The sequence below is a fragment of the Argentina anserina genome, chromosome 5, assembly GCF_933775445.1.
Source record: "Argentina anserina chromosome 5, drPotAnse1.1, whole genome shotgun sequence".
Classification (NCBI taxonomy): Eukaryota; Viridiplantae; Streptophyta; class Magnoliopsida; order Rosales; family Rosaceae; genus Argentina; species Argentina anserina.
In genome coordinates this window covers 12600746-12672447 of record NC_065876.1, presented here as the reverse complement: position 1 = coordinate 12672447, position 71702 = coordinate 12600746, and the positions used below count along the sequence as shown (strand labels likewise).

The window sequence follows — 71702 nt, the reverse complement described above, 5'->3', positions numbered from 1 at the left end:
TATCACCACATGGGACGGCAAGAGGGTTTCATTGACTCCTATATATAGAGGCTCGGCCTCCCCATTCATTCATCATCAACCTTGCACACAAGTACAAGCCTAGCTCTGCCGAATCAATCCCTCACCCTTCCAAGAAATCTTAAAACCGATTCCACCATTCTCCACCAATCTCTAGCCTTTAAGCACGCTTGTGAAGAGGTTCCATCCCCTTAGAAGTCACGGCTACACCTTGTTTAATCGCTTGATTGATAAAGTGTAACCATGATTCTCTCTTTGTTTAAATTCGGTTTTGGTTTTCTTGTTCTTGGTTATATATGCGATTTGTGTAGAGTAATCTTGTTTCGATTTTGTCTATGAAATAGCTACTTGATTCAATTTATATAAAGATGCGATTTCATGTTTTGGTTTTATTAATTTTCTGTTTTGGTTTTTGCCGTGTACCATCTATGGATAATTTTCGATTCCTAAGTGTTATGATTATGCGTGTAGCATGATATTTAGGTTGTCGGATTAAAGACTTATGCTAAGAACATGTTTACTCTTTTATATGTGAGTTACGAATTGCATGGTTGTTGGTTAAGTAGGTGACATGCTGAATGAATTCAATGTGCATGGCTTTGGAATTACATGATAAAGATGAACATGTTAGATTTCGATTAAGGGCTGCTTGGTATTAATCGAATGTGTTAACTGTCTATGTGATTAGGTTACTGCTTAGAACCCTAATTGCATGATCCATCCTTAAGAGTTCATAAGGAGGTCTCGGCATGATTCTAAAAGGAGACATAGAACTTGTTTTCGATTTCTTTATGTGAATTGTTTTGGTGATGTATCGTGTGTTGGTTGGTTGATCACATGTACATATTAGTTTAGGTTTTATTTTTTGTTTTTATCTTTCAATCCGATCGTATAAATCAACTCTTTTATATCTTTATGAATTCGTGTTAAGTGTTGAGATCCTAAGCCCTGGCTAGATCCACGGTTTGTGAACGATACCCTCTTTTTTTATACTACTTACGATGCTTACAGGGTTAAATATTTATGTCGAGTAATCGAGCAACTATCAACTACTTGTTCACGAACATGCTTTTTGAAATGGGGAAAGACAACATTAATTTTGATCATCTGTGATCTTTCCTGTAAAGCTAATTGCAATACTTAATTGGAACACTGATATAGTGGAATTCAGTATCTAGCTTAGGTGGTGTTTGCGCGCAATACATATAACTAAGGCCCAATTTGGAATTGCTTTCGAAATCAAAATTACTTTTGGGTATGAGATGTGCTGTTTGGTAAGACTAATAAAAAACTGAATTTAGTGGAAGCAGATTCTCTGAATAGCAGGTTTAGAGCTTTTGCGGGAACCATCTTACAAATCATAGAGACTTTAAAGAATTTTATGTAAATCCTGTTTTAACCTCATTCTTTCTAGAAAATGACATTGACCCACTTGTTTGACCCATCATCTTTGTCAAAAACTGTGTTTTAAGTGTTCGGCCATAGCAGCTGTTGCAAACTTCATATCTTCTGTGATTTTCTGGGTGTTCACCTTGTTCTTAATGGATTCAATTTGGTCTTAAGCTAGGTTTTGTAGAATTGAGCAAAAGGGTTTGAAATTTAAAACTTTCCTTCATCTGAATTTGATTTGCTACTAAATGAGAAATCATAATATGATTGGTAAGTTCATCTTGTAAGGATTTTAACTCTAGAATTCTACAATATCAAAAGAGAAAGGAGAGAGAATGACTACCCAACTGGTTGATTGGATTAGGTGTTGACTTGGGTTATACATTGATTAGAAGTAAGTCTCATTTGATTAATTGTTTTGCTGGAAAATCCCAGCTGAAATATGTAGATGTAAAAAAGAGAAAAAACAGACATGTAGAAGAACACAAGTGAAGGAGAGTGATGTATAAGATTTGAATATAAATTTAGTGACCATTAATGTATTATATTCACTTAATACATATTTCAGATTTTATAAACAATTAATTAAATAGTGCGTCTATTGCCACCTCATCAACTCCTTTGTTCAATCCATGAAGATTTCAATTACTAAAAGACTATATTACCCAAGTGCCAAATGACTATTAAGTACACTAATTTTCTAAATTACATAATAACTAATTATATATATCCAAAATATATTTGATTGTCATTAAATATTGATATTTTCCACCGAAATTTGAAAATATTTCTCTTTTTATCAAAAAACTTTCTATTTTTTTCAATAATTATATATAATTTATTATTCAAATAATAAATCATTACTATCAACTTATGAAATCTTTATAATATAAACAAAATTAACACCAAAATCAATATTAAGTAATGAAGTTGACAATCTACGACATTTTTTCTACAAATTAAAGTCGTTAAATTATGAATTTTTTGATATTTATATTAGATAAATACTTAAATTTATTTAAAAATAAATAAAAAGAAATATTTGAAGAAGAAATATATGAATTAGATTACTAGACTCATAATTAGTAACTTTATTATTCCTTTTATATTGATGTAAATTAATTAAAATAATTTCTTTAAAATTTTATTTTTAAATTCGATATGTCATATAAGGTAACAAGGACACAGTTGAAAAAAAAGTGGGTGAAATAAGTGAATTTAATATTAAATTTAAAATGTGGGGTGAAATGAGTAGAGATGGTGAACAAAATAGATCGTCGGGTGGCAATAACCGCACACTTAATTAAAACACTCAAAATTAATTTTTGTTCTTTGAGCACTTTTGAAAAACAGTTTAACAAATAACTCAATTGATTTCTCTAACAGTAGATCCAAAAGCAATTCCAGTCACAACATATCCAAAAACAATTTTGCTCACAGCACATCAATGTCAAACTAAGCCTAACTAGCTTTGTTTCTATATATAAAATTTGATGCAGCTTAAATTTTCAGAAAACTCATATTGATTTGATTTCTGCTTTGCCAAAATGAAACATACATTCCCCCAGATCTGTTTAACTATTTTAAACATTGATCTTGATCTATAATTAATAAACTCTCAGGTCATCCTGTTATTCTGTATGCATCTTATACGTTTCTCATGCACCCTACACAAAGTCACATACATATATACACACACATTTATATTCAATTTAGAGCAAAGTACGAATAGAGGTGGTCGATCTATGATACTTGACCTATGATACCCTCAAAATGAGTAAATATGTATCGTGCTCAAAGATATAAATGAAAGTTTCACAAGATCGGGTGAAATAATTAATTGATCAATTTATCAAGATACCAAGCAAATATGCCAGATGAAAGAGGTTGCTTGTCGTTGAATATCCTAATTAAGGTCTGTACATTCAATTGAAGGATATTCTGATTGGTTTTCAACATATGAGCTCCTTGATCTGGATCATGTGTAGCCTCTCAGTAATTTAATTAGTACGCTGATGATTTGTGTATTATATGGTTCCCTTCCCAGTTAGGTTACTGAGATAATTAGATATAAATTCAATATTGCCAAATCTCTTTTAAAATAAACTCTTACATAATTTTCTTTCATTTTGCACACACTCCATGTAAGAAAACTTATCATATTGAGAGTGTGTCTATAATTGATAGTTTTTATTTTTTTTTTTATTTACTGATTTATCCTTCAGACAGTAGATTGCTATATTTGGTATCATACTCAATTTTTAGAATCAATCTGGATTTCAAATACTAAGCTAAAATTTAGTCGGATTTAACTTTAACATAAATATTACATTATTAATTTCTTACCTTGTTTTATGTATATATACTCTTTATATAAGTGTCATGTGAAAAGAAAGAGGTTGGAGAAGAAATGGGAAAATATTTTATTTTACGGATTGTGTTGTGAAAATGGTTGGAGAACGAAATCAAATGAAGAAAAAAGTTTTGTTTTACTAATTGGATTGTATTTTCACTCTTACCACATTTGATGTTATATGTCTACTCGAAATGTGTGTAATTGTAAGTTACACAATCTTGTTCTTTAATATTTTTTTCTCTTCTTCTAGGTATATTAGTCATGTTTAATCTTGATTGAGATAACTTATTAATTATCTCAACCATTTATATTATGAATGTACCTAAGTAGGGCTTAAGTAACATAACTTTCTACCTACAAAAAGGGTTGATCACAACAAGATATATGTACATATATATTTATGCAATCATAGGTATAATGTAATAGAAAACTTAATGCCGATGTATAATAAAAATTAGAGTATAATATAGAGGTGTTATACGGAAATATTCATTAGATAAACTTCCTATATACTATGTATTGGAAACTCAAGTCAACTAGAAATAGTACTTTGTTATTTGAGACTTAGTTATAATTTTACCTTATATATAGAGAATAAATTCCGTAACACCTAACTTTACAACAAATTATAGGAAATAATCCATAATTCTTGCAATAATAATTAAATTGATTAAAACATAAAATTTGTCAGCATTACAAAAAACCCATAATCATGGTATTTAAAATATAACATCAATTAAGTTTATTTATTATATGATGTTATAAATATTAAATTGTGGCAATTTATAAATTTCATGAAAAATATGGCATAAAATATATTATAATTAGGCATAAATGCCGATTTACACCCCAAACTTGTCTGAAATTATCAATTTGCACCCCGAACTTGCATTTGAGTCAATTTACCTTCTAAACTTGGTAAAAATTGCCGATTTACACCCGAACTTATATTTGAGTCAATTTACCTCCTAAATTTGGTAAAAATTGCTGATTTGCACCCCATTCGTTAAATTTATCTGTTTCTATCTAATTTTGCGTCACATGTCATGCATTTAAGGGGTAATATTGTCATTATATATTTATATTTTTCTTAAAAATAAATAAAAATATTTTTTAAAATGAGGATTATTTTGTTAATCAAATTATTTATTTACATCTTTTTTTCTACCTACTTAACCCTACTTTGAATTATATATTCAATATACCCACCCATTCAAATATAGTGTGGTGTGTATAAATATATTTTTATATGTACACATTGTTGGAGGATGAACAAAACGAGAATAATACCGACGTAATAGAACAGAACGTAACCGTTTATTAATTGATAATGAGGCCAATATATAGGCATTACATAACCACAATCCCGTAGGATTCGGAGTTCTAATCTATTACAGAGATGTGAATCTATCTCTAACAGAAAACCTAATAAGGCTAAGACACACACAATAGTAGAATAGTAATTCTCTCGGAACACACATTTATTTTTAATTTTCAATGTATTTATTTATTTATATTTTTTCTAATATCTTTTAACATACCATATCACATAAAATAATAAATATATAAATCAATAACATGTTTCGAAAAAACAAACATCGTAGCAAGTGTTCCTCTTAAGTAATTTTATTAATTTATTTCATTATTCAATATGAATAAATATATAATGACAATACTACCCCTTAAATGCATGGCATGTGACGCAAAATTGGATAAAAATAGTTAAATTTAACGGATGAGGTGCAAATCGGCAATTTTTACCAAGTTTAGGAGGTAAATTGATTCAAAAGCAAGTTCGGGGTGCAAATTGACAATTTCAGCCAAATTTAGGGTATAAATCGGCATTTATGCCTTATAATTAACACATTTTAAATATATTTAGTGGGTTTTATTTAAAACTTATCTTGAAAGTTGGGTGTAACTCTAAATCCCCCGGTTATTTAGTAGCATGCAGAATTTTCTTCTAAAGTACATCGCCGAAAAATGTTGCAGAGATCGGATCAAATATTCAGGGTTTGATCGAGCTAGGTTTTACCGTAGGATTTAAAACTACCATTAGATACAAATTTAAAGGTAAATAAAATCTTTTTAAAATGAAGTTATTTTGTTTTCAACTCTTGAATTTCCATTTAATGGTAGTTAAACATGAATTTCATAATCAGCTATTGAACGTGTGAATGAGACCGTACCACAATATATATCACTATATATCACGTAGCTTTTGTTTCATCATATCTAAAAGGATCTCAGTATATCAAGAACTAATCAATCACCCTTACAAATTTAAGCCGAGCCCCTACCCAGTTATATATGCATGCAACCCTTAACGGACCCTACACGTACACCAAGATTATATCAATCCCTACACAGACAGAGCCAGCTAATAGAGCACTGCACATACTTCATCATTCAATATCTCCTTGGCTTCACATTGCTCCCTCTATCTATCGGTCCCCTCATCCCACTGTTTCTTTTCCTATGTGCAGGAATGGCATTCATAGATTGATGCTCACGATCAAGATCTCTCTCTTAACCATGAATTCAGTGTCCCTTCTGTTCACCATTAATAATCACTTGAAAAGAACAAACTCGATCCGAAGCCCTAGAAACACTTCCGGATGTAAAAAGCAAGAAACGAAAGCAGTTCTGATATGGATCGACCAAGATTTGGTCGAGCATAGAAAGATGTTAAGAGACAGAGATAGCCCCATTTCTAGAAATTAGAGCATATAAATTCAACCTAGAATTGCTATATTCGTTAATTCTTACATTCAGCTGGATATAGCTTCATCCTTATTTATATGTGGCTGTTAGGTCTAACACGTGAAGCATTATACGTATACTCATCTGCATCATCTTGATTACAGATAAACTTGACTACAATTGTTTGAATTAGAAGATCTATTCGATCTGTCAAGGTCTCAGATATAGTAATTAATATGATTTATACTACTTAATTTCTTGCTGATGAATCTACCATGAGATCCAGGGGTAAATTCTTTATCAACGCTGGAGTTATAACTCCTTGTTCTTTCCGGACGAAATTAAGAAGGTAGAGAATTAATTCTTGATTTGAGGATCGAGCAAGATTCGGGCAGTTGAGAGAGAGAGAGAGAGAGAGAGAGGGACGGAGGGAGGGAGCGAACGAGGTGGCCTGGTATAAGAGTTGGTGCAGTTGTTAAAAGCAAAGGGTTTTTGGGAAGTAGGTTTGAGGTTTAGTCGTGGTCAGTGCATGGGGATGGGCTCGAATTCCCAGCACTCACTCACTCACTCAGTTGCAGCTAACCAATCGATCCCCTATAATGATTGCGTCCCCTTTCCTCTCTCTTATCCTAATCTGCAGCTAGCAATCCATTTCTGCATGCATAAGAATCCAGCGAGAGAGAGAGAGAGAGAGAGAGAGCTGTCTCTGTTTCTTTTGCCCTTTCTTTTAGACAAAAATTGACTGTTACTAATAGTGACACTTCTTCTTCACGTTTGCAGGACAAGAAATCCTCACAGAGATTTTGTGCAACAAAAGAAAGGATCGAAAGAGAAATCACCATGTGCTTCGAGTTAGCTCTCTTTTCATGCATATAATAAGCACTAGCTTAGTAGCTATAGCCCGGCTAACTAGCTATATATAAGCTGCTGCATGAGTTAAGTATTACTGGCCGGGTTGTATCCAATTTGGTGCAGAAACTACTAGCTTGATATTTTGTTTTCCTACCTTCAAAACTAGCCATATATCTAGCTAGGCAATGAAGGACCCGACATATATAGGATCAGAACCTTGGACCACTCTATCTAATTATAAGTACTGCTACTACTACTAAAGGTAGATTCATCATCAGCTTTAACTCTGACAACAATTTTTGGAGTAATTTTTTCCCTTCTCATAATTTCCAAAAACTTACATAAATAAATTACTAATGTCTCGGTCAATTGAAAATAAATAAATAAATAAAGAAAGAAAGTAAGTTATCAATATCTCGTATTAAGGAAAAGAAATACTCTCTTGAATAAAGGGATAGTAGAGGAGATAGTGTCCCTTCCGAACTTCTAATGTGACTTAATTTATCATTGTCTTTCCTTACATTTATTGCTTGCTGGATAATGTAAAATTTGTTAAAGGAAAAACATTATTTCCTTATTAGTGTGCATTCGTCAAAGTAACTGACGGAGACAATTGATATGAATTATGTAACAAATCAATTTTCATTCATTGTCATTAAACTAATTGATATCTTTTCATGTAATATTTCCCCTATATAAAGGGGGTTCGTAATAATACGAGTAGACCAATTTAGTTTTCACTTTTACACGTTATCACCACGTTAACTTTGCTCTGAGTATTCTGGCCAAAACACAAAAAAAAAATTGAAAACCCTAGTTTTTTTTCCCGTCGCCGCTCCCTCCCTGTCGCCGCTCCCTAGCAGCATCTGCGCCTTCAATCGGTGTGACCAACCGCTCGCCTCCGATCGGCGAGACCAGCAGCCCAGATTGGTACGGCTCGCACCCCGCTCCCGCTGCGCGCCAGCCTCTCCTCTCGGCCGCGACATCGCCCCCTGCTCCCGGCCCCGACATCGCCTCCGACGCCACCCAGATCGCTGACCCCCGATCTCCGACGCGACAGGACACATGCCGCAAGCAAGATTGGCGACGCGACCTTCGATCCGCGATATCCGATCCGCGCCCCGACCTGCGAACTCCAACCGGCGACCCGTTTCGAAAAAAAACTGAAATATTTACTATTTTGGTGAATCATGGTTAGTTTTTTTTTTTTTTACAATTTTTGTTTGTTTGTTTTTTGGTAATTTATCGTAATCATTTCCTTTTTACTATTTTAGAAATTTAATTAGTAAATGTGAAAGTTGGTTACTGTTTTTTTATTACCATATGTGTTATTTATTTTAAAGTACGTAAATATGCATGTCTACAAGATGATTTGTTTGTCGGGTTTACTACACGCGGATCTGCTATGTTGTAATGTTTTCAATTATGCATGATAAATTTAAGACATTATTATTTTATTTTACTTTTTTTACGATTATGACATATTTGATCAATGTGTTATACTTTATAACGTGCTTAAGAATTAAATATATGCATGTTTCATAGGTTCTTAACATCAATCTTATTATTATTAGAACGACTTATATATTATTTTCATGATAATGAAAATCATGCGCTTTACAAAGTTTTATAAAGTAACTATGTGATAAAACATTTTCACAAAAAGCATCGAAAGAAAATATGTGACTACCATGAAATTTGGTCTCGAAATCCAATGCACACTCTTGGAAATTAATAAACATTTACTCTTGTTTTTGTAGATGGCTGACCAAACTCGACCCGAATTCGCCATTTTGGACTCAGAAGGAATTGAGTACCATAGTTGGGTTTCTGATGTTGAAACCACGTTTGTGGGAAAGGACTACACACAACCACCATTTATCCTCCCACCGACAAAAAAGATGAACCGTCGGCAAAAACCAAAGCCAATGCCCTAATGTTCTTGAGGCGGCATATTGATCAAAGCTTGGTATGAGAGTACCTTCAGTTGAAAACACCCAAAGAACTGTGGGATGCCCTAAAGTGACGTTTTGGGAATATTCATGACACTTTGCTCCCAAAATTAACTGTCCAGTGGAATGAAATCCGCTTACTTGACTACAAAAGGGTTAATGACTTCAACAGTGATATGTTGCGCCTGAAAGCACGTCTCAATTGTTGTGGCAAGGAACTCACGGAAAATGATATGATCCAGAAAACTCTATCCATTTTCCGTACTTCGGCCCTTATACTAGCGAACAAGTATAGGTTGGAGTATGACAATAAAAGAATCACTACCTTCCATAAATTGATCACCATGTTGCAAGTATCTGAGCGTCATGATCAAATTCTTCTGAACAATAATGTCAGACCTATTGGGACAAAGAAAATTCCCGAGGCTAACTATGGCAAGGTGAAGGACGGAAAGAACCATAAAGTAAAGGGGATTGTACGTGTTGACCCTTACACATGTGGAGGCAATACCCCACGTGGAAAAGGATATGGAGGCCGTAGTATGGGCCGTGGATGTCTTCTCAATGTATGGCACATAGATGCTGGTGCAGGTCCTAGTGGCCATGGTGGCACTGGACCTAGTGGTCACAAAGTGCAAAAGGCACCGAAAAACCCCCAAGCAAAAAGGGAAAGAGTTGGGAATGAACCTTGCTATAGGTGTAGAGACACTGCTCATTGGTATAAGAACTGCCAGAAAAGTAATAGAGTAGCAGCTAATTACAAGAGGTATAGAGAGTCTAGAGAACAAGAGGCTCACTATATGGAGGAAGAAGGTCCTGAACCTAATGTCAACCTCATAATCTCGGACTTTAATGGCAAGATGGACCATGCCAAGTCAAGCGATACTCCAGATTTTGATTAATCTTTTTCTTTTATTTCCAAGTTGAGTGTGAAAGCGTAATGCCTTATTTTAATTAGACTATTGGTTTGGTATTAAAGTTTATTTTTCAATAATGGTTTGTTGAAATTAGATTTCTATGTATGAGACTTATTTTGATTACCATTAGATTATTAATAAATTTTCAGATTTTATTCTGAAGTATTGAGGTTGTTCAAGTTTTTAAATTATTATACATGGTTCGGAAATAACACTATTAATGATGTAAAGCAATACATCCATAAAAAAAATTGGAATGAAAAGTATATCATTCGACCTACACTAGAAGACTCTACTGCATATGAGATATATATTTAATGATCATATCAAAATTTAATTGTAGGAATGAATCGAGGAGAAATAGAGTGCTTAGCAAATTGTGCGACTACCCACACTATATTAAGGAATCGGCAATTATTTGTTGAATTAATTCCTTATAATTCATGTTTGTCTACTATGACTGGATCAGACCAAATAGTAAAAGGGCGAGGAACTCCCCAATTTTTCTTGTCAAATGGCACATTGTTAAAAATCACCAATGCTCTATATGCACCTAGAGCCCCTCGAACCTTGTTAAGCTTCAAAGATATTCGCACCAACAGTTATCATCTGAACACTTATTGTGAGAATGGAAGTGAATATTTGTGTCTTACTTCTCTTGAATGTGGACGGATACGCGTTTTAGAGAAGATAACGAGTCAAGACAATGGACTATATCTTACTACCATTCGGATAATTGGATCCTATGCTGTCACCAATGATGAAATTTGGGATACTGACTTATACAGGCTTTGGCATGACCGATTAGGACATCCTGGTTGGGACATGATGGTTCGTATTTTAAAGAATTCACACGAACATCCCTTCTTTCGAGGAAAAAATAAAAGGGGACAACAACCCAATACGATGCACAGTGCTCGTTACACTGCTCCAATGTAGTCATTACCTTCTAAAGTAATAGAAATGTTCCCTCCCTCTGCCTCAATGACTATTTCCAAGGCACATCATTCATTTTGCAAAGCCTGCTCTTTGGCAAAAATAGGATCGAGACCTTCCTATGCTAAAGATACTAAACAAAACATTTCATTCTTACAAAGGATACAAGGTGATATTTGTGGACCTATCCATCCAGAATCGGATCATTTAAGTATTTTATGGTTCTGGTAGATGCTTCAACTCACTGGTCACATGTTGCATTATTGTCAACACGAAATGCTGCATTTGCAAAACTTCTAGCACAGATTATTCGTTTAAGGGCTCACTACCCTGATCACCCTATTAAGTCTATAAGGCTTGATAACGCTGGAGAGTTTACATCAAAAGCATTTGATGATTATTGCATGTCTATTGGGATCGATGTAGAGCATCTTGTTCCCCATGTGCATACAAAAAATGGTCTCGTTGAAGCCACTATCAAAAGATTACAGATGGTGGCTAGGGCACTTGTTATGCGCACCAACTTACCTATTAGTGCATGGGGTTATGCAATATTGCATGCAGCTTTGCTTATTCGTTTTAGACCTACTTCTAGCCAACCATTTTCTGCGTACCAGTTGGTTACTGGATATGAGCCTGACATTTCACACTTACGCATATTTGGTTGTGTTGTATATGTGCCTATTGCGCCCCCACAGTGCACAAAAATGGGTCCTCAGAGACGACTAGGTATTTATGTTGGATATGAATCCCCAACAATTATTTGTTATTTGGAACATTTGACAGGCGATCGTTTTACCGCTAGATTTGCGGATTGTCACTTTGATGAGACAGTCTTCCCGTCGTTAGGGGGAGATAAGAAAAAAGATTTTCAAAGGGAACGACATGAATTGTCATGGTTTGTCCCCACTCAATCTCATTTTGATCCCCGCACTCCACAATGTGAAAGTGAAGTGAAAAGAATAATCGATCTTCAGAACGTAGCAAATTCGATGCCTAATGCGTTTTCTGATATCGCTAAAGTGACAAGATCACGTATACAAGCTGCAAATGTGCCTGCAAGGTTAGAAGTCCCCAAAAAGGGGATGGTGCCATAGTAGGAGGCACTGCAACCACACTTAGTGGAGGTGTGGTTGAGCCCGTGGCTTCTCAAAGGAAGAAAGGGAGGCCACTTGGTTTGACTGATACTCGCCGAAGGAAGAAAATGGCGACTAAGGCACAACCAGATCCATTAACCATCGATGTGGAGAATCCCTCTCATGAGATTATCTCTGATTATAGTTATGTCCATGAATCATTATTGGAGGACGCTCCGATGTGTGGTATGATTCCAGAGAACAAAGAAATCTCAATGAATTATGAGAGTGCACATGAGTTGATGGAAAGATCTTCCATACACATTGATGATGCATTTGCATATAACGTTGCTCATGAAATAATAGAGCATGATGATATCGAACCACGCTCTGTTGTAGAATGTCAACAAAGAGCAGATTGGCCTAAATGGAAAGACGCAATCCAGGTAGAATTAGATTCACCGGCAAAAAGACAGGTATTTGGTCCGGTAGTTGTAATAACCCTATTTTTCAAACAATATTTGGTTTGATATGAATTCTATAAAGTTGTGAAATTCAAGTAAAATAAATTTGATTGTTTGCGACTTTACGAAATGGAAACGGAAACGTTCTTAGAACGTTTAATTAGAAAAAACGTTACGTTTCCGAACTAATATATCGACTTTTATTCCGTCGCTCGGTTACGAAAACTTCCTTCACGAGTATTGTAGAGCTCGTTGATACGAGTGTGCGAACATGTGACACATTCGAATCGGACATCGGACGCGAAAGTTATTAACGTCAGAAGTTCGTTTCCGATTTTGGAAACTAGTATAAAAAGAGATTTTTATCAGCTAGGGTTTCCAAAAGTGGAAACCCCTCATTTTCTCTCTCTCTCTCTCTCTCTCTCTCTCTCTCTCTCTCTCTCTTCGTTTCGCCTCCCTCTCCCTCTCACCCGATTCGCTCTCTCCCTCTCAAAACCAGCTCTGTCGATCTCACCCTCCGCCCGTCCGTGTTGCACACCGCCGGCCTAGGGAGCTTCGTACGGACGTCCGCTGCAACCCTCCAGCTCGCCACCCCGCGCCTCGCTGCCGGGAAGTTGCAAGGACGTCGACAAGTTTCTAAAATTCTCTCCGCCGCACCTAAGCCATCTCCGATGGTATTCAAGCTCGATTAAGGTGAGGGTTAGCTTAGTTATGTTGTTATGATGCTTGGTTGTTGATTTGTGGTTATTTGGTGTTGAATTGGAGGAGATCGGAGGAAGAGGGATTTGGGGGAGATGCCGCCGCCTTGGGCGGCGTGTGTGGTTGCGTGGAGGGGGTAGGAGGTGGTGTGAGGCCGTTGGAAGGTAGAGGAGGAGGAGAGGAAGAGTTTGGGCACGGCGGTGGCGTGATACGCGCCGTGGTTGGTCTCGGCGCGTGCACCCCACGCGCCGCCACGTGCGATCGTAAATTTATTTTTACGACGGTGAATGTAAAAAGGTGATTTACGTATGGTAAATGTAAATTTTATTTTACGTACGGTAAATGTAAATTACATTCAGTAAAATATAAAAGTAATTTTAGAAGGGTAATTCAGTAATTTTTATTTACTGAGACAGTATGTACATTTCAATAGTATTTATACGTACAGAAATACGTAAACAGTATGTACTCACACAGGAATACGTAATGATGTGTATTTATACATTAATACATGAATAGTAAATACGTGAATATTACTCGATTAACAGTAATTCGTAAAACCAGAAATTGCTTAACAGTAACATATTATTACTGTTACGGCATTTAAAGGTTTACGAAACGTTTCTAAATTCTTTTCTTATCTTTTCAAGGTGATCGATAAATCAATGAAATGAATTATCTTCGGAAATTGTGGAATTACGCTCGAGTTGATAAGGTGAGTAAAATCTCACAGATTTACGAATCTACCCTTACGGAGATTCAAGATTTTGCAAGAGCTTTTAATATTGAATTACGACATGTATACGATATAGTGGATTACATATATACTGTATAAATGGTAATAAGTGCATATATATATAGTTCGCTATATTATATACTGTTATGAATTCAATATGAATTGGTCATTTCGATGACAAGAATAATATATTGAGGAAGTGATTTAATTTGTACAATATGAGGTGTGATTATTGTACGTGGTTTTAACATGGTGTTTGTTAAACGTTTTATCTTCGGACGTATTTATGAAATATGACATGTATATGATATAACGGATTATATATATATATTGTATAAATGGTAAATAGGTACATATATATAGTTTGCTATATAATATACTGTTATGATTTTATCGTGATGATGTCACTTTGATGACGAGATTTATATATCGAGCATGTGATTTTGATTTGTACAATATGAGGTGTGATTATTGTACGTTATTTTAACATGGAGATTGTTAAAATGTTGATTTGTCTTCGGACTTGATTTTTGTACAATATGAGGTGTGATTATTGTACGTGTTTGACAAGTCGGAACCTAGCCTTTGGCCGGGCGAAAGTTACGATACAATTAGAGCTCTAGTCTGTCTGCCGGAGTACTGCATGTGAGGTAACAGGTGGTTATCGGTTCATGAGTACTCATATTGTTTTGATGTTGGGTAGCAGATGGTTACCCAATATCGGCGGTGTACTACGTGAGGGGTAACAGATGTGTATCAGCGTTCATTAGTACCTGTATTATAAATGTATTCGGGTAACCAGAAGGGTTGCCCGATTTCTCATGGGTACTTTCATTTCATATATTTTTGGGACAACCAGATGGGCCGTCCATTGACTCATGATGGGCCGTTCATTGCATTTATAATTGTTGATTTGTGGATTTTTCGTATATATTGATATGCGAATTATATTTTCATTTTACTCATACGAGCTATAAGCTTACCAGGTTTGTGTTTACAATCCCGGTGCACCAATTCGATGGTGTAAGGGATAATTCCGCAGGTGTTGATTAGTGGAGATTGAGAGACGACTCCGGAGACTCGAAGTTGTTCATTTTCCTGCTTGTGGTGAGGTTTTTCATTGCAGAATTGTGTGTGAGAACTTGTAAGGATTTATTTGTGAGTTTTGTGAGAGATTGTGAGGATTATTACGTTTCCATTTTATGTAATGCTGAATTATAAATTTGGGTTGTAATAATTGGTTTCTGAGTTGTATTGAGAACTCAGTGATGATCAGCTGTGCATTTAAAATGATTTCGATTTGTTGAGATTGTTTTGGTGTTTCACGACTTTGAAATTTTGAGTTTTTAAGCTCGAAATTTTGAGTTTTTAAGCTCGAAATTTTGGGGTTGTTACAGTAGTGCTAACCCCACCAAGTGTAAAGCTTGTAGGACATAAATGGGTATTTGTCAAAAAGCATAATGAGAAAAACGAAGTCCTAAGGTACAAGGCTCGCCTTGTGGCGCAAGGTTTCTCACAACGCCCTGGAATTGACTATGAGGAGACATACTCCCCCGTAATGGACGTCATAACGTTTCGCTACCTTGTTGATTTGGTTGTTTCCGAAGGACTGGACATGCAGCTTATGGATGTGGTTACAGCATATCTCTATGGGGATCTAGATTCAGAGATATATATGAAAGTGCCTGATGACCTTTAATTTCCCAAGTCAAGTGACTCTAAACCACGGAGTACGTTTGCAATCAAGTTGAAACGCTCACTTTACGGACTAAAGCAATCTGGGCGGATGTGGTATACCCGTCTAAGTGACTACTTGATTGGGAAAGGATATAAGAATAATGAATTGTGCCCCTGCGTATTTATAAAGAAAACAAGTTCTGGATTTGCTATTGTAGCTGTATATGTTGATGACATGAACATAATAGGCACTCTTGATGAAATAAGAGAAACCACGAGCTATTTGAAATCCAAATTTGAGATGAAAGATATTGGGAAAACTCGGTTTTGTGTAGTCCTTGAACTAGAGCACCGAGCTTGTGAAATTTTAATCCACCAATCTACATATGTCCAAAAGATGCTCATGCGATTTAACATGGAAAAAGTGCACCCTGTTAGCACTCCCATGATCGGTAGAAGTTTGGATGTAAAGAAAGATCTATTTCGCCTACAAGAAGAGAGTGAAGAGGTATTAGGAGCTGAAGCTCCCTACCTAAGTGCAATAGGCGCATTATTGTACTTGGCCCAATGTACTCGACCAGATATTGCATTCTCAGTGAACTTGTTAGATAGATTTAGCTCAACGCCTACGCAACGTCATTGGAGTGGTGTCAAGAACATATTTCGATACCTAAAAAGAACCATTGACTTGGGTTTATTCTTTCCTTATAGTAAGACATGAGGATCCGCGAATGGAATTGCAGTTCCTAAAGAAAAAGTCGATGACAAAATTACTATCCCCTACTCTGAAACCCCAAATAATGTTTTGGTTGGTTTTACTGATGCCGGGTATCTTTCTGACCCACATAAAGGCCGTTCCTAAACTGTTATGTATTCACTATTAGAAAACGGCAATATCTTGGAGATCAACCAAGCAAACCCTTGTGACTACCTCTTCAAACCACTCAGAGATTATTGCTCTACATGAGGCGGTTCATGAGTGCGTATGGCTAAGGTCCATCATTACTCATATTCGAGGAACTAGTGGTTTAAGTTCTACCACTGAAGAGCCTACGTGCATTTATGAAGATAATGCAGCTTACATCGAACAGATGAAGCTAGGTTATATCAAGGGTGACAATACGAAACATATATCTCCAAAGTTTTTCTACAATCAGCAACAACAAGCTCTCCTCAAGATTCAAGTGAACCAAGTTAAATATGAGGAGAATGTGGCAGATCTATTCACCAAGTCATTGCCTAAAGTTACGTTTGAGAAACATGTAAAAGATATAGGAATGCGAAAGCTTTCCGAATTCTCCTGATTAAAGTAAGAGTCATGGGGAGGGGTAAACTTTAGGGGGAGTCTAGATCCACACATGTCACTAGTGTGTTGTACTCTTTTTTCCTTCGACCAATATTCATTTTGTCCCATAAGGTTTTATCATCTGGCAAGGTTTTTGATGAGGCAAAAGTTCACGCACTACTGTGTCTTTAACTTGGCACAAGGGGGAGTGTTAAAGGAAAAACATTATTTCCTTATTAGTAATTGATATGAATTATGTAACAGATCAATTCTCATTCATTGTCATTAAACTAATTGATATTTTTCCATGTAATATTTCCCCTATATAAAGGGGGTTCGTAATAATACGAGTAGACCAATTCAGTTTTCACTTTTACAAAATTCCATTAATTACTAAATTTTTAACAACTTATGCAACCATGGAAGATGAAGCAAATTTGCCGACCACTGTTGGATCATAATTCTCATATATTATAATGCCCTAAAACATGAAATTTATTTATTCTATGTGCTTAATTTAATTTAGACTAATTCATTTTCATATTGTGTAGAATATCTTAACAAGAAGAGAAAAAATGTGAAATTCTGGCAATTTTTCGAGCACCACCATTTTTAGTGGTACTATTATGACGGAGTACCATCACTTTTGGTAATGCCATGCATTTTCCGGCTAACTTTATGAAGGAGCAAGGAAGGAGCTACACATTGTTTTATCACAACTAGATTTCATCTTTTTAGTTGGGATTTAAATACATCACTTTTCTCTCTTTCTCACAAAATCATGGCTTCCCATTGTCCAAAAATCCATACCTATATTACATGGAAAAATCTGATTTGATTTTGGGTGTAATCATCACTTCTAGGTCCATCATTACCTAGTTATCAACCCACTTCTTCCATGACCACATACTTACTCGTTTATCACATACTTCCTTTTATCACCCACTTCTTCATCACATACTTCCTTCTTTATCACTCACTTCCTTCTATGATCATTCACTTCCTCTATGATCACTCACTTATTCCATGATCACCGACTTCCTTCCATGATCACTCACTTCCTTCCATGATCACACACTTCTTCCTTTATCATCCATTTCTTCCATAACTAACTACCCCACTCACTACACCATTATCTCTAACTTTTCTCTACTTTTCCCATCACCATTATCCTCTATAAAAACCTCCATTACCACCACCACCAAAGGGAGAAAAAGAAAGGAAGAGAGGAATAAAACTTTTCCATCTACCCATCTCATTCTAAAAACACCAAGTTTCATCAGCCCATCATCCACTATTTTCATACACCATCATCAAGCAAGGATGAAGAAAATGAGTCTAACATCATTTGAGGATCTTCATCACCACCATGTCAAGATCTTCATGAGTTCATCTACATCATCCTCAACTTAAGATTCACTAGTCACCTCTCTACTCTCTCCTTTTACTTTGATGTTCATAAACATGTTGAAGCTTGTGTATTTGGTTATGAGTGAGTAGTTAGTTTGTTGGGGCTAGAGGCTTTCACCCTAGCCAATTTTGTATGACATTGATATAAATATTTTGTTTGATGCACTTTTCATTAGCACTCTAATATGCTAGTTCAAAAGTTAAACATTCATGCTTAAACTTAATCAATTTGTGTATGATTGTTTGTCATCACATGAGGAATGATTAATGCTTGATTAACCTTAGTTGTTTGAAGCATGATAACATAACATATGTGCATGTTAGAGTTGTGAATTACAATCACTTAGAGATAAGCATGGTTGGTTTGCATGATTTCTTTTCTCCAAACTTTATGCACTTAGGGTAATGCATTTGATACTTAACTGGATTCATATGAATGACTTGAGTAGTTAAGTACTACACCTGAGAAGGGTTGCTTGATACCAACAAAGGAGATTGTCCCTTGTCATACCTGAGAGGGATACAAGGAGAGAAATTGGCTAGTTAGAGTGACATCATTCAATTTAATAGCATTATTGTTCACAAGAGAAGCTAGAGGTGAAAACCTTAAGTCCTAACTCCCATCTATTTCATCACATCTAGTTTAGCATAACCTAGTTTACATTTTAAGTGGTCATTTAGGTTTTAGAAGTAACTCCACATCCGAAACAAATTTAAATCACTACACAATCTTGCATATATCCACCATGAATTTGGATTCACTTATGAGCCTTGATTTGTAACTTGTACATTTGCATATTCTTCTAGCATCCCTTAGGTTTTCCTAGCTAGAGATGGTTTTTCCAATCTCTTGGGTACGACATCCTCTACTCACAATCTCACTACACTATAACTTGACCCTTATACTTGAGGGTGACCTTTGAGTCAACAACCACCCTTCATTTTCCCACCTTGTGTCCACCCTATTAAACTCATGTCATGTGTTAAATTGCTCAATTATTATCTAAATATGAGTTGAGAAAAAAACACATGGCATTAGTTTAGAAATGTGGACACAAGGTGGGCAAATAAAGAGTGGTCGATAAATTTATTTCCCATGGAAGAGGCTGAGTCGTGTGCTTGGTCAGTGTTTAGATCTCTCCTTCTTGGCCCGATTCTGTGTCAAACATTTATGGACTAATTTTAACAAGGAGTTTAAGGGCAAAACACTGAAAGACCAATTATGGGCAATTGCAAAGACAACAACATTGACATACTTTGCAAAGGAGATGGTCATAATGAACCAGTTGGACCCAGGGGATTATTTGTTTCTCACAGGTTAGTAATATTTTGCTCTTTATTTTCAAAGCTAACTATATTGGCTTACAAAAACTCATTATGTTTACTACCTTGTAGACCTAGAAAGACCTGTGAAGCACTGGTCAGGTCATTTTTCAACACAATACTAAAATGTGACATTCTATTGAACAATCTATGTGAAAGTTTTAATGCTTTTATACTATTGGAAAGAAGTAAGCCAATTTTATCAATGTTTGAGGGAATAAGGATGAAGCTGATGAAAAGGATCCACACTAGGAAGGACAAGATGATGAAGGCTGAGGATTCTATTTACCATAAACCAGGAGAAATTCAGGAGAGGAATAAACTGAAAGTGGCTAGGGATTATTTTCCATATGGGTCAAGAAGTCTAAAAATTGAAGTGAAAAGCACTGGAGGAACCAAGTATATTGTTAACCTTTAGAGAAGGATTTGTGCTTGTAGGAGGTGGGATTTGAATGAGATCCTTTGCAAACATGTTATGGCTACCATCAACTTCATGAGAGGTAAACCTAAGGATTATGTAGATTCATGCGATTGGACAAAGACTTATTTGGCGGCCAATTACTCCAACACCATCAGCCCTGTAAATGGAATGGATCTTTGGGAAAGGGTTGATGATGCTAAAATTCTTCCTCCCCAATACAACAAATAGCCCGATAGGCCAAAAACCAAGCGAGTTAAGGATGCTTCAAAATAAAAGATAATACAAGACCAAAGTTTGGAAGGGCTCATAAATCATTTAAATGTGGTAATTGTGAGACTTTGGGGCATAATGTGAAGACATGTCATAGACACTTGCCACCTAAAGAGAAGATTTGCAAAAAGAGGAAGCTAAACAATGGAGAGGACACCTCATCTCAATCAAAAGTATAACAAACAACTTTTATTTGTTATTTAAAATGTTTATATGATTTATTTATCCTTGTATATAACCGGAATACGGTTATTATGAATTTGGATGTAGGTAAAGGGTATCAAAAAACCTCATCTGACAAAGAGTGAGCTAAAGGCTAAAGTTAAACAAAGAGCTGAACAACTCAAGGTAATTTTTTTTTTGCGATTGTGTTGAAATTAATCTGTTTGCTTGCTAATTTGTGATCTATGTTGTTACCGTAGAAAAAGAGGGATGCACAAAAGGCAGCAGGAAAAGCTGCTACAAAATCAATTGATGGAGCCAAGTCAACCACTGCATCAACCACCACACAAGCTGCTAGAGAGCCTAGAGTGAGCACAAAATCTCCGACACCAACAAGATATGGAAAGAAAGATAGAAAATAGAAGATTAGGTTGTTGGGATTAACAAGCCAGGTTATTTTAGATTGATTGATGAAGTGTTGTATTATTTTGTGCAACACCTTATGCTGTGTCATAAGACAAGGTTGCTTGCTAGCTCTAATTTTTGGTTTTGATGACTAGAGTTAGTATGAACAAGGCAATGCTTTTGAATTACTTTTGTTGTGGTCAAATGTAATAGGTTTAATTGCATCTTATTGGATGCTAATCTTTAAGACAATATTATTAATGAACTTTATATTATGTTATGCTTGTGCTTCAAACTGCAAGTTTGGTATTACAATAGCATGATCTAGGAAGCACGGACACGCCTCTTTGCTCACGTATCGCGTGTCCGATACAGACACGGACACGTTACATCGAAAATACGTCAAATACGCCTCAATACGCGTACTGCAATCTGGATACGGATTGGACACGAGAGTCCAAAAATGGACACGCAAATAATTAGGACACGGGGTTTATTTTGTCATTTGCAAACACATTCTCAGATTCATCTTAGAACCGCCGACTTCACTTTCGTCATTCTTAGATTCATCTTCTCTGCGTCGTCCTTCCTTGTGGAGAGTTCTTGAATTTTCAGGGAACTCGGTCGATTGGGTTGGAGGTTTGGCACGGGTATGTCTGACTTCTCCCTAATCTTCTTCTTCGTCTTCTCTCTCTCTTGATTAAGTTATGGATTCGACATTTTTGAGATTTTTTGTTAGATGAATTGAGTTTTGACATGGGTTTAATTGAATTGAGTTGTGGGTTGAATTAGATTGAGTTTTGGGTCTAATTGAAGATGAATGGAGTTTTGGCATGAGATTAATGTTGCCCAGGTGCCTGTAATTTTTTTAAGATCTATAATAAGGGAAATTCTTCAATGTGTTATTCTATGAAATGCATAACTGGAAAGGTTTAAAATCTATGTTCTTATCCCAAATCATTGCAAGGCTCTACAATCAAGTGTTTGCCCGGAGAAAATTGGTAAAGTACTTTACTTTGGAAAGGTTGGAATCTTCATGTTCCATTTGTGCTGCCTTTCTTCGTGCCCATAGAATGGCAAGACAACAATTCCATGATTTTATAGGTGATGGAATCTCACTAGTATTTATTACTGTCTTCACAAATTGATATTTGTATTTAACTTATAACATCTGGTAGCTAGTTCAAACCAATTAGTTTTGTTTTCAGTGTTTATTTCCAACGATATTGATTACTAACTATTAAAACATGTAAAATTTGGTGTTACTTGAAATCTTGAGTAGGAGAGTCTTTATGTATATATTGACTTGATGAGTTCTTCACAAGTGTTTTGCAAAGGAAATTAATAGTGAAGTGATATGATATTTCTTCGTCCAAATTTTTGCATTTAGGTGATAGTGATATTGCTACCATCATTATTAATGAAAGTTTGACAGAAGGAGAAGAAGCAAATGAATTCTTAGAAGATGTTCATTTTACATTTCCTCAGGTTTCTCAGTAAATTTTCCCTCTGTTGTGATATGATAGCTTAACTGGGTTCCTGTTAGTAAGCTTTGTATCCAAATTCCATCAGAATTCACAATTTTTCTTTTTAAATAGGAAGATATATGTCATGAGATTATATATCATATACAATCTTTGTATAAGTGTTTTCAAGTTTTGCGCATTGTGAAACAAGACAAGTAACATACTCGGTTCTAAACGATTTAATTGATTATGTACTAGACCTAGCATTATTATCCTCAAAATTCAGATCAATAGTACTAGTAGCACCTTCATTTGACAACTTGACACTCTTTTTTTTTTTTTTTTGAGAATGACAATCCTATGTATTGTTCTTCCTCAATTGTATAAATAGGATTAGACATATGAAGTGTAGCCGAGTTTGATTTTTTAGGAAGTATGAGTACAGGAGGATCAACTCCTATTAGTTCTAGTGCTGGATCCGTGTGGTAATATTGGAGATGGAGGTGGTCATGAAAATTGTCGAATAGATAATAAAATTTGAGATGATGTTGTCTAACTTAAGAAACTATATTACTTATTATTTTTCTTAATTATGTATATATATTTAAAATAATATTTAATTAATGTGTCTAAAACGTGTCTGTGTCCAACAAAAATTTTATTTGACGTGTCCGCGTATCGAATTGTGTCCAATACGAATACTCGTGTCCGTATCGGTGCTTCTTAGAGCATGATGCAATGTTCTTATGCCCAAGTTTGTTTTACGTTTTCTAGTATTGACAAAACTTTATGGGGCTGCAAGGATTTTGGAGGGAAAATATATGCATTAGTTTGTTTTTTAATTTTATAGGTCAAAACTGTAAATTATCCCTTAGTGTGGGCATGTCTCTCTGGCTATGTCATCAATTGAGGAATCACCCATCAGTTGTAAGAGATGTGTTGTTGTTGCGAATACACAATCCGAGAGTCTTGTTCACGCATCTTGTATTCCAACACTGGTCCAAATAACTTGCATAGAAATCGGGGTCAAAGTCAAGGGCTAGCAGTGTGTCAGCCTATGACTCTCTAAAGCTCAAGTTAGATTCCGGGGAGGAACTCAAGTTCGTAAGTTAAGGACTTAGGAATATATTACTTTTTTGGGAGGTTTCTAGCTGCTTTTATAGGCGCGTTGGGGAAAGTGTTGCTTCCCTTTTTTTGATGTGGGAAAGCATGCATGTACAATGTGCTTTTACTACTTTGGGCAGTGCTGGTGACATCGCTTGAGCTAGGGCGGCGTGACCTGCCTTGTCGGCTTAGTGCATCGGCTTGCTGGGTTAACTCCAGCTGGCCTGACGGCCAAAATGAGAGGGAATCCTGCAGGGAATTACCCCGTCCATGGAGATGTTAACGGTTGTAATTTACTATAGTGGCTTAAATCCACGAGGGTTTGCCATCAAAACTAAACAATTGCCAACCAAAAGTTCTCTCTCTTGTTTCATGTCTAGAATTTTTTTTTCATTTCAAAATAAGTGAACGTATCATCAAAGAGTTTGTTAGCATCATAATTGAACTTTACCAACTCTCACGAAAATGACTTATGGAATATGTTTGAATTCCTATATAGGCATACTTAGTCCGTCTCTGCTACAGACGTCCGGACGGTCTGTACCGTGCGGATTTGGCGATTTTGGTCACCGGCGACATGCAACAACGGCGTCGACCAGCACAACTGCATTTTCCTCATCCCGGCGCTCATGTTTGTACCGGCTTGAATCTCGAAAATTCAAGTTTCTAGGCACTGTGCGGAGATTTCGAGATTCTGACTGCCATATGTTGGCGCTGCAGCTCCGAATGACACAGACATAAAAAAATGCGCTGATGGCCGAAATGACTAAATCGGCACGGTGCGGACTCTCTGGATGTCAACGTATGAGAAATATTTGTAGGCATACTATACATAGTCAGGTCCATAATTCATCATCATATGAAAACGACATTAGATTGAATAGATTCTTTTTTACAGTTCCAATCCGTCATCTACACTCCACTGTTCCTCTCTCGTCGTCGATCACCAAAGATTCCGACTTCCCCTGAAAACCATGGACCTAAAGAAAACCCTAGGCGTCCTCGACAAGGACTCCTTCATCTCCCTCCTCTCCAAGCTCATCGGCGAGGCCAAGTTCGTCCAGAACAACCCGCCCGACCTCATTCCCCAGGAGGACCGAGTCGTCAAGCACGTGCTCGACTCTCTCCTGCCCCTCAGCACCACCACCGGCGGCGGACCCCTCCTCATCAATCACGTGACTTACCACCCGGGCAGGGGCAACGTGATTATTGAGTACCCGGGGACTGTTCCCGGCAAAGTTCTGTCCTTTGTGGGTTGCCACATGGACGTCGTCACTGCCAATCCTGATGACTGGGTTTGTTATTCTCTCTGATTATCTTATGTTGTTTATGGTCTGAAAGTTTGGTTTTTTAGTTAAAGTTTTGAACTTTTGCTCTGTTTTTGATGTCTAGTTGTTTGTTTAGTTCAATGTTTGTTATTGTGTTGATGATATAGCTATGTGCTGACTCGGAGATTTGATTGATTGATTGATTGGTCTAGTGTTGCGCAAACTAATTAAAGTTTTGAACTTTTGCTCTGTTTTTGGGTGTCTGTGGTTTTGGTTTGTTGGTAGTTTTTTTTTTGTTTAGCTAGATTTGTAGTTTTGCTGCTGATATAGCGCTAATATGGAGATTTGATTGATTGGTTAGAGTGTTGTGCAAACTAGTAATGGTTGATGCGAGTAACGTGTGTTGTTTGCCTAGTTCAAATATGCTCTTGAATCATGTTATTTGTGACTGTAGCTTGTAGCTTGTCTGGTTGGATACTATAAAGGTACGGGTTTTGAGATAACTATCCTCAGTTAGTACTTAGTAGCTACTTTCAAGTTAGTAGCTACTTTCCTTTGATAACTAAAATTTTGCTTCCAATCAAAGGCTGAAGTTGATTTGGTCAAAATTGTCTCCAATTTTGACATAATTGAGTTTTTTTTTGAACTAAAACATCACAATCTTAGTAATCTCAATTGGACCTAGATTAGTAGCAGAAATTCTCAATAGTGGCATAGATCAGGAGTCATTTTTTTTTCAAATATTATGACCAAATGCCAATTTTGGTCTGTGTTTCAAACTAGTTATCCTTCCTTCAGATCTTTCATTCTTCCAATTTCCAAATGCCTTGTCTTCTTTAGGTCTATTGGTTCAGCTGGTGATGTAATAAAATTTGACAGTGAAGCATAGAAACTCTCCAAAATTTATAGCTAGTGTTTGTTTTCTTAGTTTGCATTTTGTACAGAACAGTTGATTGCTTTGCTTTACTCAAAGTCCTGCCTATGGTTGGTTATACTGATAAGTTCTGAATCTTACCATTACTATTGCATCTGCAGGAATTTGATCCCTTCTCCTTGAGCATTGATGGTGACAAATTGCGTGGCCGAGGAACCACTGATTGCTTAGGGCATGTTGCACTTGTAACTGAGCTCATGAAAAGGCTGGCGGAGACAAAACCGAAACTGAAGTCAACTGTGGTAGTTGTCTTGATAGCAAATGAAGAGAATTCTTCCATTGCAGGAGTTGGTGTGGATGCACTTGTGAAGGATGGGTTACTCAATAAGCTAAAGGATGGTCCTTTGTAAGTAAATCAATTCTTGTCAAATTAGCGCCTCTAAGGGAAATTAACAGACATCACTTTGATAGTTTGATTCTTGTTTATTTTTGGGATTCAACCAGGTTTTGGATAGATACAGCAGATAAACAACCATGTGTTGGTACTGGTGGATCGATACCTTGGAAGCTTCATGTGACTGGGAAGCTTTTTCACAGTGGTTTAGTACACAAGGTACAACATTTTGTTACATTTGGTCTTTATAGCATTTGTTGATTAGTGCACAATGATCAATTTGTTTGTTACATCTTTTTATGAAATTTATAGATACACCAATTGGTTCTTTCACTTCTGTTATTTTTTTTCCCGTCCAGACCGCCAAGGTTATGAGAGGCTGGGTGAAAAAGATGAGACAAAATGTAATAATGGGAATATGAGGACTCAGAATTTGAACTTGTTTAGTAAAAGTTGAAGGACCGGTACTGCTATTGTGGATATAGTAACAGATGGATGGGTTACATTCCCTTTATAAAAAAATTTAACGTAATATGATTCTTTCTCACACACGACTGGAGGTGTAGGGATTGTTTTTCTCTGGTTTGAACTTAAGGTTACTGAACTAGGTAGGCTCTAGTTAAATGAGCTGTCTTTGTCTCATTATGTTGCTGGTAGCATTCAATTTTGTTGGAACTGGCTTCTGTACCCCATATCCCTCATTGTTTCCTGGTTTTCGGACTTAATATTATTGAACAACCTCATTCTCTATCTAAAGAAATGTAAAATTAATGCTTAATCTAATGGATGACGGACATGCATGCACTGCTTTCTTCTTCCATCCATTCTTCCTAGATAGCAGTACGTAGTCTTTCTTTTTGCTCAGTATTTTGCCCAATCATTTTTTTTTGTGTCCAGTAACATTATAAGTTTGGCCTGCTTCTTCCCAACCTTCCAGGTCCATAGTTTCCCCTCTAGAATAAGTATCTGTAGTTGACCAATACAAAACACTGATCCATTTTGCTGCTCTGTGGATCGTATTTGGTTACCATGGGAAGGGCAAGAGCACTAAGGCCACATGGAGGTGAGGTAATTAGAGATTGCATAATGGTGTTCAAATACAAGCCTTTCAAGTCTTAAAAATAATGTAATTTCTCAAGTCTTTGCTTGTAATAGGAGGGGCAGGAACAGTAAGGTCACTATGTAATAAGAGATGGCATAATTAAAAACCTGCTTTATTAAATCTCAATAATAGTGTAAAATTATAAAATTTCAGAACTCTATAGATACTCTGTAAGTGATTGGGGCAGTTTTGACTTTTAAGCTGATATATGTTTTGTTGAACAGCAGCAGTCATTTTGTGGCAGCTATTTTAAAATTGCTCAAGAAAAGAATCAATTTTTGATGGGTGCAGATTTCAGAATACAATATCACTCTTTATTGCACCCAAACACTCCAGTGTGTTTCTGTAAAGCTTAAGAGCACAGGTGTGCTACTAAGATAGCAAAAACTGGCTTTTATACTTTAGTACTATAAAGGTGTTCGGAGAAAAGGAGCTAGAATATAATCATGCGCTATTGGACAATTGAACAATTAATATAGGAATCAGTGTACTTAGTTTTATTCTGAGGCTTGTGTTGAATATATTCAGGCCATAAATCCGTTGGAGCTAGCTATGGAAGCACTGAAGGAGATCCAATCGCGATTCTATAGAGATTTTCCTCCCCATGAGAAGGAAAAGGTGTATGAATATGCAACACCGTCAACCATGAAACCAACTCAATGGAATTGTAAGTTTCTGGGCTTAATCTTATGGTGAAAGATGTTTTAAAAATGATTTTAACATTCTACAACCTTCTGTCTTTTGCAGATCCAGGTGGTGGAATAAATCAAATTCCATATGAGTGTACTATTTCAGGAGATGTCAGGTTCATAATAGTTCCACTAACTTTTGTTTGTAGGTTTAGCCTTTAAGATACACCAGTGCCTTTTTTTCTCTTATGATTTTTATTTTATTTTATGTTTTTTTGTAGGTTAACTCCATTCTACGAGTAAGCAAAATGCTCCATTTCCAACTTCCATCTCTTGTATTTTTATAATAGAAATTGTATCTAGGTTTAGTTTTAAATTGAATAAACTACTGTTACAGCGTTAAAGATGTGATGAAAAAGCTTCAAGAGTATGTGGATGACATTAATGAAAACATAACGAAGCTAGACACACGAGGTCCAGTTTCAAAGTATGTCCTGCCTGATGAAAACTTACGAGGAAGGTCTCTCTCTCTCTCCCTCTCTATCTCTCTCTTTCTCATCAGATGTAGATGATTTATTTTATTTTTAATTTTTAACTCAATCAGCAGCCCATGCTTTTGCTGTCTCTTCAAACCCTTTTAAAATTTAATAAAAATGAAATCATAGGGCTTGACCTGGAAAAAGAGAAGCAGTTAGCAGCATGGTGAAAGCTACCAAAGCACTTCAGCTATGTTGGTTGTGTATAAAAGAAAATACTTTTCATATTTTACCTCTTCATTTTACCTATGCAAATGAGACAATGTCTGCAGTTGTCATCTAATATCCTTTTGCTTCAATCTAATAAAGTTATTGCAATGCTTTATAGAGTTATTGAAGAAGTTGGGCATCTTGATTATTTTATAAATGCTTATCTCTTTTTTTTCTTTGTATTTCATTTTCTCCTCAGACTTACAATAAGCTTCGATGAGGCATCATCTGGAGTTGCTTGTGACCTGGAGTCTCGCGGCTTTCATGTATTATGCAAAGCTACTGAAGAGGTCGTTGGCCATGTAAAGCCTTACTCAATTACTGGAACTTTGCCTCTCATTAGAGAACTGCAGGTAAGGCTTCCCTTTATATTATGCTTTGTTGTCTTCTTTCCTCCCCTCCCTCCACTTGAGTATTTTATTTATTTATTTATATCTCATTTTTTGTTCTGCTAGGATGAAGGATTCGATGTTCAAACCTCTGGCTATGGTATGAGACTACTTGTTTTGGCATGTTTGTTTCAACTCAAACACTCGTAGAAACTTAAAAGAACTTGACAACCCTAATAACATCAGTGTCATGGTGAATTAGTTTAAACTGCTAGGATAAGCATGTACTTTCCTTCATTCTGGTGATTAAGTTTTCATTCATTGTCCTCACACTTCCATGCACAGGCTTGATGTCCACATACCATGCCAAGAACGAGTACTGCCTTTTTTCTGATATGGGACAAGGGTACCGGGTGTTTGCAAGTGTTATCGCACAACTAGAAGATTGAGGATGGGCGAAGAAGAAAGTACCAGAATTTGAAGGTTTAGAATAATGAGGGGCTCCAAGCACGAATTGGTACTGCATTTATTTCTTCTTAGTGCCAAGCTGACAAATTACAGCAATTATAATGTATGTCCTAGTTTAATTACAGTACCTTTGTTCAGACATACTTATAGGAAAAGCCGAAAAGATGTATAAGTGGATAGGGTCAGTTCTAGACTCAATGTGGCTTGGTGGCGAATATGAAGTTACTTTCAAGCTCAGTGATTGGTGTTTAAAACTTGTCTTACTAATAGTTATACTTTAGTGTCGGATTCATTTTCATTTTCTTGACTCATTTTATTTGTTAACTTTTCCTTTGATTGTACTATGAGATCTGTTCTCTAGACTCTAGTATGGACTTGGAATCAGTTTTCACCTACGAGTGGATAGAAGGCATGTTTTTTGAAACTTGAACGTGAGACTGAGTCCCAAACAAGTGCTTGGGTGCTCCAGTGGAAGTTTTTCATTGCGGCACTCACGGCGCAAGTTTTATCCCTCACGGTGCCCACCCTCTCAACTAATCGTAAAGCGATAAGTGATTGTGTGTTTTTTGGTGGTAAAAAATTCCATCGATTTGGTTTCCAACTATAAACAACGGTATCAGTCTCGATGAATGCTAACCTAGTCGTAGGATTGCCTTATCTAAGTTTTCAGCCATCTTGTAGCTGATGGTTTTGGTGTGATTAAACTTGATCTCTGATTCACCGTATAAAATGTCCCAAGACATTCATTCTAGGAACCCCAACTACCCTACTATTGCAGTTGCTAATCTTGGTGAAAACAAACTGAAAAGTGCAGAAAAGTTGCAGGGACGTTGAGACACCACCGGAACTCCGGAAGTAGATTTAGAAGCTTGAAATTGAGATAACTGAAGCAGTGAAGCACTATTTTTAAGCTATCCTGGATCGGGTAGCACAACTACAAGAATAAATTTAGCCAAGCAGACATATCACTCCATCAGTGTAACACCAAGGGGCAGACGCTGCAATTACTTGGGAATTATGATGTTCACAAATTGGACGCTCATTGAAACACAAGTTTACAACTCGTACTGCGTGCCTACATATTCTTAGCTACCATGTTTCATAAAACCGATTTTCTTTCAAACAGGGTCTGACATTTCATCAGAAAAGACGAGTTTCAAAAAACTATAATTATATCAGGGGTCTGTACGCAAATACTAAACCTTTCTGTATACCAATGCTCACACAGCATATGCCTGATGTTTAACTTATGATTGTATATAGTACAAGTTACATTTTCTGTGCTATGTAATTTACAAATTTCCACCACATTTGGTGATCGATTCCACATGAAAGCTACTTCATAAATCTATTCTACTCTACTTTCATCTTTCAGCTGCTCGATTCTCTGATGCAGTCGTCTACGATGATCATGTATCTTCCAAAGGCCATGACCCAATATCACAGCCGAATATATACCGTGTGTGATCATAGGTGCAAGAATATTATTCGTCTGCCACATGGAAACATAATGAAGTCAATTATCAAGGTTCATAGTCTTTAATGAACAATCAACAGTGAACTGATGAACAGCAAAATTTGTGACCAAGAGTCAAAAATACCTGGTTCCACTCAAAACCAAGATAGAGGGCCAGAAGTCCTTCAAGAAGGGGAGAATAGATCTTCTTCATTTGCCTTCTCTGATACCAAGCTGCAGGATGTCCACCAGAAAGCAACGGTTAACTCAAATATGAACGCTAAACTAAAACAGAACATAAATCCATCTCTTTTGGCAACCAAAAGTACTTGTTACGAACTATTATAGTCAGTTTCAAGTGCTTTGATTATGTTGACCTTTCAACCATTTCATCATTCTGTAAGCATGAATTATATTAGCCATACTAACATCCATGGAGGTGGCACCCACACAGTTGCAAACCCATATGCACATCTATTGAACAATTTTGCAAAAGGAGGGCTGGTGGAGTGGGGTGGATTATGAGAAAGGGGTACCAATTCAGTCCCCTACCCATAGTTGCAAAATTGCAAATACCAGTCATATGATTCACATTGTAATCATCTATACGAACATGAAACTAGCTTATCTAAAAAGATAATGTGAAACAAGATGGATGTAATGATATCCTTGTGGGGTAAGGGATCAAACCTGCAAACAGCTTTTTTAAATCTTCACGACCAGAGCCAGATTGTAAAACTGGCGCAACTACATAAGCCGGATCTGCAAGAAGGATTAAGCAATTAGCCATCATACTTTGGCAAGTAGGGTGTTTTGACTGAAGTTATATAAAATGTCTTTGAGAAATCAACCTTTTGGAGAGGCAGCCACATAGTACAAAGAACCTGTAAGAGCAGCTGTGATCACCGCTGCAAATGCCTGAGCAAATGGGACATATGGGGGCAGAACCCCAGACTACAAAAAAGGGGAATTCAGTTATCAGAAAATATTCCATTGTTATTGATGACATTAAAGAAAAGTCCAAGAAAATTTGCTTACCAAAGATGCCATTCCTCGAACGTCTGTCATCAGATCTGTGCCCTTCAAAAATATCTCAGCCAATGATCCCTTTAAAGAGACAAATGAGAGGAAATCAATCACAAGTATTTACTGCAGAACAGTAACCTTCCACCTCATGTCGATGAATCATGAAGCTATAAACATAGATAAATATATGTACTCTGTGTTTGTTGTCTAATATATAATACAAGCAAACTTTTAGGCCCAAAAAAGTGATCAACAACAGCATACCTGAACAGCAGCCCTGTAGAAAAGCTCCTCCCCCAAAGAGCTGGCAGTAACGATTAGTATGAACTGCAACATTGAAGGCAAAAATGTATAAATTGTTTCTTCCTTATCCAAGCAGAAACCGTATATGCTTATAATGAGATCAATTCAAGTTGGCATACCTGCAATGGCGACATTCCATAAAAGAAACTGCGCAGCTCCTCATCCTCTACGTCTCTAATTGCACGTGCATGAGGTGATAACTTTACAACTTCATCCTATAACCATTTAAAGATGAAAATTAGAACACAATCCTCGGCATAGATGATTAAACAATAAAATTATGCCCTGAAACAATATGGGGCTGTATCATCCTTTATTTTTTAATTTAACACCTATTTTACCCTACATTATTTCGAGACATGAGATTACTAATTTTCATTTCTCCAACTTCATATGCATGCCAGGACCTTAAAACAAAGAATATAAGGTCCAATGTGCAGTGAGACAATATATTATGAAAACATGGATACTCTTTTCCAAATCCATGGGATAGTAATTCCTTATTCTTGAGTCTCAACAAGTATCTCCCTTTCTAAAATGAAATGTGAGCTCAAGTTTCTTACTAAGACTGAACATCTGGATCTATTGGAAATTTAATTATTGTCATCATTAAGTGCAGGTTGATACTAACTCTTAGTTGGGCAGTTGGTTCGTTAAGCGGTTTCTTGCTCAATATAGATAATGTAGTTGGCGGGGTGATTCAAAATATGCATGCTTTTTGTCAACTTCACTTTCTAGCCATGTTGGGAGCATTTGTTTCTTGTGCACTAAGAAGTAGAATCTTATCATGTTTAAGGGCTCAAAAGGGAGTTATACATTATAACTCATGCTCTTTCATTTAAGGTTATAGGTTTACTCCTAGATCTGCAAGACTTTGGTACTGATATTTCTACTCTGATCAGTCTGATGCAATGCATTATGATGATCAAGCTATATCTTCCATCTAGAAGAGCAGCAAACATCTAAAGTCTTACTTTCTCTTTATTTGGGATATATACTAATATGACCTACATGATGACATCCTCGCAAAGCAGCTAGCTCGTGCTTTATTCCAGAGGTTGTCTTACAAGCTCATGTTTTCACCCAATATATGTGCCCAAGAATAGTATAGTATTATTGCATTCACATAAAGGTATTGCTACAGTTAAGAGTTGGTTCAGTACCCTAAACCTATTCTCTCATAATTCTATCTCCCATCCTCTTTTTCCTTATTTGACATATAAACTCAAGGCTCATGAATTAAAACAAATGAAGCACAAGTTCAGTATACAATCTCATCACACCCTAGTAACCATGTCATTAAAAAAAAATCGAAATGAACTCACATCAAGTATGAAAAGAAGTGCCATGATTGGTGGAGCTGCATATCCAAGCCCTTGTACAATTGCATCTAGATTCAACTCGAAACCTCCCATGCTATCGATACCGATCATTGAGCATATAAATCGACCTGCTAAAGCCATTCCACCATATATACCTGTTCAAGTGTCCATCAAAATCAACACAAACAGTTAGTCATATCTCAATACAACACTCCAAATCAAACTTGAATCACTTTCTAGTAAATTTATCAGGTTAAATTATTTTAAATCATCAGTAAATCACAATCAAAACTATCATTTCTACTAACTAAATTTGCTCAAATTAAAAAAAAAATTCAGAAACTGACCAATTCCATAGCTAAGTCTAACAACAGCGCCAATCTTCTCCCAAACAGGATACTCAGCTTCACCGAAGCTCGTATTCAACGTGGTGACCTCCATCGCCGGACTCGTGAACCGCCGCGCTCCGCCGCCACTCTCCGCCTCCCTTCCATTAATCCCCTCGCCACTCCTCTGCTCCGCCGAAGCCCTAACCTGCCTCACACAAAACCTACCTCCGTCGCACCACCCCGTCCGCCTCCTCCTCACCGGAAAATCGCACAGCCCGAGCTTAGTACAATACGACGCCGCCGAAGTACCAGCACTGGTCAACGATATGAGCGGAAGCTCCATTACTAGTGAGGATCACAGAAATCGAGAGAGGTCGGCGGTTGGTTCACGACGAAGACTTCGTCGTCTTCATTGAGCATAGTTCAGCCCTGTGAGTATTGCTTGGCTCTGGTTTGAGTTTCGCGGAAGAAGATAAAGAGTCAAATTGTTTTGAATGGTCTATGGTGGTTTTGTTAGAGGGTTTAGGACCGTTGGATTATGTGATCAGACGGCGGGGACACGAGGAGAAATGGGAGCCCCATAGTTGATTTTCTGTGGGCGCGTATTGATGGGAGAATACCCCGCCCATGTATTGGCAGTTGCCACGTGGAGAGATAATGTATACACATCTATTTTTTTTAGTACAAATAGAGTCATCCGCACAAATAAAATAAAAGAAGAAATTAATAAGAGTTACGAGTCATAAACTTTATAATCATCCAGCATAACATTAGAAATCAACGTAGGGTCTTTGTTTTTTTTTCCTCGATCAAAATTATTCTCACTTTATTTCACTTAACTAAACATTATGTTAAGTTTGCTTGTAGCATTCTCCTGTTTACGTTGGTGCTTTGAATTCTTTTCAAACAATGACTCATACCAAATATATGTTTACTTGATGAATTTTGTCTTATTTTTTCTTGGTTGGATTCTAAGCCACAAATATTATTTTCTTTGTTCGTTTTTCAAATAAGGATGTTTTTATAAAGATCATGCATTGTTTTTGAACCTGTACGCGATCTTTTTTAAACCTCGTCTGCCTTTAGAATGTCATATTAATTGTTTTTTCACCAAAATCTCTATTCTAACCTCGTCTGCCTAGGTTGATGAATTGGGACATACACCCATAGACCCTATCATATCTCCTTCTTCTTAATCAATCACAATTAATTAAGGTTTTGATGCAGGCTAAAAATGAAGAGAATTATTGGCAATGGTCGGAGAGTTCAATAGTTGTTCATCGAATCAATAAGTTACTAGAAGTATGTATATATATATATATATATATATATCCTTTTAACTTTTGTTCTCTAATGTTTGTGTTATTTCTTACTTTAGTTGTCTCATAAACTCATAATAATTTAGTTTGTACTCATTCAAAATAATTGAGATTTATCAGATTTATTCATTTTACCGAATTTCGGAATTAACTTTTATTTTGTCATTAAAATTAGGTCATTGTCCCCTTTGGCATAACATTCTATCACATGTCATAAGTCCATAATCAAAAATATCTCTTCTCTTTCTTCCATTGACTAGAAATGGTATGAATGTATTACTTGATGATTCATTTACAGATTACACTTCATTATATAGGCTAATTCTAGCACTATTCTATCTATTAATTTCCACTAATTCACACCAACTATTCCACTAATTTCCACTAACTCCAACCACTAAATTCCACTAACTTCAACACTCCCCCTCAAGTTGGTGCATACATATCAACCATGCCCAACTTGCTAAATGAATCATAAAAGGCATTTTTAGACACTCCTTTTGTGAGCATATCGGCAAGTTGCTCTTCTGTAGAAACAAAAGGAAAACTGATGATCTTCGCGTCTAGCTTCTCCTTTATAAAATGACGATCAACCTCCACATGTTTCGTACGATCATGTTGCACCGGATTATGAGAGATATCAATGGCTGCCTTGTTGTCACAGTACAGCTGCATAGCACATTCAGGCTTAATACCCAAATCTTATAGCAAACTTCTAAGCCATAATAATTCGCACACTCCCTGAGCCATACCTCTGTATTCTGCTTCAGCACTAGATCGTGCTACCACATTTTGTTTCTTACTCTTCCATGTAACAAGATTACCTCCAACAAAGGTAAAGTACCCTGATGTGGATCTTCGATCTGTAATATTTCCAGCCCAGTCTGCATCTGTGAAGCCACAAATCTTGAGGCTATTGTTGTGATTAGAAAACATTACTCATCTCCCTGGAGCTGACTTCAAGTACCTTAAAATCCTCACAACAGCATCCATGTGATCCACACTCGGATTATGCATAAACTGACTCACTATACTTACTGCATACGCAACATCTGGTCTGGTATGTGACAAATAAATCAGGCGTCCAACTAGCATCTGATAACGAGTTTTGTCAGTGGGTACTTGATATGGGTACTCTGCTAACCGATGGTTTTGCTCAATAGGAGTATCAATTGGAGTGCAATCTAACATACCTGTCTCCGTTAGTAGATCAAGGATGTACTTCCTCTGACACAGATAGATACCATCACTTCCCCGGGCTACCTCAATTCCTAAGAAGTACTTGAGTGTACCTAGTTCCTTCATTTCAAACTCTGTGGCAAGCTGTTTTTGTAATCTGTCCACCTCAATAGTATCATTACCAGTAACTACCATATCGTCAACATATATGATTAGAGCTGTTACCTTCTCTTGTTGGTGTTTGAGAAACAATGTGTGGTCTGAATTACTCTGCATGTAGCCAATTTTCTTCATGAATTGTGAGAATCTTCCAAACCAAGCACGAGGTGACTGTTTAAGACCATACAAAGACTTTCTTAATCTGCATACAGAATTACTTGGAGAAGTGGCCACATATCCAGGTGGAAGATCCATGTATACTTCCTCCGTTAGTTCTCCATGAAGGAATGCATTCTTAACATCAAACAGCCTAAGTGGCCAGTTCAAGTTAGCAGCGATAGAGAGCAATACCCGGATAGTGTTTATCTTTGCAACAGGTGCAAATGTCTCATCATAGTCTATGCCATATGTCTGGGTGAACCCCTTTGCTACTAGGCGTGCTTTATACCGGCTTACTGACCCATCTGGATTGTGCTTCACTGTAAACACCCATCGACATCCTACAGTCTTCTTGCCATATGGTGGAGGTACAAGCTCCCAAGTATTGTTCTTTTGTAATGCTTCCATCTCTTCTTCCATTGCTTTCCTCCATTTTGGATCTCCCAATGCATCCTGCACTTTGTTAGGTACTGATACAGTAGATATTTGATTCACGAATGACTCATATGACTTAGATAATCTTTTGGTAGATATAAAATTGGCCACCGGATACTTGGCTTTAGTCTGAAGGGTAGGTTCATATTTTTTTGTGGGTTGACCTCGAGTAGACCTATTTGGCAAAACATATTGTCTACTATTAGCCTCAATAGAATGACTAACCTCATATGAGTGATCTTCTGTACCAGGAGAGCATTGGTCATGGGTATAAACAGTAGTACGGGATACATGTGGGGCAGTTGTGTTGTCAGCTTCTAGTGCCTGAATCTCTCTCACGACGACCTCTGGTGGTGCCTGTGTGGCTGACACCTTGGTAATCTCAACGGAACTTGTTACCATATCGACTGGCTCATTTGTCTCCCCCTCTCCATGATACAACTCTTCAAAATAGGAATTCCCCTCTTGAAGAGCAGTATCAGAAGAGGAAAAGTAACTCATGTCCTCAAAAAAGGTAACATCCATAGTGACATAGTACTTTCGAGTAGGAGGATGATAGCACCGGTACCATTTCTGATGGTCTCCGTACCCAACAAACACACATTTAACTGCCCGGGCATCCAACTTAGAACGCTGATGTTGTGGAAGATGAACAAAAGCGACACAACCGAAAACACGGGCAGGAAAATTATGAAAAGAAGGTAATGAGACATGAGATGCAAGCACCTCATAGGGAACTTTCCCTTGAAGAACACGAGATGGAAGACGATTAATGAGGTGGGCGGAAGTAATGACAGCATCACCCCAAAGGTATTTAGGCATGTGGGCACTAAAAAGAATACATCGAGCCATATCAAGTAAATGACGATTTTTTCTTTCAGAAACCCCATTTTGCTCAGGTGTGTAAGGACACGTTGTTTGATGAACAATTCCGTGTGTGTTAAAGAACTCCTGAAAGACATGATTCACATATTCCCCCCCATTATCAGAACGAAGAACTCGAATGGTGGCATTATATTGGGTTCGGACAGAGGCATGGAAGGTACGAAAAGCTGGAAAAACTTCATCTTTATTTTTAAGAAGAATAATCCATGAAAGACGTGTGCACTCATCAATAAAAGACACAAAATAACGCATTCCTGATACAGTTGACTCTTTAGAGGGTCCCCAAACATCAGAATGAATTAATTCAAAAGGAAGAAAACTTTTAGGAGAAGTACTAGGGGAATAAGTAGATCGATGACTCTTGCCCAAAACACAGGTCTCACAACATAACAGAGACTCGTCCACACTAATAAACAAAGAAGGCATGGATGTTTTCATAACACTAAAAGATGGATGCCCTAAGCGACGATGCCATAACCAAACTTCACTTAGCTTATCAGAAGTGGAGAGTAAAGCGGTCCGAGACTGTCCCCCGGTTTTTCCCCAGCGTATGTCAGATCCAGATGAAACAACCGGCCCCTCAGATACCCCCGACCAATTACCCGTCCGGTGAGAAGATCCTGAAATATCACATACATAGGAAAAAAGGTCACAGAGCACTGGGCGTCAGCGTTCAATTGGGGAACAGATATCAAATGATGTGATAAAGCGGGGACATAGAGTACATTATGAAGTTCTATGGTGGGAGTAATACGAACGGACCCTGTCCCTAACACCGGGAATGCCTCACCATTAGCATTAGTAACATAGGGTACAGGTGGAGGGGACAATACGGTAAAATAAGATTTTTCATAAGTCATATGATCAGATGCACCAGAATCAATAATCCATGTATCAAAACTAACAGAGTGAGAAATATTGAATGCCATACCAATTTGACCACGACCAACGATGGAGGCCGTAGGTGCTCCTCCAGTAGTATGATGATCATGCCCAACCACACCATAGATATCTGGTTCTGGAACTAATTGAAGAGCGGCCTTTGGCTGTGGACGATGATTAGGCCGTTTAGGCCTAAGGTGTGGATACAATTTCCAACAGGTCGCACGAGCATGGTTGGTATCATGACAAAAGGAGCAAGGAGAGCGGGGCTGATTCCCGAAACCTGGTGGTGGTCCTTGTCGATGAAAGGGAGCAGAGGTGGCTTGCAGAAGGGGTGGTGCTGGAGAACGAGCATGAACAGTGAGACTGGAAACGACAGCCGGAGCCTGAAGAATACTCTCTTGCTGAGACTCATCCTTTCGGATATAGGTGAAAGCTGTGAGTAGGCTAGGTGGTTCGGTCATTCGGAGCAGTTCGCCTTTCGCACTAGTATGTTTGGCATCAAGACCTTTTAGGAAATGGTGAACTCGTTCAAGCTCATTCTCCTTTTGATACCAAACAATATCCTCTTGATTTGTAATCATGCAAGGTCGTTTCACATCAATCTCAGCCCAAATATTCTTCAGTTTGGTGAAATAGTGCGCCACCGGTTGCCCATCCTGGTGAATGGCTAAAGCTGTGCACATTAACTCATGAACCTGTATGAAATCAGAGTCATTAGTATATAAGCCGGCTAGTGTCTCCCATATGGCCTGTGCAGTGGGACAGGCCTCCACAAGATCAATTATCTCATCATTCATAGCTTTCCACAAGACAGACATGACAAGACCATCGTCATCGTCCCATTTAGTGTAGGCAACAATATCCGTAGGACTAGGAGCCTTAGTGACGCCGGTGACATGTCCCATTTTATGCATGCCTCGAAGATGAGCAGTCATGAATCGTTTTCATTTACGGAAATTGGTGCCGTTTAGTTTGGCGCCCCCAAATGAACCACTGTCAGAACCCTTCACAGATACTTCGAATGTCGGAATATCAGAGGTCTGAGAACCATCAGCTTCGTGTCCAGAACCCATGGAAAAGGAAAAAGTGTAGATGAGGCAAAAAATGGAGAAGAATCTGCCGCCGGTGCACTGGAACTATCGGTGAAGATGCACTGATGGGTCGGGTCAGGTGAACCGGGTCGGGTTAGGCGAACCGGGTCGGGTCAGGCGAACCGGGTTGGGTCAGGAGAACCGGGTCGGGTCAGGCGGGGCAGCCGGGTCGGACTGAGCTGGGCTGGGCCGGGTCGCACTTAACTGGGCTGGGCTGGGCTAAAAAACGGGTCGGATACCCATGTGACGTCGGGGAAGAATCCTCGGGGAGGAGGATCAGCGAGGCTGTGATCGGCGAGCTGTGACGTCGGGCGTGGAGCGGTGACGTCGGGCGAGGAGCTGCGACGTCTGGCGTGGAGCGGCGACGTCCGGCGGGGTAGCAGGAGCGAGACAGCAGCAGCGGCAGGAGTGAGACAGCAGTAGCGGCAGCTCCGGGGCAGGAGCGGTCGGAGAGGAAGCAGCGGTGCTGGAGCAGCAGGGGGCGACGTCGGGAAGGCAGCGGTGAGGCAGTGACGCAGCGGAGGTGATAACCGGCCGAAAAAAAAAGGATAAAAACGGGAAGAAAAAAACCCAGGAGAAAAACAGAGCACAAAGAGGCTCTGATACCAACTAGAAATGGTATGAATGTATTACTTGATGATTTATTTACAGATTACACTTCATTATATAGGCTAATTCTAGCACTATTCTACCTACTAATTTCCACTAATTCACACCAACTATTCCACTAATTTCCACTAACTCCAACCACTAAATTCCACTAACTTCAACACATTGTTCCTCATCTTTTTTAATCCCAAATTCATGAAGCTATCATCCAAACTATACCATAACTTAGTTAACCCGCCTTCGATCTCAACAGCCATAAGCCATATTAAAGAAATAGCCATCTTTTCGTGTCTATGGATGTACCATCTAGGAAGAGAACACAAAGCTAACCATAAATATATTGTGCATGCAGGCTAAATCCACACCTTTCCATTGTGAGGTTGATGGTCTTAAAGGTTCTTCAAGTGATGCAACTTTCATATCAAGTAAATTAATCGTGATTCTTCAACGAATGTCAGAAACCTTACCATTTAAAGGCCGCAAAGAGGACATGTGATCTCTCTTATGCAACAACACTCCTATATACTTCTACGGAGATCATTTGATGCTCTTCTCAGTCCTTGAAATGTTCGAGCAATAAGTCGGTGGTTCTCATGCATGCTCCTACAATTTTAAAGCTCCTGACTGATAAATTTGGGCATAACAGGGGGTATTTAGGGCATATTGGTGATTAAAAGACTGGTAACTTTATTTGGTATCAAGTTCGTAATAGTTTTCGAAGAGTGGCTGAATTTCGCTCTTTGGTATAACCCGATATTAACCTACCGCCCTCGACTCAAGATGCCAACTCCTTTACCATCTAGTCCTCCTCCTCCCGATCGTGGTAGACATGTCAAGATCCCACAACCATTTTGTCTGATAAGACCCTTCTCCTTTGGACACTATGCCCACAACGAGGGCGTGTCGCTGAACAAGGCATTTCTCTCACTTTTGCGACATTCTCTATTACGATTCAGGGAGAGAGTACATCATATTTCCTTCGATATGCATGTATGTTAATAAACGTAGGACAAAAAAAAAAATCAAACAACAATCATTAATTTTATGATCTGAAACAACCTCATTTGATTCATTTTCTTTCTCGTTTTAAACAATGTTGTACCAAAAATAAAAACATTTTCTCTTAAAAGAAAAAAAAACAGTAATTTTAGTACGTTTAAAAGGAGTAGCTGGCAGCCACGCGTGGAATACAATTTATAGACAACACAAAACTGCAGAAGAAGACCAACTCCTCTGTCTTCCGCGACTTCTTCTTCTTCTTCTTCTTCTTCTTCTTCTTCTTCTTCTTCTCCAATCCGAGCTCGCTTCTCTTCTCTCTCCTCACATTGCTCTTCACTAAGCTCAAGAAGCATCTCAACCCCAAACACCAGCAGACGCCATTGTCACTCTCTCAATTCAAACCCCTTCAAACTTTCCCAATCTCGCAGATCTGATAGCCGACCCAGTCGCCGTCGCCGTTGATTTGGGTGTCGATCCGCCGGATCAGAGATGCCGGTGGCTGCTTCCGCCGTTTACTTCTTGAACCTCCGGGGAGATGTCCTCATCAACCGTCTCTACCGTGATGACGTCGGGTAATTCTCCCCTCTTTCTCTCTGTTTCTCTGAGCTTTAGGTTTTGAATTTGTTGATAAAATTTGATACAGAAACGAGTGGTTTTGGTCAATGGGTGCATCTGTATGTGCTTAAATGTATCTGGGTTCGAATCAAAATTTGAAATTTTATATAGGGGACATTGTGGGTATGTGATTGTTTAGAGTGTAAGGAATTAAAGTTTAAATCGAAAGTGGGAGTTGCTGTGAGTTTTGGTGATTTGTTAAGTGTTGTAGTATGAGTTAATGTAAGATTCCTGAATGGCTTTCGGTATGAACATCTTTTAATCGATGAGGTCTGAAGATGTAGTTACTAAAACTAGTGGTGTCCAAGCTTTGTTAGGATAGTCAATTCTTTAGTTTAATGGGTTTCTCTTGAGATCTTAGGTAGATGAACTAGTGTGCAGGAGAGAGATGAGGTTCAGTCAATTAGTGCAATTGAGTTAGGATGTAACTGAGAACTAATCTATTGTATTATGGTGAGCTGAGGTACTCTTGACTTGATTCTTCTGTTTGTATCTAATCTATATGCGTTAATGTTTTAGAGTTAACTATAGCTTAGTGAGTAGCAAAGGGAAAATGGAAGAGGTAACACATGGCTGGTAATGAAATCCAATAGTGAGTAACCCATCTGTTGATATAATTGCACTTTCGTGTAATGAATCGTTGGTAATATACTTTGAACTAAGCGGAAAGAAGCATAAACATATGGCGGATAATGAAAAAGTTAGAGCCTATTTGTAGTGGTGGTTGAGGTTCCTATGGTGAGCTACCCTTTTGTTGACAGGAATTTACTTTATATGATTGAAGTTTGGTAACATAATTTGATTTGAGCATGTGTATAGAGTTATTATTTGAAATACTGTCTTTTTAAGAAGTCAAGAAGCACTTGTGTCATACACTTCAAGCTCACATATGTGTCATAGACTTTAAGCTCACACAAAATAGTAGACAAATGGTGTCAGGATCTGAAGGACACCATCTTAGGCCTTCAATGCCATGCTCTGAAAATTTTTCATTGTCAGGTATCTGTCTGCTTGGCACGCATATTTTATGCCATCAATATTCATCCTGCAACCTTGACTTCTGCATTAGTGTGTCTGTAACAAGTAACAACTTTTATTTTAATTATTCAGGGGAAATATGGTGGATGCTTTCCGAATGCATATAATGCAAACAAAAGAGCTTGGTACCTGTCCTGTGCGGCAGATTGGTGGCTGCTCTTTCTTTTACATGAGAATCAGCAATGTTTACATTGTGATTGTAGTCAGCAGCAATGCAAATGTAGCTTGTGCCTTCAAGTTTGTCGTTGAGGTAATGACAATGTTGTCATTTAAATTTTATGCAGATTCTGTAGTGTATAAATAAGAATATAAGATTGTCACTGCTGTTTATAATTATGGTAGTTCTTCAGCTAAAAAATTGCCTCTTCTACTCATAAGTCGTTACCCTCAATTGTTGCCGTCTTTTATACAATGACATATGGCTAATCTCTTTTTCAATCAGAAATGAAGATTTGCCCTTTGATTTCAATTCGCTACATATGTTCCACATGCGGTGCATGTATCCTTATTTCTAAGTTTTTACTCAAAAAATTTCAAACGGGTATGATTAACTAAGGTTGGGGGAACAGATTTTTGATTGTTTGTGAATGTGCAAGTGGTTGTAGATAATTCTTATACTATTTTCTGGTTGCAGGCTGTTGCGCTGTTCAAATCTTATTTCGGTGGGGCTTTTGATGAAGATGCAATTCGCAATAATTTTGTTTTGATATATGAGCTGTTGGATGGTTAGTAATTACAAACTCATTTCATTTTTTTTATCAGTTATGTATAATCATGGTTGCGGTAATGAGGAGGTTGTCATTTAAAGTTCATGCAGATTCTGTATAGTGCATAAATAAGAATTTAAGATTGTCAGTGCTGTTTAGTGAAGAAAGCTAAAAAGTAACTGGAGACCACAAAATAAATCTTGTGTAAATGGATGCACTTTAGTTGCTGAGAACACATGCACTAACAGACCAGGATGTAACTACAAAATAAAACCAAGCATAAGTCCATGATATAAGAAGTCACTATTGGTAACTGTTGTGCACGAGTACTTACCATAATTCTCAGTTGTGTGCACAACTGCACAACAAACCCTCTCTTAACCAGATTTGATGCTGTAACATGGCTGCACATAATAGTTGACTGTCATGTTGCACATGGATTTGTTCAAAGAGTGTTTGTTATTACTAAGTAGATGAATAAAATGTTCCCAAGATGCCTTCATTTCTTGACTTTGTACTTAATATCTTGGATAAAGAATACTGTTGAGATTGTGATACTGTTGATTGAATCAAGCTCCTTAGGAATGTGATGATGTTAAAAGGAGTAACATAATGTCAGCTGTACATTGCTTCTTTACTGTGATTTGTAAAGTTCATGTTCTGCACTGTGGATTGACCATGCATATTCATGCATGCATGCACATAATTAAATTTCCTGAAGTTCATCACTATAAGGTTAAATAAACTCCGATGTCAACCTTTAAATTGCAGAAATTATGGATTTTGGTTATCCGCAAAATCTTTCTCCTGAGATTTTAAAGCTTTACATCACTCAGGAAGGAGTGCGTTCACCATTCTCTTCTAAGGTAAGCTACTTTAGTGTTCCTTGGTAGGGAACTTACATATGCAATCTTCTAGGATTTTTGCTCTGTATATTCAAATAATAGACAGAAGGTTTTAGTTGTTCTTTATATTGGTATCTTTTTGATATCAAGTCCTGACATTTCTTTTCTTTTGTCAATTGCTGGTGGAAACAAAAAAAGCCTACAGATAAACTTGTCCCTAATGCAACTCTACAAGTTACAGGTGCAGTTGGTTGGCGGAGAGAGGGTCTTGTTTATAAAAAGAATGAGGTGATTCAAACCTGTTTTTTATGGAATTTTTCTTCATTCATTATTCCACACTCAAATCGATTTGTAACCCTCAATCAATGCAGGTCTTCTTGGATATTGTGGAAAGTGTAAATCTTTTGATGTCTTCCAAAGGTGGGCAAGTATTTCTGATGTTCTCTGCACAAACAATTTCTGATTGGTTACTCATAAGCAATTTTTTCTGAGTACAGGTAGTGTTCTACGCTGTGATGTAACTGGGAAGGTTCTTATGAAGTGCTTTCTCTCTGGAATGCCTGATTTAAAGTTAGGGTTGAATGATAAGATTGGCCTTGAGAAAGAGTCGCAACTTAAATCTCGTCCAACCAAAAGGTATCATTCATATTAAGATTTTAATTGAACATTTACCACTGAAAATAGAATACCACTTTGAAAGAATATTTCTTCCCTGATCTCAGTCCTCTACAGTATATTGTTATAGAAAGTCCATAATCTCATTTTGGCTCTTCACACATTAGAAGTGTTTAAAACTATTTACATAATAGATAAAAAAAGGGTTTCAAAAGAATTCTGGTCTCCAGGTGGCTTTCTTAGTTAAGCTGCACCAGAACATTTGAAAGCTAAACTATATGCAGAATTCTGTTTGTCTCTCCTTTTAATAGAATACCTAATACTTTTTTTTCTTAGTTCTATCAAGTCGTGTTGGGAGATCTCATTATTAATTTTCATTTGTACTTGATTCCTTGACATGCATGCATTGATATTGTAATTTCAGTATACTGTATCAGCGACTCAGCGTCTTATATGTGTGTGCGTGTGTTTTTTTTTTCCAACTGATCTTTTACATGCATGGACAAATACATTTCTGATCCATATTGTCATTCTTTCATTTTGTATTCTCTTCTTTAACCCTCAATATTGTTTTGCAGTGGAAAAACTATTGAGCTCGATGATGTTACTTTCCATCAGTGTGTAAATCTGACAAGGTTCAACTCAGAAAAGACAGTTAGTTTTGTGCCACCTGATGGTGAATTTGAATTGATGAAGTAAGTTCATTCTCTAAAATTGTTTCTGAGTGCTAAGCTCATTACCCGGTTCGGTGTCTCATTAAGCATGGTTGTAAGGATTTAACCTTTGTCATGGAGTCTTGTTATGCACTTTTTGTATTGTATGGTGCTCTTTGTCATAGCTTTACTATTGTTATATGGAACACACGTCCTGAACAACTGTTGTAGACTTGAATTAAAAAAAAAAGTTAAAAAAAAAATTACATCCTATCAGTCCTGCAATGAGCAGCCTACATAATGCATGACTAACTGGTTTCATGATGACATCTTTAAACTTCCTTTTTTTTTTTCCATGTAGAATGTCGAGTAGTACAGTTTGAATCACAACCATGCTTAGTAGGGTTGCCTATCTAATATTTTGGACGAGTAATTATCTGAATTTTTGATTATATGCGATGTAGGTATCGTATTACTGAGGGTGTGAATCTTCCGTTCCGAGTATTGCCCACAATTAAGGAACTAGGAAGAACTCGCATTGAAGTAAACGTTAAGGTAATAATGTTTCTGCACATATTAAAAGGTTGCTGCCTTGGAAGTTTATGCTGTGGAATAACATAAATGCACTGCACTTGTGCTCTTCAGGTAAAGAGTGTTTTTGGTGCCAAGATGTTTGCCCTTGGGGTTGTCATCAAAATTCCTGTGCCAAAACAAACAGCCAAAACGAGTTTTCAAGTGACATCTGGTCGAGCAAAGTACAATGCTGCCATTGATTGCTTGGTTTGGAAGTGAGTGTTTTAATTTGTATTGTGAGTTGTGACATCCTAAAATGTGTTTAGTTTCACTAAGAGTTGCAATACTAGGCTCATAGGGTGGTGATTAGATACTTAGAGGACCCTCTAATTTGTCTGGCACATTAGATACTTAGAGGAGCCTTTAGCCTTCCTGAAATTTTATGAGTTGTATGGTTGTGTGGACCTGTTTCTTTCACTCTATTTGCGTTAACTTTCTTTAACTATGTAGGATAAGAAAGTTTCCGGGACAAACTGAACCAACTCTAAGTGCGGAAGTTGAGCTGATTTCCACAATGACGGAAAAGAAGTCTTGGACAAGACCACCAATTCAGATGGAATTCCAGGTGCCTGATTAATTATGAATACTTGTGCAATTAACTCTGTTTAATTTTTGTTTTTGTTTTCTGTTTTCTTGGAATACAATGTCAATTACTGGATAATCTCAGAAGGTCTTCTAATCTCCTATGTAAAGTCTAATTGTAGTAACCTTTATTCCAAATATTGTTGTTCCAAACTAAGATATTTGATTCACACTCTGGAAAGGAATGGTGGTTGCTTGTTTGTTCAGGATTTAATCAATAAGATTCTAGACATGAGAGAGAATAGCGTAGATTAGGTTGGACGTCTTATAGTTAAAAAAATGTAATGAATTGTTGAGTTGATTGATGAGGTCCATTTCTTCAACTAGTTCTTTATACATCTAGTAATGCCAATTTAGCATTCAATTTGTATTATCCTCTCCATCTGCATCAAAGAAGGTAATTTATTGAGAAATTGGTGTGTATACAGGTTCCGATGTTTACAGCATCTGGTTTACGTGTACGTTTTCTCAAGGTAACATCTGGACTCAGAGCACTGCTATTATGCCCACTTTCGAGATATGTTGCATTTATTCATCAATTTTTTTTTTTGCAGGTATGGGAGAAAAGTGGTTACAATACTGTTGAGTGGGTTCGCTATATTACCAAAGCAGGTTCATATGAGATTAGGTGCTAGAGAGACACATGATTGCTGGTATGAAGACGAGATGATTTTACAGGGGATGCAGGGAAATTTTTAAGTGAGTTGAGTGATAAAAAAATTCAAGAGTTTGTATTACAAGGATAAATCATAGGAATTTATATTGAGTTGTCATTGTGTCAATATGAGTGGCGAAGCTGTCTGATAATTTGTTGTAAATGCTAGTTTTACTCTAGAACTAGTACATTTGAGCCTCCATTTGTTTTTCTTCTTTTTTCTCCCGACATATTTGTTGCGTTTGGCACAGTTTTCATGGGATTGTAAACGTAAATTATTGTTTAATGAGTCAATTAACAGCCCAAGGGATTCCATTGTATCTACCAATTTGTATAATATGTTTTGTTCTCGATTTTGAATTTACGGGTTTAAGCTCCTGGACATGACATTTTTATGTTTGGGTCATATCCTGGACATGACATTAATCTTCTCATTTCGTAGCCCTTTGTCAAGGACTCAAGGTAGAAAACAACTATACATCCGCAATCATTTTGCACCAACCAGTAGAAAGGAAAGAACTAATCTCCTTATCTCCATATCAACAAGCTGCAAAACAAATATAGAGGCCAAAGATCTCGTCTAGTGATGCCTTGATGAAGAATAATAGGATTAACAGGCAAGCAACAGGAGACCAGCAATTTCGGACTCTTAAGCAAATCATCAATAGATTCATGAGTTTCAAACCCTACATGTAACCTCAGATGGTGAAGCTCATGTGTTCGCTATACACTTGGCCGTACTGCAAAGTTATTCACAATGTTCATTTGTAGACGTTAGACAGTCCACGGTCGATACACGATCCAATCACGGCCAAAAACTGAGGAAGCACCTCAAATCAGACCATGTTCTTTCAAATTTGTGTTTCCCAAAGCCAACTCTCCTCTGAGCAATAGTTACAGTTAGTTAAGAAAGGCACAAAATAGAAACAATACTAATATACTTTAAGCATGAGCTTGGTCAGTATCTTGAGAGCACAACATACTTCCACAGATATAACATTATTCCGGACACTGTTCTGCCGACTGCTCGTCTGTCCACAAGCCAGCCAAGCCTCAAAACTTGTTATATATGTTTCTTGTCTAGCAGGCTTTCATTCTCTGAAAGAGAAGTCAAAAGCTTGAGCAGCTCAATCTCAGCTCATCCTTATGCATTCTATTAAGAAGAGCACATCATATTAAGTAATGCATACTGCACACTAAAGGTTGTAAGCGGCTTTTAATTTGTAGATTACCCAAAACATCAAATGAGACTCTATCGGTTTTAACCAAGAACATTATGATATTCTAAGTAATGCAACACTTATGCTTATAGGCTTATACGACTCTAGTGTGAAAGTATACATGCACCTCTAAGCTTATACTCCAACAACTACATACTCCAACAATTAGCATATTATGAAATAAATTAACTCCTACTATAAATGATGTGGAACTAATGGCAAGAATTGAAGAGCACCGTCGCAAGAAAAAGAAGGCTACTATTATTCATGTATGAGCTTCAAGCTGAATTAGGCAAATAAAACATTTTCAAAAAGGAAACGTCACTAGGAATCAAAGAACTACATGTGTGGGTTTTTCAATTTTTTCGGCCATCCGACGTTGTTTAATTAGGCCTCAAAAACTATTTTTAGTGTTTTTTTTTGAATTTTTTTTTTGGGATTTTTGGGCTTTATTTTATCTTAACTTGTAGGCTTCATTAGGTTTGTTGTTAGCACATTAGGTTTTTTATATTTATTTTTCAATATTTAAGTCACCTCTTGTTGTCACTTAAGTGATTATTTTTTATATTAATAAACTATGAGTGTTTTGTTTTTTTTCAATTTTCGTGGTATAGATTCCAAAGTTTATCATGCATTCAAAAAAAGCTAGTCTTATGGATTCAAAACTGACGTTGGTCGATTCCAATATGAGAGGTCCGTTGTATTAATAAAAGATATATAAACTTTATAAGTTTGATTGCTTACTTTGTCCATGAGTACGTATAACAATAATCAACAATACATATATTTCAGCTGTTATTATATATAAACTCATGCAAAAGATGGCACATATTTTCGTGGTGTGATTAGTGAAGTTTATCATATAAGCTGAAGATTGAGGATTACCTTGCAAAAGAAGCCGTAGTTAAAAACTATTTTGTACAAGTGATATTTTTAGAAGTATTATCGAAAAATTAAAAAAAAAAGAGTTTTGAAAAGTTGCTTTATATTTTTTTTATATCAAAGAATTGAATTGACATTGTCTTTAATTTGACTTTGAAATTCAGTACCAATAATCAACTACAAGTATCCCGTAATTTAAATCGAGAACACAAGATCGCTTCAAACATTCCACAACAACTTGAGAGCGTCTCCGATGATCGTTCAGAAATACCACATGAAGATTAGGAGTACGGTTGGTAAAACAAAATGGAAGATCAAGAACTTGCTATCCGTCCCTTCCACCATTTCCACGCCTCCCACCCCTTCCACCATTCCTCCCCCATATCCACTCATATACACCACATTCCCTTTATTTTCCCCCACCCTCTCTCAACCCATAAAGTTGTTCTCCCCGCCGCCAACCTCCTCTCTGTCGCACTACATGGCTTCCATTGTCTTTGCTTAGTTGTTGGGCGTCTTTTTTGTTGTCGCCTTAGTTCTGGGGTTGATCATGAATGCACTCGCTTGTATCGACTTGGATTCTCACTACCTAGACAACCGTGGCGTGTACCAGAGCTTGATGCAGAGATCTGTAAGACGCTAGTGGAGCTGGTTTGAAATAAGTCGGGTCAGGCTAGGAGAAATGCATAGAGTATGGAGTGGAGCTAGAACAAGTCTCAATGGACGGTCACTGCCTCGGTGATGATGAGGTAGTTGGTGAGTGATTCCTTGGTTGATTAGGAAAGATTCATTATAGCACTTGTGTGAGTTTGGACGTTTCGTCCCTTGGGTGAGAGACATACCATATACAATCTTAGATGGATTCGTAGGTTCCTCACACTAGTTTATGAAGTTATTTTGCTTTTTACATTATTCTTTTATCTGATTAATAAATGTATTTATGCGTATTTATTTTAGTTTTCTATTGTTTTAATTTAGTTTGCATTCGAGTGGCTTGTCACCTCTATTGTTTAACTATTACGGTCGTCTTCTGATATAACATATAAATCGCTAAAATTACATGTGTAATTACACTTGATTTTGCATAGACAAATATCTGTTTAAGCAACAAAAAAAAATTGAATGAAAATAAATAAATTCAGGTAGATCTATTTGGAGTCTAAAAAGGATACAAAAAGGCACAAACATGAGAAGTCCTAATTCTCACAACCAAACCCCCCAGAGTCCTAATCTTTTCTCCCCAATTCCATCACAACCCGTTCTACGCTTACTACAATTCACGGCCGTCCAACCCTAATCCGTTGCCGTCCGCCGCTACGACGTCGTCCGGAGTAGGATTGCTTAGTGGATGGGGCTGTTTAAGAAGCTATCGGTGTTTCTAGGGCTTGCTAAAGACGATGACCACGAAGTCAAAGACAAAGAGGAGGAGGACGACGACAGTCATCCCCGTAGTAATCAGGCTCACTTCCGAGACACCGGACTTCCCCGCAAAGGCTTCAGCGTTCCAGTTCAAGTCGCCGTTGACCGTCCTCTCCCCGGTCCGATTCTCATTCCTTGTCGCTCCGGCGACGGCGGCGTCCAGGTCTGTCGTTTTTCTCTTCTGACTTCATTTCAGTGATTTGGATCAGTTTTAGAAGTAAAAATCTGAATTTGCTGTCTTAAGATTTATAGTGAAGAATGTTAGCAGTTCCGATTTTAGTTGAATTAGGCAAAGTGCGTTGCTTTGTGCATCTACTGCTTTTAAAATGTGGGGAATTTTGATGTGTGCTTGTTGCTTGGAGAGTAAAGGTGTCCTTTTTAGTGTTGACTAGCAATTGAAATCGGAAGACTGATTGATTTTATGTTCAGGCAAAGTTCGTTTCGTTGTACTGATCTCTGTAGTGTTCGTTGGCATAGAATTTGAACTGCTTTGTGCCTATCTGTTAAGTCAAATGTGGCATAGAATGATCTATGAGCATATTGAGTCAAGAGCAAATTAGTCTTTTGAGAAAGCAAATTAGTTTATGGGTAGCAACCGGGGGAGTAAAGTTTAGTGGGTACATATTTATTTAAGTCAAACATTGTCAACAAGGGCTAAGTATAGTGGAGTAGATCACGTACATGGCATATCAGTTTATGCTAATAAGGTTTGAATGATATGTCTCCATTTCAATGGTTGTTGGACTCACTTTCTTGTCTTGTTTTGTTAACCTTGTAGCAATTGCGGATTCAATTCTGTGGGGGTACTCGATCAACTTTTTTGTTTGTTTAACACTTGTCACAGTATCATTGCCTCTTGAATAATAAGTTCGAATTACTGGTTGCCTTAGAATTGTCCGGCTGATAAATGAAGAAAGCTCGAAAACAGTTAAAAGTTAAAACTTAGGAAGCTCCTTTCTTAGTTTTGAATAATTAGGATTGTTTGTCTCTCAAGGATCAGGATGGAAAACCTGGAATCATGTATCCTCGTAGCACCGGCACTTGTTTGGGCACTTTAGACATGGAATGCAACACACCTTTGCCATGCTCTTGGATAATTATGAATGATTTTCTTTTCAAATAAGCATCTTTCATTTTCATGAAGTGCTGGGTTGAATGGCTTGAAATATAGTTTCTGTATTTCAGTTCAATAATATCAGTGTCTCGTTTCATATTTGACTCCTTTGTTTCCTATGAAGTACTGATATGTTCGTTCATGTTTTGTATAGTGTGGTATGATAGAATTGGAAAATGAATTTAACATGAAGTACTGCTTTATTTTAATCTTAATTTCTGTCCTGTCCAACTTCTTCATAACATTTTATTGTCAAGCTTTTTGTGTACATGTGTGTCGTGCTATTTAGATTAGTTGCATCTTTTCCTTGTCTGTACTGTTCGAGTGTTTGAGTTTATGAAGCAACAATCGTAATTTATTCCAAAATTTACAGAGGCACGTCTGGAAAGGTTGTTATTATGTATTTATCTTTATATATATATATATATATAGAAATTCTCAGCTCCGGACGTCCGGACCGTCTAGATTCGGCATTTCTGGCGTTGGCGTCGCGCGACGACGGGGTGGATGGTGCCGGCCGTGCTCCCCCTCCCGGCACTCTTTGGCCGGAACTCTAGCGCCCCACGACGGCCAGAATCTCGAAGTATTCTCATATGGGAGAATGAGTGAATCTTTTATTTGGGTTAATTGACCTTTTCATATTCTGGGTATTTGTAATTAATCGTTAGGATTAATGAGGGTAGAGAGATGAAAGTGTAATACCGAACCAGTAGGTGATGGTTCAGATGCCTGACATGTAAACTCATTGTTCTACATGCTAATTGTATATTTTTTTTGGAGCATATTCTTGTAACTATTATAGTAAATGAGGTTATAATTGTGATCTCTTATTGTTTTGCCTTCTAGGGTCTAAGATGGCATGCAAAGCGACTCAGGATTGATGAAGATGGAGATGTGGCCGATGAATTCTTGGAGGAGGTCTTCCCAGATATGTCTGCCAGCAGGGAAAGCAGAAGGTTTGAAGTGAAATCCGGTACAAGGCCAGCTAAAGTGAAGAGTCAGGCTATATCACAAGATGGAAGAATCCAACAACGTGTGGAATACCGAGGTAGATCTGTGTGGATATGAGATTCCTTGAGGAAGGTTATCAGGTTACCTTGGTTTTCTTTTATGATCTATTAATTTTTGGAGTGAATTTGTCATCCTAGTTCTCTTGTGCTGATAAATTGGAACACTGAGCCCATTATATTATTACATAACAGATGTGGGTTATCTGAAATTGGTTTTTGGAGGCTCTGGGTTGTACTGCTGCTGAGCACATATTATCTCTGGGAACTAACTGTTGTCATGATCTAGCATGTAGGAGTTGGAATCTGAACATTTGATAGTCATTAATATATACACGGGTAGTTGTCTGATTTGCTTCAACTGGTTTTCTATGTTTTCCTGCCGTTTCTATGTTGTGCGGCATGTGTGTATCAGTTGTTTGAACTTGATCCTGGGGATGATCAGGACTGACTACTGAGGGTAATTCAGAAATCCAGTCCAAAAAAGTCGTAAATAAAAAGGATCTACTTAACAACTCAACCACTTGTAGACAAGTAATCGTTCCATAGAAGTGATTGAACCTCCCCTTGCTTCGATACCATATAAGGTTCGTCTATTTGCTTGTTTCTACCCACATCAAACCACCGTATAAAACACTCCTCACCTGATTAAAACCAATGCAAAGCGTACCATGCACAAGAGTTTGTGGTTCACCAGTACATGCATGTTATATGAATCCAGCTCTTCAAAAAAATTGTAACTAAGGAGCGAAACCTTGTTCTCATTTGTACTTGCATCGATCACAGCCGAAGCCTGAAGGTATGACTTCCTCTCTCTCTATGTTACTTCTGCTAGGCTTAGGCACATACAAATGTTCCAAACGAACAAGACATACTACAAGATCAAAAATAAAAATAAAAACAGAAAAGCCCACTCGTTACTCTGAATTTCGGGGAATTAGGGAATGTACCTCTTGGGGAAACAGGGAGAATACTTCAAAGTCCAAATTTTTGGTTTTAGATGGCAATCAGCTGGCTCTAGTATAGAAGTGTGTGTTTGATCGTGTAGGCCTTCATGTTATAAATTAGACAGCATGCAGGACTAGAAAATTCAAAATTTGTTTCCCTAGCTAGCTACGCCAATTAATACTCCAGTTTTCAGATACCTAAACACCTAGCATAGAAGTCGTCATACATATGATTTCTGGCCTTCTGCATCCAACTATTGCAGTCCATAGATCGAATTTTGTTTATTGTTACATGCCCGATAGCACGTACTTAGCCTCCTTTGAAGTAATGAAATGATAAATCTATGTATTGTTTAGTCGATCTGGTATATATGCGTGACAGTATCGGAAGACCGCAATGACGGAAATTGTGATTCATCATCCCGATCAGCAGTATGTATCAGAAACTCCGAATATATAAATGTACATCTCAAACTGCAGCTCTTTTTTATTACATTTGGCAAACGCATATGTGCGCAAGCTGCACCTCGATGTTATTAATGAAAAACTAGAAATCTAGCTAGCTAGGCATGTGGATATGAAGCTGCGATCGTATTTATGTGTCGCCGGTGGTGGATGGGGATAGCTCCCATGAGATAGTTTGGCACCTAATTTCTTCTCTGCGTGCCTGGCTTTAGCTTTATGCAGCTTCATCTTTGCACTCGCCTCCTTCACTTTCCGACGCTCTTTTGCTATCTTCTTCTCTTCCTTAGTCCTTGCTTTTGCCCTCTCCAACTGTAGTACATGTCACTATTCATTAAATTTCCAGAAAAACACATACAAATGATGAGGTACACGTACATCAATGAAATAGGTAGTGAATCGAACTAGTGCTAGCTAGATGGAAAATGATAATTGACTACCTTCTCTTTTAATTTGGCTTTGTAGATATTTATGTGCTCTTTGGCCAACCAGGCCAGATTGCTAAATTTTTCCTTTGCGACCTGCATATCTTTTTCTTGCAGTCTTGCACACCAGAAATCTCCAAAAGAATTTTCGCACTTTGCTATGGAGCTTGTAACTTCGTCTGACCAAGGGTCGAGCACTCCTAAGGCTTGGTTTCCAGGACATTGAGATAAACACAAGATACCTAGGACTCCAGTACGGATGTGTGTGTATATATGTAGGGGAGAGGTATGAGAAAGGATCAGAGAACAATGAGAAGCCAATAGCCATGCGATACTGTAGTTCCAACCTTGACTCCTTGAGGTATCTAACGAGTTATGGGACAGCTGATATGCCACGTTAGTTAGCAGTTTACACATGGCGAGCATGCATACCCTTCCTCAGAAATTCTGCCACGTACATCGTGTCATGGCCTTTCCGGCTAGCTCTCTACGACATTGTCGATCGATATCTTGAAACCTCAATCAGCAACGAACTAACTAGATTTCTAACCTGATTCTAGCGCTCGGGGATCTGCAAACCTCTTTTGAGTTTAGGTCTTTCGTTTTTCTATTTCCTCTAGAAAACTACATAATTATTCAGTAGCACTGCTACCGACTAAAACCGTTTCTCATGCCGACCTCAACTACTTGAGCCAAATTCTAAACTCTCTTCCGCAAAATTAACAGCTCCATGCGCTTAGTTAAATTTTTTATGTTCCAGAACTATCGATTCACCTCATCAACAAGATTAGGTCACTTATATTGGGATTCGAGTGGGCGCTCATTAATAGGTTAGCATGAAGGATTGATCATGTAGTCTTTATTTTCTCCTTGTGCTAGATGACAACACGCAATTGGTTGCTTACCTAAACGCAATAAGCCAAAAGGAGAAAACACAATATTCCACGTACGACTGAACGAGAATGCATGTAGTAGCGCGATGAAACTACTTAATTACTGCATCTCCAAGTTGTGACAGTCGATCGCTTGAAAATGAAATACGAGTGTATATATATATATATATATATATGAAAACGTTAAATTCCCAACTCTACTCCATCTCGGTAGTCATCTCAAATAAGTATACATGAACAAACGTTCCATAGAAGTAAATTTACATTCAAACCCCAAGTTATAATAACGCACATGTTAGGAAACCATGGATTATTGAATCTAGAGCAGAAAATGTAAAGAAAACGTAGAATCGGCTGAAGACTACATCGTATATTACTTCCTTGAATTGTGTACAATACATTAGGTCCTATATGTGGGATAAGAATAGGTATCAAATGACATAACCGACCTTACATTCTTAACACCCTTCCTCAACCATATGTTTGGCTACAAGCATAATGGTTGGACCTAAGTACAGAACAATAGAAATTACATGATGTAGACAATTAGCAAGCTAACATCCCAATTCAAAAAAAAAACCCCAACAAGCAGTAGCAATCTGAGTGCAACACTTGGTACAGGATGACAAGAATGCGATCACAACATGGCAGATATGAATAACCATGGCAGTAGAGGAACCAACTGAAACTGAAATTCTTGAAAATATGTTTGAAAATTTGTAAAACAACTGAAAGCTGCATGTGTCTTCTCAATCACTCAAATGCCCAATCTGTGGCATATACACTTCTACCAATTAACAAAATATCACTAGGTTGCAATTTGTCATCACTGATCCACATGAAGAAACTCATAGAATTGATAGACGTAAATAAGTGCATCCATTGGCAATAAGACCAGTCTACTGCAAATCCCCTTACGTTACCTCAAGTGCAACAATCCCAACAAGAGACACGAGGGATATCTCCACCAACTAGAAGCATGAACTTCACACGAGACATAGGAGTAATTGATAATCCAAATAGTCAAGCCTCACTCACCAGTCCACAAATAAAGGAATTAAAAACTGCTTCGTCGAATTTCTTTTTCTGACGGCAGACACAAACTCTGATATAAAAAAAATGGAAAACTGACGAGTTGGAGCACAACAACTGAGACCACAGAGAAACGTCCTGTTCAAGAATGAGGGATGCCCAAATTGGAAAAGAGAATACCAATATCTCTGTAATTGACCTGAAGCACCAACCAAGCATGGAAAAAGGAATGCAACACCAGAATATGCACAATATAACACTCAGACTACAAATCACCCATCAAAGTATGTATATAATCTCCCATCACAATATATTCACCTTATAATCGTTATCCAAGTCCATTATAACACCATTTGTATGGGAGCACGTTAAAAACCTCATCAAATATGTAATTATCATCTCTCAAGATTGAACTCAACTAGCACACAGCCCCGTAACCAATCCATATTCCAAATTGATAAGCTAGAATCACCAGTCCAAAAAAGAATAGAATACTCTTCATTCTTAAACTTCAAATTTGTTGAAAATAAAATGGAAAACTGATGATTAATAGCAGAGCAACCCAAATATGTTATAATTCCACGACTTATGTGATATAATTCCACGACTTATGAGATAAAGAAGCCAAAATCAGAGAGATATTGCCAAGCTATCAGACGAATCTGATGCAAAAGCAGGAGTACAGACCACTTCATCCCCCGTGACGGCAAACGAAGAACAGAAGTTATGGATGAGGGAAGACAACGCCGATAGAGAATAGTCATGGACCCGACCCACTGGATTCAAAGACCCAAGCTTCAAGGAGTAAGCAATGGGATCGCAACTATCGTGACGACTTGGCTTCATGAACGCCAACCAAGATGGCCGAAATAAAGGAGTGGGGGAAACAGGAGACGAGAAATTGAAAATTGGGGAAAAGAAAAATGAAATCTACATAATTTGATATGCGGAGGCAAAGCTAAACACAGAAGCCACAAGGTACCAGATCGGATACCATGGGCTCTGATACCATGTTAGGAAACCATGGATTATTGAATCTAGAGCAGAAAATGTAAAGAAAACGTATAATCGGCTGAAGACTACATCATATATTACTTTCTTGAATACATTAGGTCCTATATATGGGATAAGAATAGGTATCAAATGACATAACTGACCTTACATTCTTAACAGCACAGCCAATTTCTGGCACTTAATTACAAGGAAAAAGAGCAGACCAAACATCAACACTAAGGCTAATTGCAAGATGAATTCGTAAGCCAGGGTACATATTCACAAAAGCATCTATGACTGCATCAGAGAAACTAGGTAGCGCGCATTATAGACTGCCAACTAATACTAGATATATGACTAGGGCAGCTTCCGGATTGTGTGACCTCCCAGAGGATACTCTGGGACTGCGCTCCCAGCCATCGGAGCGCCGGCAACCATTGTAGGAGCATCAGAGGTCAGTTTGTCCGCCGCGTGCTCGGCTTTGGATTCATGCAGCTTCATCTTGGCTTCTGCTTCTTTAGCTCTTCTCTTCTCCTCCGCCATTCTTTTCTCTTCTACTGTACTCGCTGTCATCTTCTCAACCTACCATCAATATAAACATCTATTAATGCACTGAATTAATATTTCTCTTATTGTATATGTACATCAATTAACTAAGTAACTTGTAGCAGCAACCTTCTCTTCCGCTTTGGCTTTGTAAGTCTGCTTTCTCCTTAGGCAGCACCGGCCAAGTTACTCATCTTCTCCTTTCCAGACTGCATATCGACGATCTGATACTTGTCAAACACGCACCACAAGGCTACGATTTAAAATTTTCGATATGAATTCCAAACGCTATGACCTCCAATTATGCGAACTATGTATCCAGGTTTCACCAAGCAAACGGTATTGAATATATATACCCAGATCGAGACGAAGAAATTCATGAAGGTTCACAATGAAACTGACACGAGAGCAGGTACGTGGTGAGCATGCATGGCGTCAAGAGTGGTAAGCTGCCAATGTGTGATGGTTTTGGGTTGAGTACAACCGTCGCCGCCTGTATAATCATACATGATCTGACATAACGGTGGAGATCGAATTGGCCCTCTAATATAGGCGTCACCATCTCGCATGCACGCTATCTCTTCCTCGTGAAGTACTTATACCAGGTTTCATCTCTCCGGTTAGGGACTTAGGGCGATCAAATGAGAATTTAACAAGGACCTACGTACATTTTGTGATGCATCAAAGTGGATGAGGAAACAATATTACAAACCCATATTTTAGCTTTTAAAGTTTTTTTTTAAATGAGCGAGATTTGTTATTTATCGTAAATGTAGAGGTACAACATGAACATAAGTTAATAATTCTTGAGTATTATTTTATTGTACACGTCTTTTGGTGACAAAATAAAAGAATATGTAGTATTAAAAGTGTGCATATATATTATTAAATAGACTATTAACAATTTTTATTTATGTAATTTTAGTCGATTATTTATATGGACATTTTTCTTTGAAGAAAATCATACGATTTTATAATTAGTAAATGCCATAATAACCATTACATATATCTCTATTATCACGATTGATAGATAAGAGGTCATGAGAAGTCTCAAAGTTGGTACATACAATTACTTTAAAAGCACTCGATTACTTCAAATATGATTTTTTACGGGTTCATATATGATGTGAATGTCCTAATAATTTAATATATTAGCTACAACCAAAAATTAATTTAATAATATGTCAGTATATTGATATATTCCAATGTTTAAAAGGGCAAATGTGTGAGATGAGGTGTTTTGCCGAAGCGTCAAGCCTTAGAAGTCTTGAGGCGCCGAGGCGAAGCCTTTCGTGCTTTCTAAAATTTTAAATTGTAATATATAAAATGTAGATAAAAATAGTTCTTAATTCAAATAAAATAATAAAATAATTTAAAATAAATTCATTCATAATTTCATACATCTTAAAGGCAAAATTGTCAAAATAGACCTCAAACTTGGCTGATATTATCAATTTGCACTTCGAACTTGCATTTGAGTCAATTTACCCCCTAAAATTGGTAAAAATTGCCGATTTGTACCATATCCGTTAAATTTAACTGTTTCTATCCAATTTTGCACCACATGTCATGCACATACGGGTAATGTTGTCATTTTCTATTTATATTTTTCTTAAAAAAATAAAAATATTCTTTAGAAGGAGGATTATTTTTTTAATCAAATTATTTATTTACATTTTTTTTCTACATACTTAACCATACTTTGAATTATATATTCAACATACCCACCCATTCAAATATAGTGTGTTGTGTATATATATATATATATATATTTTTATGTACACATTTATTTTTGATTTTCTTTGTATTTATTTATATTTTTCTAATATCTTTTCACATACCATATCACGTAAAATAATAAATATATAAATCAATAACATGTTTAAAAAAATAACATAGCGACAAGTGTTGCTCTTAAGTAATTTTATTAATTTATTTTATTTTTAAATATGAATAAATATATAATGATAATACTGCCCCTCAAATGCATGACATGTGACTTAAAATTGGATGGAAAACATTAAATGTAACAGATAGGGTGCAAATCGGTAACTTTTACCGAGTTTAGGAGGTAAATTGACTCAAATGCAAGTTCGGGGTGCAAACTGACAATTATGGCTAAATCTTAAATTAACAAATAAATAAAATGGTCTTCATTCATGCCAATCTCTTTCTTCTTCATCACTAAGAGCCGTTGGATCTAACTTTACATCAGAATGAAATTCATCCCAAGCATCAAAGTGAGGAGGATAATTTGCACTATCAAATTGGACACCCATCTCTGCATCAACATCCTCACTACCATCAACAAAATGGGAACCATCTGTGTATCAACATCCCCTTGGACATCATCATTCTCTACCATGGTTGGGCAATTCCTATTGGCTCCACTATTACCTATTCAAGCAAATAGTTAAGAAATATCATAATATGATACAAGAATTGAAACCCTAATTTTTTTTAAAAATTATATATGTGGTAGTGAAGTACCAAAAAAAAAGGAGCATGAAAGGTGACGCCAAGTGCCTCGGGCTAATTTGGAGCGCCTCACACGCAATAGCTCGCCTTGCGATGCCTTTGGCTCGCCTTATGTGTGAAAAGCCTCACACAAAGAGCCTTAAGGCGAAAATGGAATGCCCACATTTCTAAACATTGATATATTGTAATTTCTTGTTACTGTACGTTAAACTATAGAAATTGAGGTACATAATACCGACCTTAATCAACCCTAACTTAATCTGATTGGCCTCAAGGGCAAGTACCTCGATCTATGACTCTATTAGTCGTTCAGGTTGAGGAGTTCAATCATGTTAGTCGAAATGTTAATAACTACGTACATCTATATCATACTTAGTTTCAAAACTCTTAACGTACACCACTAGCTATTAGGCTTTTACGGACGGCCATCATTCCATCTCTATTGATACTACAGGGGACGGAAGCAGTCCCCTTTAATGCTTAGGGACGAAAAAACTATCCATCTTAAGATGTACCATCCCCATTTCAGTTTTTGGCATCTTGGGGACGGATTTGTCTGTCCATCCCACCTGAGTTTATAATGTCAAAAGCAACGTTCACGCGCCTCTCTGTACCTCTCTGACAATGAATAGTAACAGTGGTGCTTCTTATACTTATTTTATGTCTTGGTTCGTCGCCATCTTAGGCTGCGTTTGGTAGGGCTCATCACCTCTGGTGATTAAAAGTTAAGCTCCCCATCATGTTTGGTAACTTAGCTTCTCCCTTCCAGCTTTTAAAAGCTGTGGCTTTTTCTTCATATAAGCAGAAGCTGCTCCCCACTTCCTTTTAGAAGTAGAAGCCGAGCTTACACGCGATATACTATAGCAAAACTTAAATGAAAATTTTTAAATCTCATTGGGTACCCTCACCAACGTGATCAAATTACATGATGTACCCAAGCTCGAAACTCTCTCTCTTCCTCCACCAGTCGTCCGTGATGAAACTCCGACGCCATAACCAAGCGCCTCTCTATGTATTTCTATCTCTCTCTCTCTCTCGCCTCTGTCTTCTTTCTGATCCAGAATGTCAATCAGAGAGCTCCTCATCCCTGTGTTAAATTTCATTATATATATAGCAACAAGGCACTGAGAAAAAAACACCAGTCAACCTGCTAACTCATCAGTATTCATATTCAATTATTCAGAGATCCCAAACTAGCTCACAAAGCTGTGCCAAACACAAAGATGGCACCGCTTCATGGGAAGTTCAAAACCTTCAAGAACAGCAGATGGCTTGTGTTTGTGTGTGCAATGTGAATTCAGTCCTTTGCAGGAATTGGGTACTTGTTTGGGAGCATTTTTCCTGTGATAAAGAGCACCATGGGGTACACCCAGAGGCATGTGGCAATTCTGGGAGTGGCCAAGGACTTAGGTGATGCTATTGGATTTATTGCCGGATACTTATCCGAGATTATACGACTTTTGGCCATTGCAACAGTGATCAATTTTCTTGGATATGGATTGCTTTGGCTTATTGTCTCACAAAAGATTGTTGCTTTGCCTTTGTGGGTGGTGAGTAGTTCAATCAAGTTTGAATCTTGATCATCAAGTTTGGTTTTGGGTTGTTTCTTGGTATGGCTAGCTTCCCTTTTTTGTGGGTACCAATAGTTAGTTGCTGAATTTGCTGTTTCATTGTATATGCATATTGTCTAAAAAACTTGATTACTTTTGCTTGATATACCAAGATTAGCTTATAATTGAATAACCCTTTTAGCCGGTGATTAGCTATCAGATTGGAAAGCACCAAAGCGTTGGCCATCTTTTTATACTGGTATTGAAATTCTGAGAGAGAACTTACGGTGTTGATTGTTGAGCATGGTTACTTTAGTCTTTGTTGATTTGCATATGATTATAGGAATGTGACATATAATATTTAGAGATGTGGTCATTCTGTTTAAGAATAAATGTTCATTTTCTTGTGCTTGGAACATGTGAACAACTGTGCATTTTGTTCATATTCAGAAGAGTTGAGCAATTCTTAAAAATTTTCTGTGGACTTAGTTTAACCAAGCAAGTTTTTGTCTACAGCTTTGCATTGCTATATATGTGGGAACAAACGGAGAGACCTTCTTCAACACAGCGGATTTGATTTTGTGTGCAGAACTTTCCCAAAAGTCGGGGACCTGTTGTGTACGCTGGTTTAAGTGGTGCAATAATATCTCAGATTTATGCAATGTTCAATGCCCCAAGCAATGCATCATTGATTTTTATGATTGTAGTTGGTCCATCAATGGTTGTTATTGCTCTGATGTTCATTGTTAGGCCTGTGGGGGGTCACAGACAAGTCAGGCCAGGTGACAATGCATGATTCACGTTTACATATAGTGTTTGCCTTGTTCTGGCAGCTTATTTGTTGGGAGTTATAATAGTTGAATATTTGTTTGATTTGAGCCAAACTTTGATCACATTGGTTGCGGCCATTTTAATAGTCTTTGTAGTGCTTCCAATTGTTATCCCCATCATATTGACTTTCTTTTCTGAACCAAAGCCTTTACTATAGGAGAGCCTTTTAATTGATGCACATAGAGAGAGAGTGAAGGGTACAAATCTGAGAATGAGGTCATATTTAGTGAAGTGGAAGATGAGAAGGCTTCATATGTAGATTCTCTTCCATCATCAGAAAGACAAAAAAGAGTTATTCAACTTCAAGCTAAACTTTTCCAAGCAGCTGCAGATGGAGCAGTTAGGGTCAAGAGAAGAAGGGGTCCCTGCAGAGGAGAGAATTTTACCTTGATGCAGGCATTGATTAAGGCCGATTTCTGGCTCATATTTGTTTCTCTATTGCTGGCTGCTGGATCTGGCCTGATAGTTATTGATAATTTGGGGCAGATAGTCTTGTCACTTGGATACACTGATACAAGTATTTATGTCTCCGTGATCAGCATCTGGCCTACTGGATATGTTTATTTTCAAATGTCGTGTACTAATCATAATGTCATTAAGTAAAAAAAATGATACGGAAATTATATACTGGAGTACATTATATTACTAAACAATTCATACAAAAATATCTTAAATGTCTAAATTGGTCATTTGACAAATTAAAAGCATAAGCCAATTTGAGTTTACCAAACACATTGTCATGGCTTCTGCTATAAACAACCACTTATAAAAGCCAGTTTACCAAACACTCAACTACTTTACTTATCAGCCACTTATTCTAAAAAATAAGTATAAGCCAACTTTTTAAATAAGCTCAGCTGTACCAAACACAGCCTTAAACTATATACCAGTCAGGTTTCTTATTTCATGGAGCTTCTTACTTCATGGAGCCCACTCTTTAAGTCCAAAATGAATCTACTTTTGTATTGTACCACGTCCAAATTCTTATGTACAAGTTACCAAATACGATATTTGTCTAAATCTCGATACTTCAACAAAAATTACAGAGTCAATAAACTACACATTAAAAACCCCCAACTGTCTTCTGCAATTGCTTTTGCTGAAAAATGCTGCAGAAACAAACCACAAACAGTTCAAAAATTATTGACATTGATCGAGAACAGAAGAAAATATGATAAATTGAATAGATTGGTTGCAACCTACCAAATATCCTGCTGTAATTTCCCTTGCATCAAATTCATGTTTCTTCACATAATCCTGGAAATCAAAAATAACTTTGGTATCAGATACACAAAGTCACAGCTCATAAACATATACAAAATCATACATATGAAACTTAGTTCTAGTGGAAATTTTATATTTTCATTTACTCTACCTTGCCTTTGCAAAAATTTCTCTGATTGCTCTCATTTTATTTGATTGTTGGGCTCTTTCAAACCTTCAACCGCTTCCTAAATCACAAACCAAAAATTAAACAAATATTATAACTTGCAGAAACCATCTCAAAATCATGTCATGCTAGCTTCACTACCTGCTCAAAGTATCACCCATGTATTTATGCACTTATAAAACAAAACCCAGCTTAAGTCTCCAATCAACCACCGCTGGCGGATTGCACCACCGCACGCCGACCAGACCACAACCCTTATCAGTCTTCTATTGGAAACACACCTCTCCATCAGATCTAGAAACCAGATCCCATGGGAATAAGTAAAATCTAATGAGATCCGTCAGATCTAACTCAATCAGTGTTGCCCCGACCTCATCCTCATCAGGTCGCCTCGTGATCTGCATCAACACACCATCCCGCCCAGAAAATCTTCCAAGTTTGAACGAGATCCGATGGTTGGTCGCAATCTTCATCTCCCTCACCTTGACACACCCCACAAAGACCTCCTCAATCCGAGCAATTGACGATCACGGTAGAACAAACCTATAAGGATCGACTAAGTCCCGTCTGATGACTGCGGAATGGCACGCCACCAGACAGCCTTTCATTTATGGATATAATTAAGTCATCCGATTGACTCTTCTCTTTCTTTAGGGAAAACCGGAAAAGAGGAGTCAAGATTTACAATGCAGTAACTTGATTTCTGTGTCAAGTGTCAGGTTGTTGGGAATTGGGATAGAGCTATTACTCACCTCAATTGATCCACGCCTGCTGCAATCTGATACAACTACCTTTCTCACTCCAATCAGGTACTTGACTTGATTTCCTTCTTTTCTTAATCTCCTGCACTCAATCACACGCACAACACCAATATATTTGATAGAGAGATGATGGTAGATTCAAAGAGATACATAGAGAATAGTAGATTAAAGAGGTTGTTGCACTGTTATGCTCTCAGTCCTCTATTTTTTGATATTTTCGGATCTGTTGATCTTTTTACAAAAAGGGGGTGGTCAGATACATATACCAGCCATTAACTACAAAACACAAAAGTTAAAATTTAACCACAACATTTTTAACTAGAGTTAAACTTAACTAGCATAGAGTTAAAACAACAACAAAACATTAACTTTAACACTCCCCCTTAATGCTTTGGTTCTTAACTTCCAGTAGTTCCCTGAAGTACTCAAACTTGACTTTTGGCAATGCCTTATAAAAATGTCAGCTACTTGATCATCAGTTCTGCAATATACCACATCAATTTCATTATCTTCAACAACATCACTGATGAAGTGATGTTTGCGAGCAATGTGCTTAGTTCGGTTGTGAAACACCGGATTCTTAGCCATTGCAATTGTAGACTTGTTGTCACAAAGTATTGGAGTAGGTTCTCCTTTCTTCTCACCAACATCTTCCATGATACTTCTCAGCCATATTGCTTGAGAAGTTGCCAATGACGCTGGAACGTACTCAGCTTCAGTAGTAGACAAAGCAACGGTCTTTTGCTTCTTGGACTGCCATGAGAACACCCCTGTTCCAAGAGTGAAAGCATAGCCAGAAGTACTCTTTGAATCATCAACACTGCCTCCCCAATCACTATCACATAATCAATACTGTTTTGGCACCACATTTCTTTCAAACTTGATACCAAATTCTATTGAACCTTGAATGTATTTTAGTACCTCTTTGTTGTCCCAAAATGAATTTGAGTAGGCTTGTGCATGAATCTTGAGAGAAAACTTGTTGCATACATCTTGCTTTTGAAGATTTTCATTCGCCACCAATGGTGTAGGAACAGATTTGCATCCTTCCATCCCAAACTTTTTCATGATAGTCTTTTCATACTTCTTTTGAGATATGAATATGCCATCTTTATTTTTACACACTTCAATTCTGATAAAATAATACAGCAGACCCAAATCACTCATTTTATATTTTTTCATCATCTCTTCTTTGAACTTCTTGATCAAACTCTCATTACTTCCGGTAAAAATTAAATCATCAACATATAATGAAACAATGAGGATATTAGTTTTACCTTCAATCTTGATGTAGAGAGTTGGTTCATTGTGGTTTCTTTAAAAGCATTGCTCGATGAAATAAGAGTCAATCTCCTCATATCATGCTCTAGGTACTTGTTTCTGCCCATAGAGAGCTTTCTTCAACTTCTACACCTTCATCTCTTCTCATTTGACAACAAATCCCTCTGATTGATCAACATACTTCTTCCCTTAGAACTCCATTTAGGAATGCAGATTTCACATCAAGTTGGTGTATATGCCAACCTTTTTGAGCTGCTAAGGAAATTACACTCCTAATTGTATCAAGCCTTGCTACCGGTGCAAATGTCTCATTGTAATCAATTATGGGTTGCTATGCATACCTTTTTGCAACCAGCCTTGTTTTGTTCCTTTGGATGGAACCATCAGGATTCAACTTTGACTTGTAAATCCACTTCACTCCAATAACTTCTTTGTCTTTAGGTCTGTCCACAAGCTCGCATGTATTGTTCTTCTCTATAACGTTGATCTCTTCCACCATAGCTATCTTCCAAGCTTCATCTTGCACTGCTTCTTCATAATTTTATGGTTATGTAACACAAAAATTGCAGCTTGCATAGACTTCACTCAAATCCCTCATTCTAATAGGAGTTGAGCTTGATGATTGAGAACCAGATGAATGTGACTGTGGACTGCCTATTAGAGACTGTTGAGGAGTTCCTTCAATAACTTCATTTTTTTTCCTCTTCTTGCATTTCAATGCTAGGACCATGGATTGCATTTTGCTTCCAGTCCCACGAGGCTTTTTCATTGAAGATAACATCTCTACAGATTATCACCTTCTTTTTTTGCAAATTGTAGAGTATATAGCCTTTTCTTTGTGTGCTATATTCCACAATAATGCACTTCTCACTTTTATCATCAAATTTCTGCCTTCTTTCCTTTAGAACATAGGCAAAACAAATAGAACCAAACACCTTGAAGTGATTAACTGAGGGCTTTCTACCACTCTATGCTTCAAACGGTGTTTTATCTTTCACTGCTTTTGTAGGACACATATTCATCAAGTAAACAACTGTGTACAGCTTCACCCCAAAATTCATCAGTCATCCTTTCGGCTATGATTATATTCTTCCTTTCGGCTACCCCATTCTGTTGTGGAGTATATGCCACTGTGAGCTGTCTTTGAAACCTTATATCTTCACAAAATTTATCAAATTGCTTTGAATTATACTCTCCACTTCTATCACTTCTCAAGACTTTGATAAGATTGCAACTTTGCATTTCTATCATTGCTTGAAATTTTTTGAATACAGTGAACACTGCTGATTTTCTTCTCAAGAAATACACTCATGTCATTCTAGAAAAATCATCAATAAAGGTTATGAAGTATCTGTTATCACCATGTGTTTTTGTCTGCATTGGTCTGTACACATCAGTATGGACGAGCTCCAATGGAGTAGGTGCTCTCCACGCTTTCCCTTTAGGAAATGATTCACAATGATGCTTTCTAATAGCACAACTTTCACACACTTCATTAGCTTCTTGAATGATTGGCAAACCATGCACTATCCCTATGTTTTAGATTCTTCAAACTCTGAAAATTAAGATGCCCAAATCTCCTATGCCAAAGCCAAAAGTCATCAAGTACATTAACCTTCAAAGCCATGTTGCTTGGATATTTGAAAAAGATAGGAAAGCTTTTGTTATTCTCCATCTTGATGCTAGCCACAATCTGCATATTTCTTTTCTTATTAAAAATTGTGCACAAATCTTCATAAAAAAAATACTGGATAACCATTATATTGAAGTTGCCCGCACTAAGAAGATTTTGATCCAATTCTGGAACTAGCATCTTGTCTAATAAATTTTCTTCCTTTATTTGTTTCGACAATCAGTGTTCCTCTTCCTCTTGCTTATACCAAAGTACCAGTTCCCACTTTTACTCTTCGATTGAAGGAATTATCAATATCCACAAGAATGGACCAGAATGGTATCATATAATTGCTGCAACCACTATCCACAAACCAAACATCTTCATTTTTCTCTATAGTTGCTTCATGACAAGCAAAGAACATGTTGCCATCATTATCTTGCTCTTCGGTGAAATGTGCTTGATGCTTGTCTTGTTGCAGTCTTTCTCCGCATGTCCAAACTTCTCACAATTCTGACATTTTGACTTTCCTTTCCACCAACAAACACCAAGGTGAAACCTTTTACAAATTTTGCACATCACATACCCACTTGAGCTATCCTTTTATTCATTGTTGTTCTTCTTATCCCACTTCTTTTTTTCACTTTTCCAATTCTTCTTAGGCACATTGCTTTTTCCTTGAGAGGAACTAGGTTCTCCATATTTTTTTAAACCAAGGCTGAGCGTTTGGAAAACACTAACTGTCGCATCTTCAACATGCTTATTCAACCTTTGATCATAGGCTTTTAAACAACCAACAACCTTCTGAACCCCTAAGGTTTCTAGGTCTTTTTTCAAAACAATAACAGAAACTATAGTAATCATACTTCTATGTTAAACTAATAAGAATCTTCTAAACTACTCTCTTAGCTTCTATTAGTTGTCTGTAAGTTTTCATTTTGTTCATTATAACAATTAGCCTATTGAGATATGCATCAAGGGATTCACCATCTGACATTTTAGTACATTCAATAAGGATTGAACTTTCATAGCAATAACTTCATTAGTACCTTTGTATTCTTCAGCTAGAACATCCCGTACAGATTTTGGATTGAAATAGGATGGCCCAAAATAGTATCCAATTGCTTTCCATGCTCCCTCTCTTGGATACACACCACCAAAATGGGCCTTGGGGGTCTCGGTAGAGGAGAAGGCCCAGATGTATGATCCAAAGAGTACAAGTCAGCACATGTACCCCACACGGCTACAGTCTTTGCCACTACCTTAGCCAATTTCAGCCAATGGGGGCTTGGGAAGGGATGAGTCACATGCAACTTCTCCCTGGGCCTTTGCACCACATTTGAATTCTCCTTCACGTTGCCATCACTTCTGAGCACCGATCTACTTTTGATAAAAGACGCTGGCCAAGGTGTCTAGTCACGAGCAAAGGATCCTCAGAGGAATCAGGGTTGAGATTCTGCCTAGTACATGGTTTCTGATGGATTGTATGAGGCCGTTCGAGCCAATTCTAAGAAGGCTTAGAGTAATTCCTTTTCATCCAAGAACCATACCAAAAAATTTCCTCTTCATCCACATTATCGGTGTTGACAAGCCAGAAATTATCACATACATCCTCTTTGTGCCCTAGCCTGCCGCATTTATAACAGAAATCTCTAAGCCCCTCATAGACAAATTCAACTCTGGTTTTGGTGTATGGAACGATTGGCAACTAGAACCCCGTCGTAAGGCATCCCTAGAGTCAATTTGGACCTTGACACGCAAATATGGCGTTAGCTCCATATCTTCCTGACTGATGTCCTCCATTTCCAGAATCTCGCCTATCTCCGATCCAATCTGCTTAATGTTGTGAATGTTGAGCTTCTCCTGAGTAAGCCCCAAAATCTGCACCCAATACCAAACTTTAGGAAGATGGGTATCATTAATGGTAAGGTTAGGCACCCAACAAACAACATTGATTCTAAAGTTGTCAACATGCCAAGGTCCACCCTTAAGAATCTCCTCTGCCCATTTCGGAGTTGCCTTAATGGAAAAGGCATTTCCATGAAGGTGAGCAATCTTGAGAGGGGCATAGCACTTCCACGAGCTACGTAAAGCTCCTTTAATACCACCAATGTTTGGAACTTTGTCTGCAATGATAGCTCCCCAAAGAGAGAGACCCTTGTCAACATCCTCCATATTACAAATGTTCTCTAATTTGAAAGCAAGGTTCTCAAAGGATCTCATGATGGACAGGGGACCAAAAGGAGAAATAAATACAGTTAAAACTACCACGTGTTGGGTAGAGAACTCTAAATAGATGACTAGCGAAACCTCTAAAATAGTGGAGAAGAAACCACAAAGTAAAAACTCCACTTCGGAGAAAAAAATGAGGACAAAACAACTTAGAGAACAACTCGAGAAGAGGAAGATGGAAGATGGAAGATGATATGTGGGGAGGGGGGAGATCGATTGGGTAGTGAAGGAAAGCCTAAGGGGGAATTCTAGAGAGAAGGCAGAGTTTCTCACTCTAGAAGCCATCTTTTTACCTCCCAATTCTAAGTCTCATTCTTAAGACATACTTCACTCTAAGCTTTTTACTCCATCTTTAATCGTTATCAACACTGCTCTATTGGAAGCTATCCTGTGTAATTATTCTTAGAACTGTTTTAAGACTAACAACTCATGGTGATCTCTTCTTGAATTTTTAATCAATAGAATTTTTTTATATCTCCACTTTTTCTTAATTATAGTAATAGATAGTACGCGTTGTCACAGTCGCCAAGCAGTTAGCAGTAAGCCAGTAACTATAACTATATATATATACAGTCTCTATCCAGAGTGAAGTTCCAATTTTGGCACACTTTTCGATCAAATGTTTTCACCATAAGTGATTCAATATTTAGGTATGTTATTCAAGATCATCTCTACAAAGTTTCATTCAATTTGACAATGGTTTGAGCTTTCAAAATTGAGATTTACACGAACGGTTCATGTTGAACAGTTTTAATTC

At 37.5% G+C, this 71702-nt stretch overlaps 6 protein-coding genes and 1 pseudogene across 7 annotated transcripts; 5 read left to right on the top strand and 2 right to left on the bottom strand.

The window, feature by feature from the left end:
* Positions 1-9254: 9254 nt before the first annotated feature.
* LOC126795535 (uncharacterized) lies at positions 9255-10172 on the top strand. The gene is made up of 2 exons (XM_050522356.1): positions 9255-9287; positions 9393-10172. Exons 1-2 carry the CDS (start codon positions 9255-9257, stop codon positions 10170-10172), a joined length of 813 nt encoding a protein of 270 aa, XP_050378313.1.
* A 14335-nt stretch (positions 10173-24507) lies between these two features.
* Positions 24508-29668, top strand: LOC126793622 (acetylornithine deacetylase). 2 transcript variants are annotated; one of them, XM_050520197.1, is made up of 10 exons: positions 24508-24916; positions 25925-26169; positions 26268-26376; positions 27788-27926; positions 28007-28064; positions 28170-28187; positions 28286-28375; positions 28834-28987; positions 29090-29123; positions 29309-29668. In XM_050520197.1, exons 1-10 carry the CDS (start codon positions 24596-24598, stop codon positions 29410-29412), a joined length of 1272 nt encoding a protein of 423 aa, XP_050376154.1. In that variant the 5' UTR covers positions 24508-24595; the 3' UTR covers positions 29413-29668. The 2 variants fall into 2 exon arrangements, with proteins under 2 accessions (XP_050376154.1, XP_050376153.1); XM_050520196.1 differs by having other exon boundaries at positions 28286-28408.
* A 949-nt stretch (positions 29669-30617) lies between these two features.
* Positions 30618-34325, bottom strand: LOC126794615 (uncharacterized). The gene is made up of 9 exons (XM_050521371.1): positions 33886-34325; positions 33542-33693; positions 32336-32431; positions 32178-32240; positions 31926-31994; positions 31739-31841; positions 31578-31649; positions 31033-31121; positions 30618-30923 (listed from the first exon to the last, which is right to left on the bottom strand). The coding sequence occupies exons 1-9, from the start codon at positions 34208-34210 to the stop codon at positions 30780-30782; spliced, it is 1113 nt and encodes a 370-aa protein (XP_050377328.1). The 5' UTR covers positions 34211-34325; the 3' UTR covers positions 30618-30779.
* A 7499-nt stretch (positions 34326-41824) lies between these two features.
* On the top strand, positions 41825-47895 carry LOC126793338 (AP-2 complex subunit mu). The gene is made up of 13 exons (XM_050519824.1): positions 41825-42159; positions 43313-43490; positions 43875-43965; positions 44719-44813; positions 44991-45080; positions 45164-45212; positions 45290-45428; positions 45986-46102; positions 46525-46615; positions 46706-46848; positions 47084-47198; positions 47644-47688; positions 47770-47895. The coding sequence occupies exons 1-13, from the start codon at positions 42077-42079 to the stop codon at positions 47848-47850; spliced, it is 1317 nt and encodes a 438-aa protein (XP_050375781.1). The 5' UTR covers positions 41825-42076; the 3' UTR covers positions 47851-47895.
* Positions 47896-51174: 3279 nt separating this feature from the next.
* On the top strand, positions 51175-53891 carry LOC126796159 (uncharacterized). Its single transcript, XM_050522925.1, has 3 exons — positions 51175-51554; positions 53352-53586; positions 53629-53891. Exons 1-2 carry the CDS (start codon positions 51321-51323, stop codon positions 53571-53573), a joined length of 456 nt encoding a protein of 151 aa, XP_050378882.1. The 5' UTR covers positions 51175-51320; the 3' UTR covers positions 53574-53586; positions 53629-53891.
* Positions 53892-55014: 1123 nt separating this feature from the next.
* On the bottom strand, positions 55015-55448 carry LOC126795534 (late embryogenesis abundant protein 6-like). The gene is made up of 2 exons (XM_050522355.1): positions 55362-55448; positions 55015-55233 (listed from the first exon to the last, which is right to left on the bottom strand). Exons 1-2 carry the CDS (start codon positions 55446-55448, stop codon positions 55015-55017), a joined length of 306 nt encoding a protein of 101 aa, XP_050378312.1.
* Positions 55449-62424: 6976 nt separating this feature from the next.
* On the top strand, positions 62425-64272 carry LOC126795533 (protein NUCLEAR FUSION DEFECTIVE 4-like; annotated as a pseudogene).
* The last annotated feature ends 7430 nt before the right edge of the window (positions 64273-71702 follow it).

Excerpts from the sequence above, each read along its gene's own strand:
- LOC126795535 (XM_050522356.1), top strand. The coding sequence starts at position 9,255 with ATGTTCTTGAGGCGGCATATTGATCAAAGCTTG. Across the intron at positions 9,288-9,392 it reads GGCATATTGATCAAAGCTTG|TGGAATGAAATCCGCTTACT; the intron begins GTATGAGAGTAC and ends TTAACTGTCCAG.
- LOC126793622 (XM_050520196.1), top strand. The coding sequence starts at position 24,596 with ATGGACCTAAAGAAAACCCTAGGCGTCCTCGACAAGGACTCCTTCATC. Across the intron at positions 24,917-25,924 it reads CTGCCAATCCTGATGACTGG|GAATTTGATCCCTTCTCCTT; the intron begins GTTTGTTATTCT and ends TTGCATCTGCAG. Across the intron at positions 29,124-29,308 it reads TGTTCAAACCTCTGGCTATG|GCTTGATGTCCACATACCAT; the intron begins GTATGAGACTAC and ends TTCCATGCACAG.
- LOC126794615 (XM_050521371.1), bottom strand. The coding sequence starts at position 34,210 with ATGGAGCTTCCGCTCATATCGTTGACCAGTGCTGGTACTTCGGCGGCG. Across the intron at positions 32,432-33,541 it reads CACTTCTTTTCATACTTGAT|GATGAAGTTGTAAAGTTATC; the intron begins GTGAGTTCATTT and ends AAATGGTTATAG. Across the intron at positions 31,842-31,925 it reads TTCGAGGAATGGCATCTTTG|TCTGGGGTTCTGCCCCCATA; the intron begins GTAAGCAAATTT and ends CCTTTTTTGTAG.
- LOC126793338 (XM_050519824.1), top strand. The coding sequence starts at position 42,077 with ATGCCGGTGGCTGCTTCCGCCGTTTACTTCTTGAACCTCCGGGGAGAT. Across the intron at positions 45,429-45,985 it reads AAATCTCGTCCAACCAAAAG|TGGAAAAACTATTGAGCTCG; the intron begins GTATCATTCATA and ends ATTGTTTTGCAG. Across the intron at positions 46,849-47,083 it reads ATTGATTGCTTGGTTTGGAA|GATAAGAAAGTTTCCGGGAC; the intron begins GTGAGTGTTTTA and ends TTAACTATGTAG.
- LOC126796159 (XM_050522925.1), top strand. The coding sequence starts at position 51,321 with ATGGGGCTGTTTAAGAAGCTATCGGTGTTTCTAGGGCTTGCTAAAGAC. Across the intron at positions 51,555-53,351 it reads CCGGCGACGGCGGCGTCCAG|GGTCTAAGATGGCATGCAAA; the intron begins GTCTGTCGTTTT and ends TTTGCCTTCTAG.
- LOC126795534 (XM_050522355.1), bottom strand. The coding sequence starts at position 55,448 with ATGCAGGTCGCAAAGGAAAAATTTAGCAATCTGGCCTGGTTGGCCAAA. Across the intron at positions 55,234-55,361 it reads AAGCCAAATTAAAAGAGAAG|TTGGAGAGGGCAAAAGCAAG; the intron begins GTAGTCAATTAT and ends CATGTACTACAG.